Consider the following 63,476-nt stretch of genomic DNA (forward strand, 5'->3'; position numbering starts at 1 on the left):
ATTATATCATAATATATTGATATATTATGTTAAATAATTTAATATTATATTATTATTATACTATAGTATACAATGTTATATTAGTATATTATAATAATATTATATTACATTATAGTAATATTATACTATATCATATATTTATATATTAATAATGCTATATTTTATTATGCTCTATTATATAATACTATGCAATGTCTTTTATGATAATTTTATCATACAAAAGTACTTTCTCAGTTTGTTTACCAAACACATGTTAAAGTGCTACAACACTTTAGAAATGTAGTTACTAAATAGCAAACATCTTTTTATAAAAGCTCTACTTCAAACTCTACTTCCAACAGCTCTACTTTCAAAAGCTCTACTGCCAACAGCTCTCTCAAACAAGACTTTAATCATCTAGACCATCTGTTTGTTGTAATTCATAATTCCATAACTTCTGAGTGAAAATCAAAAAGCATATTCCACATCTTAGTTTTCTTTTCCAAGATAGTGACATCCCAACCTCCTCTCTCCATCAAGTACTCATAACCATTCATCAAATGCTCCCTCCTTTTATATATCATTGCATACATTAAATGTGCCAAGTTTTAATATATTGAAGCTAATTTGGCCAAGCCTATAAACTATTGCACCTAAGTAGCTTACGCATCAAACTCCCACTAAGTCCTCCGCTTATAGTGGGTTGGTATTGGCCCCATCATTGTTTCAAGTCAACCGCCCGTATCTATTTTTTCCTGTCCACGTAGGCATCCTCGCTGCTAACGGCCACCAATACTACCTGTCTCTTTCCCTATTAGATGCCTCTAAGTCAAGGATGGACCCAAAAGTTTTTGCCACCAACCTTTTTTTCTCAAGTACTGGCCTTCAATCTCGCCAAGAATAATTCCCAAGATTACTCCTAAAGACCTCTATAAAGGAAATAACGATTACTTGGTGGTCAGAGACCAGAAGAGAGAGAGAGAGAGAGATTGGGATATAGGCATGAGAATGGATGAATCCTTCAAGAGGCCAGGATCCATTCCATTCAAGTGGGAGATCCAACCAGGCATTCCCAAGCCTCACAGCCATTCCACCCCTTCCTCCCCACTAGAAACCAAGCTCAGCCCCCCTCCTTCAAGGACACCTCCATCCCCATCCCCCAGTATCTTCACCTCGCCATTGCGACCAAAGCTCAGCCCCCTTCCTTACAGCACCCCTCCATCCCCTTTCCAATCCCCCACCACCCCTCGCTCTTCTTCAGCTTCGCCATCCAAGCGACGTGGTCACCACATTCTCCAGTCTAAGATTCATGCTTTCTCTCATGAGGTTGCTGTTGTTTCGCAAGGCTGCTTTCCAGTTCCACCAATCCGACGCAAGGATGACAAGAGAAGCATCGGCGGTGGAGGCATCGAGATGATCTTCCCTTCTCGGCATCGTTCCATGCCGACTCGGAGCTCACCTTCCTTCTCGTCGCCTTTCAGAAAGTCCTCATGGGCAAGGGATGAGGTGGAGGTGGCCGCTCACTGGCTCTTTTAGACTACTTTTAATGGATTACAGCGTATCTTTGTATAAAAGGATTGGAACGGCTATCATCAGCTAGCATAGCAGCAATAATGTCTGGTTGTATACTTAGTCAACAGCTATATAGGTATTGTGCTAAGATTTTCAACAGAATGAACTGAAGTCTTATGTTAAGCTTCATATTTGCATTGGTGTCAACGGTTAAAGGAAAAAGCACCAGGAAGCAGCACTAATCCATGTTTGCTTTGAGGGCTAGATGTGCGTTTAGTCCCACATCGATTATTTGCTGATAGATTTTGGATACTCGTACAGTTTCAAAAAATCCAAATAATACTTTTCGGCTAGTTTTTCTTGAGTGAGGTTCCGAGTTGTTACAAATAATATCAGAATAGACCCGACTCATAATCTATATGAACTAAAGGACATTGCAGCACGGATCCATTGAAGCTGACTACGGGCCGATTGTAGTACTTATGATTAGATTTGAATGGATTTGAACTCTTAACCTGACAAGTACATCAAAGCTTAAATAAGAAGAGTATGTGAGGACCCGTGCAAGCGTGTATTTAGTCTCACATCAGTTATTCGCTGGGTAGATCTTGGGTGCTCGTACAGGATTAAGAAACTTAAATAATACCTTTCGACTAGTCTTTTTAGATGAGATCCTAAATTGTTACAATATCAATACAAGATAATTGATCATGTAGGTCAATCACAAACGACTTCATGATACAAGCATATGCGTTAGAAAACATAATAAAGATCACATGCAAAACCTAGACTAGTTTGTCACTTACAGCCAGCTCATCAGTAGTAAAGTGTAAACATAAAATCCAAAATAATATGATATGGGAAAATGTTTAATTAGACTCGGTCCAATTTTTTTGCTCGAAAAAAGAAAAAAATATAAAAAAAGATAAGCACAGCTGTTATGAACTATTTATGTCGGTTACCTTCTTGAAATCCCATCAGATAAGTAGGATCGCATGATTATAAGAAACTCCTCCCCACAAACTAAAGTGTAACAAATATCGCTTGATATCTCTCCAATTAAACTTGAATGAATGCTCAAAAATACACTTGAAGGAGCAAGCAGTAGGTAGGATCCAATCCATGACATAAAATATTTGGCCAGAAGTCCCCTCTGCCTCACCAGACTCAAAAGACTAAATTACACTAGATGTAAGCCTTAGCAAGAAAAATACAATCCCTGAAAATATGTAATTGCATGGCGAAGATCACCCTGAGAGTTGAAAGAGCCTAGATTAATGTATACACAATGACATAAATGTTAAGGATAACAGTGAATGCAGTAAAGAGAAACATATGTCTGAAGAAGAAGAAGAAGAAGAAACACAAGTTCTGTACCTAAGAATCTAGGATGATGATCTTGTAAGGTGGGCACCTGTAATAGCTACAACAAAACAGAAAATAACTTAGATGAAATCGAAGAAACTAGTGCAGACAAACAAACAGATGTCTTTCTTGTAAAATTAATGAGCAGTGTGCTCTTGATGAGATTCAAAATCCACTGCAACAGCAGCAAAATCCTTGATTAATTTTTATCTTCACAACATTACTTCCACACTCGTCAGTTGCATTAAGTTCTAGCACTCACATTTCTGGCCTGTCAAGAGGGTCAATTATAAAGGAAAGAGGAAAAGCTTCTAATTAAGCCATGTCATTTGTAAGTTTATCCAAGGGAAAAACAGAGGTTATTGAGACATAGGTTATCTTACAACTCCATAAGGAGTGGAAATTAGGGATAAGGCCTATATTAACTGCATCTAATTGGCTCCAAGATCTTAACGTAAATCAAATGCCGAACCAGTCAAATCTGTCAAACGATTGCTTGTTAAGTATTATTTCTTTTACCAGCAGTTATGTCACGCCCCGGACCCGGATCCGTGACACGGCCGTGCTATTGCCGACTATCGCCCACAGTAGCACGCAGCCTCATACAGGAGTAACAGGTAGCCAAAAGGATTCAACTTATATATATATATTAAAAGTTTTGCAGTACAACCTTCAAGTTTGAAACCAAAAATACAGAACTTTTATGCTATTCAAATGTACAAAAGTATATAAGCTTCTCCAAAAATACGAAGCTCTGTAACAAAATAAAAACATATCTGGTGGCGATCACTGATGAGGATCTGAAAGAAAACGAAGCATAAACAGATGTGAGCTACACGGCTCAGTAAGTAATCCTGCATAATCCTACCGGATCAATCAGTAGGCTAAACATGTAAATCAGGGTTTGAGAAGCTGACATGCATGTTTATCTAATAATCATCATGGCATAATATGTATGCAATTTAAACAAAGCAGTAGTGCAAATTACAAAATTTTCATAATATATGCATATGAAACCGTGCCCCCGGCATGCCGTGGTCCTTTTTCTCTCGGATGCTACTGCGAAGTCAGACTCGACCACTGGCGGGGCTAGCTCAGTTACTATTCAGCCACTGGCGGGGCAGGCTCAGTTACTATTCAGCCACTGGCGGGGCAAGCGCAGTTACTATTCAGCCACTGGCGGGGCAGGCCCAATTCCAATTCAGCCACTGGCGGGGCAGGCTCAGTTACTATTCAGCCACTGGCGGGGCAGCTCAGTTACTATTCAGCCACTGGCGGGGCAAGCTCAGTTACTATTCAGCCACTGGCGGCTCAGTCATTCTCAGTAGCATCTTTGAGCCCATTATAGTGCCTCTGGGCTAGCTAAGACTTTATAAACTTACATGCATGATTAAAATATCAGTATCATCATATCGCATACATAGCCATAGCTTCTGGGTTCATGTAAGTTACTTAAGCATTGTAACATATCAAGCATGAAACATATATACTTAAAAGAAATGCTGAGGAAACATTAATAACATGACATGATCCAAAACAGGATTAGAACAGGTTACTTACAGCAATTCGTTATCCAAAGTCTTGGTGGCAAATCGTTGATTCCTAAAACCACATTATAGGAATCATATTATTCTCTATTTATTATAGAATTTGGTTCATCTTATCATGGACTTGCTTGGGTCCCAACCAAGGATCTTGGCCCATTTTAATTTAGCCAATTTGAAGCCTTTGGTGTTCATTTAAAGACATTTGGGTCCATATGGTTAATTGGGCTTTTTAATGACAGGGTTGGGCCTGATTTAAACTAAGTCCAGCCTCTTTCAGCCAATTAGGCCCTCTGCCAATTTAATTAGCTTGGACTGGGCCTGATTTACAATTAATTGGGCCTGCTGGGATTACTATTGCATAAATGGGGGTTCAGCCTCAGCCCAATTGGGTTTAATTTAACCCATTTAACTCGATTGGGCTTGAATCAATCCTTCATCGGACTCACCCAAATCGAATTAAAGGATTTAGGCCTAACGGGTTTCGGATCCGGACTCGGATCCGACCCGCTGGGCAGACCCGTTAAGGGCCCTTTCCAGGTGGTTCCAGAGGCTTCCGCCTCTTTTCGTGCGGCCCTCTCTCTTCTTCGGCTTCTCCATCTCCCATCCGCCCGGCCCCCTCCTCCTTCCGCCTTCACCGAACCCTCCCCGGCCTCCTCCTCTCCCGGTGCCTTTCTCCTTTTTCCCTCGCCGCCTTCCGGTTCTTCCCCTCCTCTCGCAGGCGGCCGGGGAGGCGAGGCTCCCGATCCACCAGCCCGGAGAGGTGCAACTCTTTCGGGGCGGCGGCGGTGGGAGGCCGGCTCTTCCCTCTTCTCCGAAGTGGTGCCGGAGGAGAGGAGAAGAGCTGGGAGGTGGGTTCGAGGCCGATCTCCTCCGGGAGGACTTCACCGGCTCCGACCACGGCGAGGTAAGGTCGTGGTCCGAGGTAAGTACCCCCCCCTTTTTTTTTGTCTTTCTTCTTCTTCTGTTTCCTTCTTCCCCCTTTTTCCTTTTTCTTGTGGGAGTCTCGCCACCACCTCTCGCCGGCGGAGAGGCGGGGGCGGAGGCTGGCGGCCTTGGGGGCCGCATTGGTCGCCGGCGTGGCCAGAACCGGCGGCCCCCCTGGCTGCCCCTCTGCCCTAGGGCGGCAGCGGCCAGGGACTGTCACCCCGTAGGCCGAGTCCGGTTGGGCTCGGCCCGGGTGGCAGCCGGGCCTGGGCTTGGGTTTCCTTGGTCCGGCCCGCGGCCCGTGGGTCCAGCCCGCGGCCCGTGGGTCTGGCCTAGGATTTTGTTGTTTTCTTCTTCTTGCCCGATCTTCCTCCTTGTGCCGGTGTGCTCCCCTCTGTTCCATGAATGGAACAGAGAGGAGAACACCCCCACCGAGGGGTTTCCTCCCCTCTTCTCTCGCTTTAGTCTACTGGCAGTGTACTTACCTTGACTTGGCTGGGTGGAGTCGGGCAGTGACCCTTTCTCGGCAAGTTCCCTCCTTCTTCCCTTGGGGCTGCGGGGCACCTTCCACCTCCAGCTCCAGGATCTAGCTCTCTGGTACCGAATATCAGAGGGTTAGAAGCTTAAGAGGGTATATCCAAGATTAGGGTTAGCAGGGCTTAGGTCTATAAAAACTAAGCTTGTGATTTGACCCCAAGGAGAGGTGGCATCCTCTCCTTGCTCAGGGCTTCGGGAGCCACCAGCTACCCCCCCCTCTTCAGGCCAGCTCGAGGCCCAGCTGCCGAGGAGGAGGGAGGTGGCGGGCTCCGGTTGTGCATGCCTGTAGGGGTCTCTCCGTTGGCCATCTGTGATCCTGTCTTTTCAGCCCTCAGGCGGGAGATTATGGCCATCTTGGGCCAGCTAACCCATCCCTGGCCCAATACATTTCAACTGGGCCCTACAGTATTGGGCCCGGTCTGTATTGGGCCCGGACATTACATCCTTCCCCTCTTAAATAAATTTCGTCCCCGAAATTAAGCATACCTTGGTTCTCGAAGAGCTGAGGGTAACACTGTCGCATCTCTTCTTCCAACTCCCAGGTGGCTTCCCTTTCAGTGTGATTGGTCCACTGGACCTTAACGTAGGGAATGGTGCGCCTTCGGAGGATCTGCTCTTTTCTGTCGACGATGCGCAGGGGAGCCTCCTCATAGGTTAAATCTTTATTTAATTGCAGGGGCTCATGTGGCACCACATGGCTGGGATCCGGGATGTACCTCCGCAGTAGTGAGACATGGAAGACGTCGTGTACGCCCGATAGCTCCGGGGGTAGGGCCAATTTGTAGGCAACCTTGCCTATCCTGGCAAGAATCTCGAATGGGCCGATGTAGCGGGGACTTAGCTTGCCGTGTCTTCCGAATCGGGTGATACCCTTCGATGGAGAAATTTTTAGAAAGACAAAGTTCTCCTCCAAAAATTCCAAGGCCCTTCTTCCTCTATCAGCCCATCTTTTCTGTCTGTCTTGGGCAGCCTGAAGCCTTTGCTTAATTAGTAGTACCTTGTCTCTGGTGTGCTGGACCAGTTCGGGGCCTAGCATTTTCCGCTCCCCGACATCATCCCAGTGTAAGGGGGACCGGCATTTTCTCCCATAGAGGGCTTCGTAGGGGGCCATCTGGATACTGGAATGGTAACTATTATTATAAGCAAATTCCACCAGTGGTATATGACTATCCCAATTTCCACCTAGGTCCACAGTGCAAGCCCTCAACATGTCTTCCAGAGTTTGGATTGTCCGCTCTGACTGGGCCGTCAGTCTGGGGGTGGTATGCTGTACTGAGCCTCAGTCCGGTACCCATGGCCTTTTGAAAGCTTCCCCAGAATCTGGACACGAATCGGGGGTCACGATCAGAAATGATACTCACTGGTACTCCGTGCAGGCGTACAATCTCGTCGATGTATAATTGGGCCAGCTTGTCTAAAGGAGTACCAATTCTGAATGGTAGAAAGTGGGCCGATTTTGTGAGACGGTCAACTATCACCCATACCGCATCATTCTTCCTTACTGTTCTAGGAAGTCCTGTAACAAAATCCATCGTGATGTGCTCCCACTTCCATTCAGGAATTTCTATTGGTTCCAGCAACCCTGCCGGCCTCTGGTGCTCTGCTTTTACCAGCTGACAGGTCAAACATCGGGCCACAAACTCAGCTATCTCTCTCTTCATCCCCTTCCACCAGTAATGTTCCCGAAGGTCCCGGTACATCTTAGTACTGCCTGGGTGAATAGAGAAACGGGATTGGTGGGCCTCTTCCATGATTTTCCTTCTTAGGTCAACATTTGCCGGTACACACAGTCGATGGCCAAACCTTAGAGTGCCATCTGGGTGCATTTGGAGCTCGGGTCGCAACCCTTTCTCCACTTCATCCTTGAGCTGGCAGATGTGCTCATCAGACTGCTGGGCGACCTTTATCCTGTCGATCAAGGTTGGTTGTATGCTCAAAGCGGCCAGCAAACTTTTTGTAGTTCGGGTAACCACCTCAACCTGCAGTTTATTGAGATCCCCCTGAATCTGTGGTTGAGTGGTGAGTAACGCGGCGGAGCCCACTACTGATTTCCTGCTTAGGGCATCAGCCACCACGTTGGCCTTCCCTGGGTGGTACTTAATGCTCAGGTCATAATCCTTCAGGAGTTCTAACCACCTTCTTTGCCTCATATTCAATTCCTTCTGGGTGAATATATACTTTAGGCTCTTGTGGTCGGTGTACACTTCACAGTGTTCGCCATACAAATAATGTCTCCAAAGTTTCAAGGCGAACACTACTGCGGCCAACTCCAGGTCATGTGTTGGGTAGTTCTGTTCATAGGGTTTCAGCTGTCTCGAGGCATAGGCTACCACCTTGCCATCTTGCATCAGCACACAGCCTAGCCCGTTCTTGGAAGCATCACTGTAAATGGTAAATTCTCCAGTTAAGGACGGCAATGTTAAAATTGGGGCAGAAACTAACCTTTGTTTAAGCTCCTGGAAGCTCCTCTCACACTTGCCGTCCCAGATAAACTTGGCCCGTTTCTTAGTCAACTGGGTCAAGGGGGTAGCTATTTTGGAGAACCCTTCCACAAATCGCCGGTAATACCCGGCTAATCCCAAAAAGCTTCTTATTTCCTTGGCGTTGGTAGGACGAGGCCAATCCACCACCGCTTCTATCTTCTTGGGGTCCACTGACACTCCTTCCTTGGAGATTATATGGCCGAGAAACGCCACACTGTCCAGCCAGAACTCACATTTGTTCAGCTTGGCGTACAGCCTCTTCTCTCGAAGGATTTGTAGCACCACCCTCAAATGGTCTTCATGTTTCTTCCGGCTCTTTGAGTATATCAAAATGTCATCGATGAAAACTATCACGAACTGATCCAAATATTGTTTAAAGACTCTGTTCATCAAGTCCATAAATGCAGCCGGGGCATTGGTCAGTCCAAAAGGCATAACCAGAAATTCATAATGCCCATACCTGGTTCGAAATGCAGTTTTTGGCACATCCTCAGATTTGATCTTCAGCTGATGGTAACCCGACCTCAAATCTATCTTGGAGAAGACTTGGGCGCCTTGCAGCTGATCAAACAGGTCATCGATCCGGGGTAGGGGATATTTGTTCTTTATGGTTATCTTGTTCAATTCCCGGTAATCGATGCATAGCCGCATACTCCCGTCTTTCTTTTTCACAAACAGGACAGGAGCTCCCCATGGCGACGCACTAGGCTGGATGAACTTTTTATCCAGGAGTTCTTGTAGTTGTACCTTCAATTCCCTTAACTCAGCAGGGGCCATCCGATAAGGAGCCTTGGAGACTGGCCCCTCTCCTGGTGCGAGGTCGATAGTGAATTCGATCTCTCGGTCTGGGGGTAATCCTGGTAATTCCTCCGGGAAGACATCCGGATATTCTCTGACTACTGAAATATCTTTCAGTTTGGTCTCTTTCTGGGTATCCACTACACAGGCCAGATAGGCCATACACCCTTTTCTCAAAGCCTTTCCAGCTTTCAATGCAGAAATAAAGTGTAGTGTAGGAGCATCTTGAAGGGGTATATCGCCCTGAAAGAAAAATTCTTGCTCCCCAGGTATCCGAAATACCACCCTCTTGTGGTAACAATCAATGTGGGCGTGATACTGTGACATCCAGTCCATGCCCAAGATAATATCAAAGTCTTGCATGTCAAGCTGTAAAAGATTTGTCTCTAATTCTTTTTCCCCTATCTGAATTATGCAATCTTTATATTTAGTGTCAACAATTGCGGTTTTCTGAAGGGGTGTAGCAACATGCCATGGTTCCACTAATTTCTCAGATGTGCTATGTAATTGTCTGGAAAAGCTAACTGACACGAAAGAATGCGTAGAACCAGTATCAAATAGAATGAGGGCAGGAACCAAGTTGACCAGAAGTGTACCTGTCACCACTTGATCGCTAGCACTGGCATCCTGTCGAGTCAGTGCGAAAACTCGAGGGTTACCCCTCGATCTCTGGTCCTCTGGTGCAGTATGTCTGGGCTCGTCCTTCTTTCGGCTAGGGCAGTTGCGAGCGATGTGTCCTGTCTGCCCGCAAGAATAACAAGCTCCGGTCTTCTTCATGCAGGTACCCTTGTGGTTTCCGCCACAAGTGGGGCAGCCTCTGCTCTGTCTCTTCTTGGGCACAGACCCCTTGCTGCCTCCAGACCCACTACTCGGTGCTCCCGATGACCGGGTCCTCTTCAGGTCCTCCCTCTCTCTCCCGGACCGTGTCAGGTCAGCCTCAACCTTCAAGGCTCGGTCCAGTACATCTTTGTAGCTTGAGAATAGATGGGAGGATATTCGGGACCGAATCCCGTACCTCAATCCCTGCTCAAACCGGTTCACCTTACTTCTCTCATCCTCCATGAACTGGGGGCAAAATCATCCCAGTTCGTTAAATTTATTGGCGTACTCCAGAACGGACATCTGGTCAGTCTGGGTCAGCGTCAAAAACTCATTCTGCTTCGCCAGGTGAACTGAGTCCGGAAAGTATTGATTGTAAAACATCCTCTTAAAGTCCCTCCAGGTGAGTCCGTCAACGGCATAAGCCGTCTCCATGGCCGTCCACCAGTATTCGGCGTTTCCTGTCAGCATAGAGGTCGCCAGTCGGACTGTCACCTTATCAGGAAAGTGGAGGGCTCGGAACATCTTTTCCATCTCCCAGATCCATGTTTCTGCCGCCATAGGGTCAGACCCACCCTCAAAGGTCGGGGGGGTTCAGTCGGCGGAACCTCTCATAGCAGGAGTCTGCTGATGGCATAGCGGCCAGCTGCATCATCTGCTGCTGTTGCAGCACTTGTGCCATGAGCTGATACACTCCGGCTAGGCCTGCCTGACCCGCTGCAGACCGTGGAGTATCCGGGGAAGCTGACCGCTCGCTGGGCTCCGGGGAGGGTGGTCTCCGATCGTCGTCCATATCTTCCTAATGATCGCCTAGCAGTCAAAAATTTTTTTACAGTGAGATTATGTTAAACTAGCATATTATAACATTTTCTATGACAGTGACATTCTTAACTACCCCTTTCCTTAGGCATGGTTATTCTATTGTTTAACCTAAGGCTCTGATACCACTAGATGTCACGCCCCGGACCCGGATCCGTGACACGGCCGTGCTATTGCCGACTATCGCCCACAGTAGCACGCAGCCTTATACAGGGGTAACAGGTAGCCAAAAGGATTCAAACTTATATATATATATTAAAAGTTTTGCAGTACAACCTTCAAGTTTGAAACCAAAAATACAGAACTTCTATGCTATTCAAATGTACAAAAGTATATAAGCTTCTCCAAAAATACGAAGCTCTGTAACAAAATAAAAACATATCTGGTGGCGATCACTGATGAGGATCTGAAAGAAAACGAAGCATAAACAGATGTGAGCTACACGGCTCAGTAAGTAATCCTGCATAATCCTACCGGATCAACCAGTAGGCTAAACATGTAAATCAGGGTTTGAGAAGCTGACATGCATGTTTATCTAATAATCATCATGGCATAATATGTATGCAATTTAAACAAAGCAGTAGTGCAAATCACAAAATTTTCATAATATATGCATATGAAACCGTGCCCCCGGCATGCCGTGGTCCTTTTTCTCTCGGATGCTACTGCGAAGTCAGACTCGACCACTGGCGGGGCCAGCTCAGTTACTATTCAGCCACTGGTGGGGCAGGCTCAGTTACTATTCAGCCACTGGCGGGGCAAGCGCAGTTACTATTCAGCCACTGGCGGGGCAGGCCCAATTCCAATTCAGCCACTGGCGGGGCAGGCTCAGTTACTATTCAGCCACTGGCGGGGCAGCTCAGTTACTATTCAGCCACTGGCGGGGCAAGCTCAGTTACTATTCAGCCACTGGCGGCTCAGTCATTCTCAGTAGCATCTTTGAGCCCATTATAGTGCCTCTGGGCTAGCTAAGACTTTATAAACTTACATACATGATTAAAATATCAGTATCATCATATCGCATACATAGCCATAGTTTCTGGGTTCATGCAAGTTACTTAAGCATTGTAACATATCAAGCATGAAACATATATACTTAAAAGAAATGCTGAGGAAACATTAATAACATGACATGATCCAAAACAGGATTAGAACAGGTTACTTACAGCAATTCGTTATCCAAAGTCTTGGTGGCAAATCGTTGATTCCTAAAACCACATTATAGGAATCATATTATTCTCTATTTATTATAGAATTTGGTTCATCTTATCATGGACTTGCTTGGGTCCCAACCAAGGATCTTGGCCCATTTTAATTTAGCCAATTTGAAGCCTTTGGTGTTCATTTAAAGACATTTGGGTCCATATGGTTAATTGGGCTTTTTAATGACAGGGTTGGGCCTGATTTAAACTAAGTCCAGCCTCTTTCAGCCAATTAGGCCCTCTGCCAATTTAATTAGCTTGGACTGGGCCTGATTTACAATTAATTGGGCCTGCTGGGATTACTATTGCATAAATGGGGGTTCAGCCTCAGCCCAATTGGGTTTAATTTAACCCATTTAACTCGATTGGGCTTGAATCAATCCTTCATCGGACTCACCCAAATCGAATTAAAGGATTTAGGCCTAACGGGTTTCGGATCCGGACTCGGATCCGACCCGCTGGGCAGACCCGTTAAGGGCCCTTTCCAGGTGGTTCCAGAGGCTTCCGCCTCTTTTCGTGCGGCCCTCTCTCTTCTTCGGCTTCTCCATCTCCCATCCGCCCGGCCCCCTCCTCCTTCCGCCTTCACCGAACCCTCCCCGGCCTCCTCCTCTCCCGGTGCCTTTCTCCTTTTTCCCTCGCCGCCTTCCGGTTCTTCCCCTCCTCTCGCAGGCGGCCGGAGAGGCGAGGCTCCCGATCCACCAGCCCGGAGAGGTGCAACTCTTTCGGGGCGGCGGCGGTGGGAGGCCGGCTCTTCCCTCTTCTCCGAAGTGGTGCCGGAGGAGAGGAGAAGAGCTGGGAGGTGGGTTCGAGGCCGATCTCCTCCGGGAGGACTTCACCGGCTCCGACCACGGCGAGGTAAGGCCGTGGTCCGAGGTAAGTACCCCCCCCCCTTTTTTTTTGTCTTTCTTCTTCTTCTGTTTCCTTCTTCCCCCTTTTTCCTTTTTCTTGTGGGAGTCTCGCCACCACCTCTCGCCGGCGGAGAGGCGGGGGCGGAGGCTGGCGGCCTTGGGGGCCGCATTGGTCGCCGGCGTGGCCAGAACCGGCGGCCCCCCTGGCTGCCCCTCTGCCCTAGGGCGGCAGCGGCCAGGGACTGTCACCCCGTAGGCCGAGTCCGGTTGGGCTCGGCCCGGGTGGCAGCCGGGCCTGGGCTTGGGTTTCCTTGGTCCGGCCCGCGGCCCGTGGGTCTGGCCTAGGGTTTTGTTGTTTTCTTCTTCTTGCCCGATCTTCCTCCTTGTGCCGGTGTGCTCCCCTCTGTTCCATGAATGGAACAGAGAGGAGAACACCCCCACCGAGGGGTTTCCTCCCCTCTTCTCTCGCTGTAGTCTACTGGCAGTGTGCTTACCTTGACTTGGCTGGGTGGAGTCGGGCAGTGACCCTTTCTCGGCAAGTTCCCTCCTTCTTCCCTTGGGGCTGCGGGGCACCTTCCACCTCCAGCTCCAGGATCTAGCTCTCTGGTACCGAATATCAGAGGGTTAGAAGCTTAAGAGGGTATATCCAAGATTAGGGTTAGCAGGGCTTAGGTCTATAAAAACTAAGCTTGTGATTTGACCCAAAGGAGAGGTGGCATCCTCTCCTTGCTCAGGGCTTCGGGAGCCACCAGCTACCCCCCCCCCCTCTTCAGGCCAGCTCGAGGCCCAGCTGCCGAGGAGGAGGGAGGTGGCGGGCTCCGGTTGTGCATGCCTGTAGGGGTCTCTCCGTTGGCCATCTGTGATCCTGTCTTTTCAGCCCTCAGGCGGGAGATTATGGCCATCTTGGGCCAGCTAACCCATCCCTGGCCCAATACATTTCAACTGGGCCCTACAGTATTGGGCCCGGTCTGTATTGGGCCCGGACATTACAAGTTAAGCATAAAGCCACACAGATTTGTTTTGCCTCCCTATACCTCAACAGCCACACTAGTATGGCAGAGTTTTCTATTACATTGCCCATAAAGACTTATGAGATGGAAGTCTGCAGAGCTTCGGCGAAGTATGTTCCTCTCTGCATTACTTTGTGCAGAGTTAGAAGTTCTAATACGACATTGTAAGAACCCATGAGGACGTGTGTTTAATTCCATATTAGTTATCCGCTAGATAGATCTTGGATACTTATATATGATCAAAAAAATCTAAATAATATCTTCTGATTAGCCCTTTTGGATAAGATCCTAAGTTGTTACAAATGGTATCAGAGCAGACCCAGCTCATAACCTATGTGGACTAGAGAATACTGCAGCACGGATCCATTAGGGCTGACCACGAGCCGGTCGTGGTGTTCATGATTAGATTTGAATGGATTTGAACCCTTAGCCTGACGAGGACGTCAGGACTTAAACGGGGAGAGCATGTAAAGACCCGTGCGGGTGTGTATTTAATCCCATATCAGTTATTCGCTGGATAGATTTTGGACGAGGTCTTAGGTTGTTACAGACATTGCTTGTGACATGTACCATGTTAGAGGGAGGTCCGCCATACAAACTCCCTGACGGGGAGATCTGTAAAAAGATTGACGGGACAATTATGAGATCCTTTAATAAGATATCAGCCACAGCTTCAAAGGGAAGGTTCCTAAACGAGATTTGAAAACAGTATTCCTATAACAAACAAAAGAAAGCTGATGAAAGAAAAATGATGAACAGCAAAACTAATTCCAGCCATATGTATTTGGCTTTAAATAAATCAAGGCATAAATAAACAACTTTGAATATGTTCTGTGACTGATTCTTAGCCTGAATTATCTGTTAATGGGTTACAAACTCTTGGCTCAAACAAATTTGAGAAGGAAAAAAGTTTGCCATGAAACCTAAAGAACTAGTTATAAATCAAAGATCGATCTATAGTTCTGTGCTATTTATTTCTTTTGTCAACGCATCCCAACCATTTGTTTTGGGTGGGTATATAAGAAACTTTTCTGTAACCAGCCCTGTTGTGCCTGCTCTGCAGCTTCCCCTCCCTTCCGTTCATGATTTGTTTTGTTGGTGAACAAATTGGACCGTGGAGTTAGCGGCGGTAGAGAGAGAGCGAGGCAAATTGAAACATGCACTTTGTAACAACTCAGAACCTCACCCAAATAGGCTAATTGAAAGGTACCGCACGGGTCCTCACATATTCCTTCCGTTCAAGCCCTGACGTCCACGTCAAGCTAAGAGTTCAAATCCATTCAAATCTAATCACAACCTTCATGATACTATTTGTAACAACTTAGGATCTCATCTAAAAAAACTAGTCGAAAGATATTTTTTTGAGCTCCTTAATTCTGTATAAGTAACTAAAATCTCTTCAGCGAATAACCGATGTGGGAGTAAACACACGCCCGCATGGGTCCTCACACACTTAGAGACCTAGTGATTGATGATATCCTAATGCAAGCCAAAAAAATGAATCTTAATGAAGTGCTATGAACCCCCATGCAAATTCAGATGTCTTTTTGTCATGCAAGATTCTTAGTCAAGCAATAGGACATCCTTTGGTTAAACAATTGCTGATCCAAATTTAATCCATAAGTGAAACCGGAAAGGTAGGAAAATTTATTCAGCCAAAGGTAAAGCTTTTACCAACATCAGCAAATCAAAATTCATTGGGGCACATTATTCATATAAGAGCTGACTTTTCGTTGGGGAAAATATCCTTGGTGCTAGAGACCACTTACAGAGGTGTCATAGAAAAGCAATCATGGGCATCTTTCTTTTCTTTTTCTTTTTAGATAATTTGGAGGAAGTAAGGTACTTTCCGCTCTTCATTGAAGTCATGGGCATCCATAGAAGTGTTCATGCTTCTTTTTTTTTGATGAGAAGGGAAGCAGAGCCTCCCTTGATTTATTAAAAGCAAGCGTTATTTACATAGTATATTTACAGAAAAGCAAAGAAGGAACAGATGCAAAAGAGATAGAAGCGGAGATGTGAACTTAGAACAAATCCGGCACAACATTGATAGAAAAGATGGGCCTCTAATTCCAATGTCTGATTTACAGCAGCAGCAGCATCCACTTGATAAAGTAGATAGAATCGTTGATGCTTGATATGAATAAAGTACAAGTTTGAATTCAGGATATGAACTTTCCACGTAACTCGCTTTAACATAGTGTATGTTTCTCAGTACTTGTCCCATGTTATCCTAACAATTCTTGCCAATCAGGCTTTAATTGATAAAGAATCACTTCAATACATAGCTAAGCATGGATTCACGCTAACAAACAAACATTCTCACCTATATATATGAATGCTTTAAGCCTTAAGAATTAAAACATCTTTTACATACATTGGTACCAGGATACCATTTTTTCACCAATCAAATATAGCATTGATAGGATTTACTCTTCGTTGGATGTAAGAAGATAGACAAATAGTTCCTTGCCATGTAAAACTAGCAAAAGACCATCACATTCGTGGGCGCTGCCATAATGCACAAAGCAACAACTCGCACGTTAAAAAATAAAAAAAATTATTGGGACACCTCCTCAACTTATGATCTATCCCAAAGACACTCTCTCGACTTTAAAAAAATTCCAAACATATCCTTCAAGTTTCCTAGCTAGTTCCATCGTTTATCTCTGTTAACAAAATGATGTCAAGTGACTATCTTATAATAGTATAAAATTGTATTGTGACAAAAAATACCTTTCATATTAGTTGTTTATAGGGTGATGTTCTGGTACAGATCTTTTGAAAAATCTCAATATATGACTCATACTTAAGGATCACCCACCACACAACTCTTAAAGCATTTCGAACATCTTCATTCATTTGTTCACACAAATTTCAAAGTACCCTTAGTATATGCCTATAGTTAAGGATCACCAATCGCACAGATCTCAAAGCACTCGAACACCTTCATTCATTTGTTTGCATAGATATAAAATCACCCTTAGTATATAACCCATGGTTAAGGATCATCTATTACAAAAATCTCAAAACAATCCGAACACCTTTGCTCATCCACCAACATAAATCTCAAAATATCCTTGGCCCATAGTTAAAGATCACCCACTGCACAAATCTTAAAGCACTTCAAACACTTTCATTCATTTGTCTGCAACAGATCTCAAAGCATTCATAGCAGATGGTCCATAGTTAAGGATTACCCACCGCACATTTCTTAAAGCACTATGAATAACTTTATTCATCCGTTTGCACATATCTCAAAGTATTTTTAGTATATAGCCTATAGTTAAGGATCACCCATTGTATAAATCTCAAAGTACCCCGAACTTCTTAATTTAGCTATTTGCACAGATTTCAAAACATCTTTAGTGTATAGCCTAAAGTGAAAAATCACCTACTGCATAGATCTCAAAGCACTTTGAACCTCTTCATTCATCCGCATGCATACATCTTAAAGCATCCTTAAGAATTACTTACCTTGGAAATCTTAAAGCACATTGAACCCTATTTATTAATCCAGCTGCACAGATTTCGAAGCATACTTGGTATATAACCTATAGTGATGGATCCCTCATTATATAGATCTCAAAATATCCCAAACTTCTTCATTCATATGTCTGTATAGATCTTAAAGCATTCTTAATATACGATCCACAATTAAAAACCACACATCATACAAATCTCAAAGCACACCAAATTTTTTTATTCATTCGCACTCTGAAGAGAGTGAGGACTTTTTGGTTATATGTAATGAAAGGCTAGTGCCATCTGCTGCGGTGAGCTGGAGGATTAGCTTGGAGAAAATTTTGGAGCATGCATTTGAAATTTTTTAAAGTTTAAAGGGCACTGTATATTTTTTTTAAAAAAATGCAAGAACCCAAAGAAGTACTGGTGTTCTGGAACTCGGAAACGCGTTTCCCAGGCCCATGACGGATGTACACTCAGCAAAAAAACAATAAGGACTCGTGTGGCGTGCCGTTTGCGTGCGGCCACCGCCCGCTCTCCCGTTTTGTGTTCCCCGTGGGCCCTCGGGATAACTTGTAATCGTTCGCCGTGAACGATAAGGTCACCACGTGGCGTGCAACCAAAAACACTCCCTCTCCACACACCGTACATCGCTGTTGTGACGTCACGGTCGTACGATTGCTAAATCCACCGGCCGGAGTATCATACCCCGTTGCCGAAACTCAATATAAATTGTCCGAGCTCACAGGGCCTAGGATCGTTGTACCAAAACGAACAAGCCCCTCTCTTTCTTCCCTTTTCTTCCTCTCCTTCTCCTCTCCTCTCTGTCTGGCCTCTGGGAACCCTAAGGAGGTCTTCAAGCGTATCGGCCTCGCCTTCTTGCAGCCTTTCTGGAAGGCGTCGATCGTCAACTACACTGTCTCTGATGCAAGTAAGATTATCCATTTCTCTTTTTTTTCTTGGATTTTTTCGTTGCCACTTTCTCTGGCGTGGATTTCTTTGGCCTTTTTTGTTGTTTTGGGGTTTGATTGTCGGAATCTTGGATCGTGTATCGCTTGAAAGGAAATTGGCTATTGGATTTAAATTACGTAAATCATTATTGATTTCTTTGGAAGAGAACGAGGTCGTTAGTTTTTGATGAAGAGGGGTTGATTGTGATTGAATGGGGATTTGAGGTATCAGCTAGTAACGGGATATTGTTCCTGTTTTTATAGTTAGAGTAGTCTGCCTCCAGCTTCGATGGGGGCAAACTAGAAATCTTTCACAGCATCAACACCCCGTAAGTAGTTGTATCTTCTAAATGTTTTACTATCGATGGTGCAAACCCCGTTCTTGTTCCCTAGTTTGTCGATAAAACGAAGGATTGGATCAGAAGCTGAGCTGTTCCGCGAACGTTGGAAAGAAAGTTAAAAAGCAGAGGGAGGAGAGAGAGACCCTTTCATTTTCTTGTTTGCCTATAAAAGAAACACGACTGTTTTATGGGAAAAGTCCAACTTTAAAAAATAATAGATTCGATGTGGCCTTCTTGTCCTGTCCAGTGCCAAAACTCTGCAAAAAGATGGCATCTGTAAATTCAAGAATGCCTCTCCCTCGACAATTTAACCATGCCTATACCTCTCCTGACAGCTGTCCTATAGGTGCTGTCCATAAACTTCCTTACTTCGCTCATTTCTAGCTCTACTTTTTTGCCAGTTATCTTGCATCTATCTCAGGAACCTAACTACCACCTTATTCGTGCTCATGTTTAATTTCATGGGCCATAATTCTGTTCCATTCTTGAAAGATGGTCTTGTTACTGTGGTATAAAAACTAGTTGTAGATGTTAAGACTTCCCAGTAAGTTCTGGTATTATAACTGAATTTCTGGTTGCATATATGATATGGTTAGCATTCTTTTAGTCTTGGGTAATTTTGACAGACATGGTCATGGACATTGGAAGCTGTGATTTATGATTCTTCAAGTGGCAATGGTTCCACAAATATGCTGACACTTAGAGTTTTATGACATCCTTCATTGGTTTGATAACGCCTTCAGTTTTTCATTCTTGTTATCCGTGCTTCATGCTTCATTTGCCTGGCCACTCTTTCATTTTTTTCCTTTTTCTTTCCTATATTTTTCTGCATTACCATGATTTTCTTTTCTCACCATTACATATTTTAATCATCTGCACAGGTTTCTTCTAGTGAGATATAAGGCCGATGCGGAATAACCTAATAAATGCAAATGACAAACAATCTTATGAATACGATAAAAAATGATGCAAGGACACATGCTATGGTGGACCAGAAATCTATTTGCAGCGATATTCAATTTTTAAGCTGGCCCAGGTATTGGTATTCCTTCCAAGTTGGTATTGCTTAAGAAAAATTGATCAGTCTAAGATATTTCTAGTGCTCCCATGCATTTGCTCTCTATCTCAGTTTTATTCAAGTTGCTAGGATCTATAGAAGAATTAGGAAGAAAGAGTGGCTAGAGGGCACTTGTATTAATTTTTTTGATTTTTCATAAATTTCAACGTCTCAATCATATCCAATCTTACCTTAATTTTCAGTAACATAAATAGTCCATTGAAAAAAAAAATTGATATGCTTTATGCATCTCGGAGTTTGCCTTGTGGAGCTAGGAATGGCCGTAATGAATTACTTGGAGAAATTGATGAGTCCTTGTGTAATTTCCAATCATCATGAATAACTTGGTAAAGGGGAGTATTTAAGCTCATAGTTGTGATGACATGAAGCTTTAAATGAAAACCAATAAGAAGTAATTTCATAGTACATCTTAAGCAATTTCTGCTTCTGACTAGATGCGCTAAGTATGAAGATTGATATGTAAAATCAATTTGGCTGACACAGATCTATGCAGAATCAGGATTATACACTTTTTCTCACCATTTTTTCTTAGAAAACATAGCTTAAGCAAAATACAGTATGTAAACTATGAAGCATGTTTATAGGAAATATCTTCGCCTCAAGCAAGAAGCACCCATTTACTATGAGCAGGATTTCCTTTTCTTTTCCATCTCAATTTAGCTCTCCTGAGTCTGGAACATTTGGGAGGCGACGAATAAATCAGCACAAAAATTATCACTATCAAAAGTATGCACTATTTTTGCATGCCCCTTTTTTTGAATATTGTGCTTCATTGGCCAAACTAAATGAACCAGTTAATGAGCATAATCACACCTACATGTGTAGGAATCTTTGAATATAATTTTTTTTTATGTAATGACTGATGATAAAAATATCTCATTCATTTTATGCTACCTTTAGGATTGATACAAAAAGATGGCTGATAATCTGGACACTCGCAATGATGCTTTTCTTATTTTCCGTTTTATGACCTTATCATTTAATGCTCTTCATAACACTTTCTTCTTTGTTTAGGTGCACTTTACTGGCATGGAAAAAATTGACATTGTTTTCCATTTCTCTTTCTGCTGCGACAGGGTCAAACCTTGGGCGCCCACAACAGTGTTTCTTCCTTTTCTTACATTCAGCCTTTGCCTTCTGGAAGTGATATTTTTCACTGATCAATAAATTATTTGGAGAATTTATTTTTAAAACATGCCTTCTCTGCAATTATTGCTGTTAACTAAGCATGGGCGCAGCCTTCTGGCTTCTAGGAGGTTTGTGGAGCTATTCTACTCGTGTTTCTGCAATACCCTGAGTTTGGCTTTTTAAGGATGCTTCATTACCTCATTTGCATCTCAGTAACTATGACTATACTTGAGCTAACCCCACAATCCCCACATACACATGTTAAAAAAGAAAGAAAGAAGGGAAGGAAGGAAGAAAGAAAACAACAGCAGCAGCAGCAGCAGCAGCAGCAACAAGAACTTGTAACTTACAAATATTCTTAAAATGTTCTTGCATGTTAAGAAGAGAGTGACTAAATTCATGCAGTGATGAAAAGGGCGTCCAAGTGCATGAGGCTCATGCCATTGCAGGGACTAGGGAGGGTCAGTTGTACATAGCTTTACCCTTATGTGTTGAGAGGCTATTTCAATGTTTCGAACTTGTGACACCCAAGTCATAATGGAGCAACCTTACCGTTTTGTCAAGGCCTGTACTCAAATTATGCTGTGAGCCTGTGACGGACTTCAATACATAAATTGTCTTAAACATGAACTACAACAACCATCCAAGAAAAAAGAGAATACGATGATGTCAAAACAGGATGTTTAGTCAAGATAGACAATAGATTTATGAACTCCTTTCTCCAAGCTTCTCTTGACTAACAATATTGCACAGGATTCTTTAAAACTGACTGCATTGAAAACTATAAGAACAAAAATATCTTTAGGTTACCATATGAGTTATAAAATTGGCATTTAAGCAAATGCCAAAAGCTGTAGAGAATGTCTTCTTTGGATTAGAGTGTGCTAAGGAGCTGCAAGTATGCTGGCATGAAAACATAGGGGCTGACAATTGCTTAGATATGATGAACTTATGGATTGTCTGGGGCCTTCGGACCAACTTTTGGTTGAATTATTCATGAACTTGGACTGGGTCTGTACATCATTCATGGAGAAAGAAAAGACAAGTGAAAAATGCCTTAGAAGTATCAAAGGATGCCAAAAGAGCTGCAATAGAGTGAGGTTAACTGACAAATTGGCTCACCGCGTGAACAAGATTTGGAATGTATGGATGCAAATATTTTGACAAAAAAGTTCTGCAACAGTTAATTAAACAAGGTGATGAAGGTTAATATCTATCTGCATCATGATATGAGCTGTAAAAGCATTAGAATTTAGATAATTATGTACACTTCTCAGATAAGGTGTACTATAGTAACAATAAAGTATCCTTGGCAAGAGATTTTCAATATAAACCCTGTACTAGCATTGATTAGTCCCTTTATATATATTAGCAAGATATAGTTGTGACACAAAATTGGAGTGCATAGTTATGTAAGCTTGTCATAAGACTAATGTCAGCAAAGACTTGACTGAAGATCAAACATAGGCATAAGGACCTTATTATTTACAAGATGTAGGTGAGCAGGCCTATGTGGATGTAGCCTCAATCCAGAATGAGGGCGTACATTTAAGTCCTAACCAGACACTTGACACATGCGGTCCAAGTTTCTAATGACCTTTATCAACAATCCTGCATTATGAGTATTAGTTAATTCAGCGTGTGACTTCCTTTTTTTCTATTTTCTGTTTATTTGATTGCATTAACAAGATGACATCTTAAAATTAGGGGCCAGGTGTGGATTCTTGAGGAGCCAAGCCTATAAACTAGTAGAAGATAGTATTAGGAGGGCCATGGCCTTCCCTATCTTCAAATTGGCTCTGCCCATGGTGACCTATATTGTTAACTTTGTATCAGTGATTATATTATTTTGTCCTTTGTAATAGTACACTCTAATGTTTTGACATGTTCGATACTTTAGTGCTAGAAGGTCATATGACAAAAACCAAAATGTGTATAAGAAAAAATGGTTAAACTGTGACAATTGTCTTATTTACATGCCTTTGAACTGATAACTGAAGAGCACGGCATTAGTTAAACTATAAATTGATGGAGTACAAATTCAGAGGAAAGTATGATAATGTTAATGAAGATTGTTGGCCTGTGTTGTGCTGGAGAGTTAGAACTGCAACGACTTCTAAACAAACTTAAAAGGAAGCAGCGAGAAAGAATTTGAATAAACTTGGATCAAAGTGGGGAGCTGTGGTAATAATAATGTTGATGAAAAATACCCAAAATAGGTCTAATAGATCTTTTTTTTTGTTGCTATGGTTATGGTAACACTCAGAAGTTGCAGTCTGAATTCCAATTCCTTTTGCTTTTTATGTGCTACATGACACCCTCTCTGCACATAACTCATGTCTGCAGTTTCTATAACATTTATTTACGTTTTTTTTTGTTGAATCAGTAGACCTTTTTACATGTATTAAATTTGTCCCTATAATTTTGGCCTTCGAATCTTCTATTAGCTTTTGAATCTTCTATAGGCTTTTTATCCTTTCCGTTTGTTTATTTATTATGAAACCTATTTCGCTATATGTGACGTCATTGTCATGTACTTAAAACTTAAATAATAGGATTGTATATTTTTTGGTACTCAATGTCTTTTGTCACAAAGAACAATGAAACACATGCCCTCTATGTCCTCGGTATTATTTGGGCATCTAAAGTATATGCTATCAAACAGGAGAACAGTTGCATTAGTCTCAGGTGTTCTAGTGGCTGGTGGAACTGTTGCATATATGCAGTCACGATGGCATAGCAGCTCCCCCAGACAAGAAACTTCTTGTAACATCTCTACACCTGGTCAGCATAAGGAGAGCTTGAGCCAGAATGGTGCAAATGATAAATCAATTAGGACATCAAGGCATAAAAAAAGGGGATTGAGATCTCTACATGTTCTAGCCGCAATCTTGCTCTCACGGATAGGCCCAACGGGAATGCGCAATCTTATGGCATTAGTGGCCACAGTGGTGAGCTTTTTTGTTTTCACATTTTTGGACTGTAGATGTCATGCCATTTGATTCTTGGAAAGTTATGTTGAACATATATTTTATAGCATGTGACCCAGTTAAAATGGTGACAGTTATTTCATGCTAGTCACAATAGTGATAGCCATCACATGGCAGTACTTCGGATCACTGTCGATATCAAGTGGCATTTGACTTCCTTGTTCTTTGTTGGGCCTTGTTCTTCCCCCTTGTTTCTTTTCCATGCTTCCATGGTTTTCTTAGTGCCTATGTTTTTGTTCGTACTTTTGCATGATCTAGTAGTTTTTGGTCTCTGTGAAGCCAATTGCTGGATAAGATCCGCATATCCTTGCCTCTGATTGTTCAGGTTCCTTGGCTCTTTCTATTTAATGGTAAATAAATATTTATCATAGAAACAAAAAATCAGTGGAAGTGAAATTGCTATTACATGAAGAACTAACAAGTCCAAGACTTAGTAAAATGGGAGCAACTGACTGACACCTAGTCTATGAAGGTTCCCCCTAGAGTTTCACTGATGAACTAGTCTGACAGGCAGTCTTCTTAGCAAATTTAACATTGCATTTGCCATGTTAAACTGCAGAGTAATTCACTTCAGAAATTTCCTAGTTTCTAAATGTAATCTGCGAGTCATCTAAGATCCCCATATTACAGACTAGATATTTTGAAGATAGCATAGCCCGTAGCAATGGCAAAATAATGCTGGACCTAAAAGACCAAAGGAGTAGTCCATGATTCTGATGAATTACTACAAAATTTTTATCCATCCTCAAGCCCAGCTATTTGTCATTCTCTGATAATGACAAGTTGACGGGTTCATTCAACTATGGTGCAGAACAAACCCAGAATCATTAGATAATCTACAGCCTTTAGTTGTCTGCAGGTAGTAAAGAATCAGAGATGGTCAGAATCTTGTTGTTGATGCATCCTGCTTGTCATCTTGTCCGCTAAATAAAGAAGTGGCATTGGCAAGACGAGTTAATTATCTCCCTCAAGTTGCCCATTGTATTGAATATTGATGATTGATTGATGTTGAACCATGCCATACCATGGAATGCACATTGTTATCAAATGTGAACCCAGTGGACAGGTGTATATTCTCATTCACTTTTGGACCAATTGTGCTCCTTCACTAACTTGGAAGCTTCTATAGTGACTTTGGAAAGAATAGCCATCAGCGGCAACCACTAAGTTGATAATGCCCCTGTTGAGATCTATGCTGGATGTGAAGTGTTATGGCTTGGTAAGAATGCCTTTGTTTAGGAAACTTTTGGCATTGTCATGTGAGATGGCAAAAACTAGCATATCCCAGTAAAATAATTCACTTAATCACATCCAACCTTCATTTCATCCATGGCTTCAACATCTGTCAATCCATTATGCTCCCTGTGATGCTTGTACAATTTATAATTTTCTGCCGCTTAATTATATTGGCTATATTGTTTGAACTCTTAAGTTTCTATTCACCTGCAAGTCTAGGATTGACGTCCTCATTCAAAATCAGCACTAAATTTAAGCTGCAAATCTTTGGAAGTTTGTAGAAAACCACCAAGCTCTAGTCATCTAGGATGTGATTTTGGGAAAAGGTCCCCCATTCAAGAACCCTAGAATCCTAATGCTTTAGGTTTTTATAATATTTAAAATTAAAATGTGCCTTTTTCTTTCTCATCCTGGCTTAATTGTATAGAAAGATAGATATTCAGTAAACTCCACATGCAGGATTTTTCTGTTATTATCCATATTTTGGAACCTTGTGGTTACAGTACATGTAGTTAGTTCAGCTTCAGCTGTTTGATGTTTGATGCATTCCACCTTTACTAAGATTTGCTTTCATATATCCAGTACACCAGAGTGCTCCTGAATGGAATCAATTTTTTGCCTATGGAGATAGCTATTACTATATTGACTTATTACCCAATTTGTGAGAGAATGTTAAAATCAAACTTTATTGCAGGTGTTGAGAACTGCCTTGAGCAATCGATTGGCAAAAGTTCAAGGATTCTTGTTTCGAGCTGCTTTTCTTCGGCGTGTACCAACCTTTTTGCGCCTGATTGTTGAAAATATTCTCTTATGTTTTCTCCGGTCTACTTTGTTTTCTACTTCAAAGTACTTGACAGGTGCCTTAAGTTTGCGGTTCAGGAAAATACTAACAGAGCTCATACATGCTGATTATTTCGAGGTAACTATGGTTTCTTGATCCATTTGGCTTTTAGAACACTTGATTTCTTTCTTTTGATCTTTATATTTTAGTGTAATGCATTGCCTTAGACTTATGAATTTCCATCTTAATTATGCACATATTATGTAGGGAAAAATAAACTTGGGAGTTATGGATATGAAGCTACTTTTATGTAAGTATATGCCATGGGCAGGTTTTATGGCCGGTATAAGAGTTTTACAATTCTAGAAGAAATGACAGAGATAGACAGTTCAGGAATCATATGAATGAAGATTTAAAATATTCTTAATGTTTCTGCAATTATTTAAAAAAGACAAGTTCTTAAAAAGTGGGTCAGAGAACGGAAGGGACAATAAGATGAACCCTTTCAAACAGTATAAAGCTTGTTGTTGCTGGTGGTTATGGTTATGCGATCCTTAAACTAGGTCCAGGTGATGTGACCTCCAACATTAATATGCGCACATGGTGTATGCTAGAGGACTATAAGCAGCATTGCGAAAGAAATAATGGTATATTGTCGAACATGAGCCTGCAAAATTAAGCAGTCTACTACTTATATATGATTTAAAAAATTTAGCTGAATAACATCCTAAATATTTGGGTTATTTATTATGATAAGAAGTAATAAAGTAGCAAGAAATTCCTCAGTACATTCAGGAAGGGAAAAAGACATGATATTGCCAAGAACAGTAAGAAAGAAACTCGGATTTTGAAAAGTTTTGCATGATTACTGGGTGTGATTTATGATAAGACCTTGAAATATATCATCTTATCATTAAACCTACTTTGGGAAAGAAATCTCAATTGAATCATCCATGGATGTCTTATGGAAGAAGGGGTCTAATAAGATTGATCTTGAGGAGAGACTCAAGCTGTTGGAAAATATGGTATTCTCAGCCTTGCCGAGGTATATATCTTGGTTCCAATAGTTGTTATATTTGCTAATTTTGAGAGAATTTGCTGAGTGATGTAAGCCCTAATTGGAATTGGAGATCACACATAATTACACAGCAAAGGAATAGGTCCATATCTGAATTCCACACACAGATTGGAACCTGTATTTTGATTGTTGGTATGAAATGGCTTCAAATCTGATTACAGATCTGATTATCAGTCATATATCTGCTGTTTAACAGCAGGTTAGCATAAAAGATACTGGAAACAGAGTTATCAAGGGTGGAAAAGATAGTCGAAACAGAGTTATCAAGGGTGGAAAGAGGAGTGCGAAGAAGAATAGAAGATGTAGGGGAGAAAGAAGAAGGTTTTAGGCCACTATTAAATCACAGATAAATCAACCTATGTTTTTCCTAGCAGCATACACAGTGCTTTATAAGAACCTTATCCAACTGCCCATTCCCCCCTTTAAAAAGAAATAAATAACTCCTAACAACCTTCCAAACATGGACAAACTTGACTCACATTAAGCCTCCTAATCAAGTAAAAGAGACTTGAACACTGACTAAAATACCCCAAATCAATCCATTACTATTCATGGTAGTGTAGTGTAAGTAGTGCCCATGAACGACATCCTACAATTTATCAACCCACTAGAATGGAAAATAATGAAAAAATAAAATTCTAGCAACTAGAAACTTAAGAAATTTGATTGCATCAATCACTTCCACTTTGTGTTGGCTCGCCCTCAAGCTTGATTGCTTGGCTTAGTTGGCTTCCGCCAGGATATGGCCCTAATATTTCAGTGCCTTTGCTCTCTATCATCCACCATGAAAGTTATGATTGCTTCAAATTCATTGTGGTGCTATAGGCTTCATAGAATGCATAACTAGCTGCTTACTATTGTATAGGAAGGAGTAAATGTTATGGTATGCGTCATGCTTGACCTTCCTAAACAACCAAGGACGTCCCAAAAGGCTATGGGCTGCAGACATGAGAACTGCTTTACATAAGACTTCTTCAACATAATCATGCCCTAATGAAAATCCAAAAAGATATTGATGCTTCATGACAATTCGATCATAGTCATTCAGCCATGAACAGATAAGGATATGCCTTTCACTCCATTTTCAGGTTCAACTTTTCCACAAGTTCAGAAGAAACAACATTTTGTATGCTATCACTATATATGATAAATTCACATATTTTAATCACTAGAAACCCATTAGTTCCATATATAATATGACAATAATACAGAATTTGCCTTTCTAACTGACCCTTGTTGTCTTTTGCATAATTATCCCTGAATTATTTGTCATCTATAAATGCTTTAGATGCATATTTGTCTGTCTGGTGGTTCTTTTGTCAAACTGTCTTTTTATGTATTTCCAAAAATTTCCCCATACGATCCATTTCTGATATGCAGAATATGGTATACTACAAAATCTCTCATGTCGATGACCGTATCACCAACCCCGAGCAACGAATTGCTAGCGACATACCAAAATTCTGTTCAGAACTGAGTGACCTTATACAGGATGATCTCACATCAGTTACTGATGGCCTGATATATACGTGGCGCCTCTGTTCCTACGCAAGTCCAAAATATGTGCTCTGGATATTGGTAAAATTTCTTCCTCTTCTATATATCAAATAAATTAGTTTTCTCACAAGTCTGTTGTTGGTCTTCATTTTCTTTCTCACAGGTATTTCTATCCCTGTAAGATATGCTGCAAGCTAATATGCATCTCTTCAAATAACCTAAGACTATTATTAATTATGTGTTATCTACAAAGTAGCTTAACAGTACTAATTAATTATTAGTTCTCAGGCATATGTACTAGGGGCAGGATCTATGATTAGAAACTTCTCACCTGCATTTGGGAAATTGATGTCCAAGGAGCAGCAATTGGAAGGGGATTATCGGCAGCTTCACTCACGGTTGAGGACCCATGCTGAAAGTGTTGCATTTTACGGGGGAGAGAACATAGAAGCATCCCATATTAGACAACAATTCAAGACTCTCATTAATCATTTGAATCTTGTTCTTCATGACAATTGGTGGTTTGGAATGATTCAGGATTTTCTCTTAAAATACCTTGGTGCTACAGTGGGAGTTATCCTGATTATTGAACCCTTTTTTGCCGGCAATCTTCGACCTGATGCTTCGACATTGGGAAGAGCAGATATGTTGAGCAAACTTCGTTATCATACAAGTGTGATAATTTCACTATTTCAATCCTTTGGGACTCTCTCCATCAGTTCTCGACGGTTGAATCGACTCAGGTTATTTCTCAATCCACAAGCCTAAAGCTGGAGACAGGATGATGCCACTTTTCATGAATGTTACTTGTCTATATAGTAATAAAATATTTCAAGTAATTTTTCCTTCTAGGTAACATATATCTTGTTGGTGGCTGAAGGCTCTCTCTAAGAACTAAGATAGCAATCTCAATGTGTTCACTTTTTAACTCTGCTTATTACATATATGCTTTACATTTACCGACTAGTGCCTAGTGGGTTATATAGTACCCAAAATGTGGCGTTAGTGATGTTGTTTGCACCGAGTGTATATGAGATATAAGTTGTTTTGCTGCACAGTCCTTTGCCTGAGTTAAATCTTCCAGTTCTGATTGATGTTTATGCTTATTCTAGTTTGTAATCCTCATTTCTTCCTTAATATGCATAGATTAACTTGCTTTTACTAATGTGCAGTTTGTATTGTCATACACATCATTGTTTGGAAACATGTCATAGTTTTTATGCTGTGTATATATTTTCTGTTGAAGAGTTGAAGTAGCTTTTTGTAGTCAACAGTTTACTCTACATCCTTTCCAAATTCTGGTTTAGAGGTTTGTCAAAGCATAAATTTTGACATGAAACTTTTGAAACTCTCATGTGCCATTTCGTGGAGATATCTTTCCAACTGAGTTTCTTGTGACAGTGGTTATGCAGACCGCATTCATGAGCTGATGGTTGTCTCTAGAGATCTATCTTCTATTCAGGGCGGATCATCAATTCGAAATAGCTCTAGTGGGAATTATATCAGTGAAGCAAGTTATATTGAGTTCTCAGATGTCAAGGTAGCTCAAATTTACTGAAACATTACAAATCACTTTCCAATTATGTTTGTAATATTTGTCTTTTTTTTTGTTAATAACAATTTTTTCAGGTTGTTACGCCAAAAGGAAATGTACTGGTCGACAATCTGAGTCTTAAGGTTGAATCAGGTTCTAATCTTCTGATCACAGGTATTTTTCTTAATTATACTTTTCTATTACAATGTCTAGAATTGGTCAATGTTGTGAAGGTTATTATAATGAATCCGCATACTATGTTTTTTTCCAGACTTTTCTTGCTACTCAGAAATCTATACCAGAGTTTAGAAATTAATTTTAAATTTATCATTATTTTGTAACATGAGATTCCAATATCTGTAGTTATTTCTTGTGGTTAATTTTTGAGGTTTAGTTTTCAGGCTCTATATGGTTGATGGAGAAACACTTCGCAAAACTGAAGTTTTTCGGAAAATTGATTTTTTCAGCTGTTTGGATGATGTGGAACTAAAAGAATATGGAAGTTAGTCAAGGCTAGATGAAACTTTAGCTAGGAAACCTTTTCTTTTTCCTTTTCCTTTTCCAAAGATTTCTGAGCAACCAAATATACTCAGGGAATAAAGTACATTTTGGATAACTTGCTAAATGAGTCTATATTGGTTGAGAAGCTTATAACATAGGTGGAATGTGATATATCATCTCATGATTAGAAGGGTTGCAAAGAAACTCTATGGTTAATAATTAGGCTTAAAGAATGTTACTTTGTTGCCAACATGTTTTGCACACTGAATTTTCTGCCTAGAGTACAACTCCATTTATGAAACTAACATTTAAAAACCCTGTTTTACGAAGCGTTGACATCAACAAAAGATAGTAGTTTGCTGCTTTTTCCAAAGGTGTATTAGTTTTATGGTGTTGCCATATTGCATTTTGTAATATTTATGTCTACATGTAACCCTATATGTATTTATGGACACCTGGAGAGGTTTCCTTTTTTTTAATGCAGCTTTTAGCAAGTACCTGAACCGCCTGGTTCAGGCTGTAGCTACCCAAACCAGTGCAGAGCTGGGTGAAATGGCTGTTTGGATTGGTAAGTGGCCTGAATGGGCCTGAACCGAGAGAATTGAGTGGGGGAATTTATATTAAAAAACCACTTGGACCTTAGATCACCCTAAATTGGATGGACCTTAGATAGTCCCAAACCAGTTTGTACTACATGAATTTTTTTGGGATCGATCGGTTTTGCCCGGTTTTGCTCGGTTCAGCCCCTTTTCGGAATTGGAGGACCATTTCTCGGTTATGGGGTGTATTTCTCGGTTCAGAGTGTTTCTTGGTAAAACCAATTCTCTCTTTCCCTTACTAACTTAAATTTTTTGTTTTGTAGTAGGGGATAATTGGTATGCATCTTTAAAAGCTAATACCAGATATTGTTGATATATTGGTTGGATCTCTCAAAGCATTCAATTACATGTAAATAATATCTTAAATCTGATGAATTGTCTGCAACGTTTAACTTGGAAGCATCTAAGTTGCCTAATTGTATAGGAAATTAGTTATCACTGTTTATATTTGAAGTATCTGCTATCAGGAACCATTTGCTTGTCTTGCTGGGTCTTCATTGTTAGTTTAGTTTGACTTACTGCAAGTCTTGAACCTTAAACTAACCCTTGATTACGGCATGTGCCTATTCTGTAACGATTTTTTCTCTGATATGCTTGTGATCTATGCTGTAATTGACATTTATCTGCATAAATATCCACCAACACATGCAAATAAACACAGCCTCTTTTTGGTTATCAAAAGCCTATCCATTTCTCCTATTTTTCATTCAGGTCCAAATGGAAGTGGGAAAAGCTCCCTTTTCCGGGTTCTTGGAGGCCTCTGGCCACTAATAGCTGGTCACATTGTAAAACCTGGGTTTGGTTCTGATCTCAATAAGGAGATCTTCTATGTCCCGCAACGACCATATACGGCTGTTGGAACACTTCGTGACCAATTAATCTATCCTCTTACAGCAGATCACGAGAGTGAACCACTTACACATGATGGAATGGTTGAGCTGCTGAAAAATGTAAATTAATTCAAACTCTTTCCTATCCTCTCAATTTCTTGAACTGTTTTATATTGCAATTTTTTTGCATTATCGTAATGGTTCCATACTTCACAAATGGTGAGACAAAAGTAATCTTAGCCATTGTCCAATTGGCAGGTTGACCTCGAGTACTTGCTGGAACGTTATCCCCTTGACAAGGTAATTAACTGGGGTGATGAACTATCCCTTGGTGAGCAACAGAGACTAGGAATGGCCAGGTTGTTCTACCATAAGCCTAAGTTTGCCATTCTTGATGAGTGTACAAGTGCTGTCACAACTGATATGGAGGAACGTTTCTGTGCTAAGGTTCGAGAAATGGGGACGTCATGTATTACTATATCTCACCGCCCTGCATTAGTTGCATTTCATGACATAGTTTTGTCCTTGGATGGGGAAGGAGGGTGGAGTGTTCAGTACAAGAGGTTATAGCCAATGAATTTTCTTTTCACTCTATCTAAATGACATATTTCAAACATTCTGAAACTATATTTTCTTGAGTGATGCAGGGATGGTCCATCATTTTCTAATGAAGCGCCTGATCTGCTAAAATCTTCTGAATCTGATCGTCAAAGCTATGCGCTGGCTGTTCAAAGAGCTTTTACTATCAGCAGAAAGGTTTTGACATATTAGAATATTATCTTCTGATTTCTGGATTTTGTGCAAGGTGATTTGTTCATGGCTTACATTTGGCAGGACAATGCATCACCAAAATCCAAGGGGCATTCTTATTCAACAGCGGTGATAGCATCATCTCCTGAAATACAGTACAATGTTCCATTGCCCATGGTTCCACAATTACAGAGCGCTCCAAGAACATTACCGCTTAAAGTAGCTGCAATGTTTAAAATACTGGTAAGCATCATCCTCCAGAAGTGCCAATTGAATATTCTTGTTTGGCTTGATTTAGAATCCAGAAAGGTTATACTGTCTTTTCCCCACTTTTTTTGCCTGCATGTATGCGGGTATGCATGTCTTCTAGAATTTGATTGATCACAATAATTCAGAGAAAACTAAATTAAATTTCAAAAATGCTGTTGAAGCAATTCAATCACCACTACTGTGAACATTGATATTTGAAGGTACATGATATATATGAGCTGGCATAAATTTGGTGTTTATGTGCTCTCCGTTTTGGCGGTTTCATTTCCAGGTTCCCACTCTGCTGGATGGACAGGGTGCACAGTTGTTTGCAGTTGCTTTACTTGTTGTGTCTAGAACATGGATTTCGGATCGCATTGCTTCTTTGAATGGTGTGTGAAATTTTATCATAAGTGGCCTTCAGAAAACAACTGGTGAACTGTCTCCTTGATTGTTTTTTTAACTTTAACAGGGACTAGTGTGAAGTATGTCTTGGAGCAGGACAAGGCAGCCTTTATTAGATTAACTGGCATTAGCATTCTTCAAAGTGCTGCATCCTCCATTGTTGCTCCATCACTAAGGTATGCACTTCATTTTTTGTTTTGTTGAGATTTGACATTGCCTGCTTGTAGGATTTAAACATTCTCTATTTCTTGAAAATCGCAAATTAATCAGTGAAAAATGACCAATTGTATGAGCCCATCAGATGATATTTTGCTTCTGTGTAAAAGTTGTTTGTATTTCTATCACAAATTATATATTTTTCGTTACATGATTACAATGCTTATGAATAAACACTCGCCAATACCGAGATATATGCATGTGAGAAAATTTGTGCTTAGCCTTTCAGGGGCAAGCCTTTTAGGTTTTCCTAGTCTTGGATGCCTCACCCAGTCAAGAAACCAACAATAGCATGTAAAACACGCCTACGTTTCAAAGCCTTAATTCGTGTCTTGTTAAAAATAAAAAGAAGACTTGCTATTGCTTCCTAGCAATTACTTGCTAATATCATAGCATTTTAGAAAGGAAAAGGTGCAAGAATCTTCTTAGAAATTATATATATATATATATATATATATATATATATATATATATATATATATATATATATATATATATATATATATATATATATATATATTGACAAGTAGGAACATGATTTTGCAAGAAAAATACTGCTATTCTGTCCCTATTTTTTCAGCAATGATGACTTCGTGTTTGTTATCTTATGCCATTTGGCAGTATACCACAACACCAAGAGATTTGGTAGATAACACTTGAATGAATTTGATGATTGATCTGTTGTTGCGACTGACTGAATGACTAAGTAAATTTAATTTGATTGATTGAGAGATTTGCTAAACAAACAAGTGCTTTTATAAGAGACTGGCTTCAGGCCGTTCATGGTTTTATATATAATTGTTTGCGTCTATTTGTTCTATATTCTATTGGAACGGCCATGAAATGGTCATAAAGCATGCAGTCCATATTGTTTCCTCCATGCATGTTATATGCACCATTCATTTGATTTTGAATATTCGCTGCTTATACGACCTTTGCTGTTATATATTGTTTCTGATTGCTGTACATTTTCACATGATAAAATATCATTTGTGCATCTTAAATGCTCTAAGTGTTTACTGTTTCTCATGCAACTCTTTGGGGCTAGTTCCAATACTATAGCAAATGATGTATATGAGTTTTAGGTTTCAGACTTCTTTTTCTTGTCAACACTCTTTTATGATCATAAATTGTTTTTCACTTCTGATTTGAATTTACCTATTATTGCTGAGTAAGGAAGTGTCAAGTAATAATTTAACATTCCTTTGTAAAATATGCTTTTGTGGTTTACAGGTACCTTACGGCCAAGCTTGCCCTTGGATGGCGAATTCGTTTGACTCAACATATACTGAAATATTATTTGAAAAGAAATGCTTTTTACAAGGTAATATTTTCTCCATGAAATTAAGACACTTACAGTAAATATTATTTGCAGTCCTGTTGTAACTTAGAGGATGTCTTTGATAATTTAAAGAAGTATTTCCTTTCTCAATGAGGATTGCATGACTTCTCTAGACATTTGTTTTTCTTTCTTTTCTGTGGTGGTGGTGGGGGGTCATTAAACTGTTAATTATGTGATGCAGGAAGGCTAGCAGAGAGAATCTTTAAACTAGACAGGACTTAGGAACTGAAATTGTAGCCTGCTGAACTTTTTAGTTCAGTGCTGAATTTGAACCTATCTATGATTTTAGTTCCTGCTGAACTTTTTAGTTCAGCATACTTTAAAAAGTTAGGAACTTGTGTATTCCATAGACAAGGTTGGCTCCTTATCATTAAGTTATGAAGGGTCAATTACTTCAAAGAGTTTTTTAGAGGATTTTCTAGTGGTCTTAGAAACACAAATGTGGGACAAGAAGAACTTGGTTCGGTCACTCGAGAAAACTTGACCATTAAGTTGTCGCTAGATGGCTCTTGTTTATTATGGAGTATTTGTTAGGACTCTCAGCAGAAAATAGAATATAGATTACAAATTACAAAAGGGTGTACAGTTTATATCGTTTAGTGAGGACTCTCATCACACAAAGTAAAAGAAAAGAAAGAAAAGAAAATCCACCATGAATGGATAGCCTTATCCTATCTACGAATGAGGAGTCCTTCAACCAGGAACACCTCTAAATGCCTGAACTTCATGCGTGACTCTTTCCTTTCCAAATCCCTCTTTTGTTTTCCATGATTGTAGTCCAACTAGGCGAATCATAAGGACTCATTTGGTTTGCAGGAAGAATTTTTTCTCATCGGAATATTTTTTTTTGGAAAGCTGATTCTTGAAAATATGATGCCTGGGAAAATGGTTTTGGCATGTTTGGTTAACAATGGAAAATTGGTATATTCCAGAGTGGCTTATGTTTGGTTGAGCATTTACTTTCTTGAGAAAGTTGTGTGAAATATCTATTATACTCTTAATAAAAGGAAAGACCTTTTCCATAGATTTGATGGCTTAAGGGTAGCTTTGGAAAAAAAGGGATCCCAATTTCTAACTAGTGGAAAAGTAGCTTTCTTATGTCCCTCATGGGTTTTTCTTTCTCCTAAAACATGAAAATCTTATTTCCATACGAATGTTACTTTCTCATCTCTCTTCTTTGAAAATTCCAACCAAACTGGAGGTCTTTCTTCATTTTGCTGTTGACCACACTTTTCATCCTTTTCCCGCGAACCAAATGAGTCCAAAGTGACCAGAGAGGAGCATGGGGACGAGCCCTTCTTTTCTTCCCTCCCATAAGCTTCCATGCTGTCTTCTTTGCACCTTCAGTCATATAAGCATTAGCTATCAACATTAAATTCCGTCGAACTGATCATATTACATGATAAGTTATTCCTTGAACTGCTTTTGGTGCTTATCCTTTATGATACACTGCAATAGCAGTGTTTTCTGAATCTAGGCATAATCTAATACTCTGTGTTCCAGGTGTTCCACATGTCAGGTAAAAATATTGATGCAGACCAGCGAATAACACGTGACATGGAAAAGTTAACCAGTGCTCTCTCAAAATTGGTCACTGGAATGGTAAAACCTTCTGTAGACATTATTTGGTGAGTACTTTTTGGGTTATATATGCTATGCAACTTTTGTCTGGCTTCTAAGATTTGGTCATTGTGAAGCCTTGGTATAAATGTTGACATGTCTATGATGTTGCTTAAATGCTGAAGGTTCACTTGGAGAATGAAACTCTTAACTGGACAAAGAGGAGTTGCTATATTGTACCTTTACATGTTACTAGGCTTGGGCTTCTTGAGATGTGTCACCCCTGATTTTGGTGATTTGGCAAGTAGGGAACAACAGTTTGAGGGAACATTTAGGTAAGCATTGTTGCTTCCTTGCTCCATGCATCTTGTTGTTTTTCTATTTTGCTCCCTGCCCATGTTCCTATTTATATTCATAGTTTACTTTCTGTGCTTTATCCATTTTGCTAGGTTTATGCACTCAAGACTCCGTACACATGCTGAATCCATTGCTTTCTTTGGTGGTGGTTCTCGGGAAAAAGCTGTAAGTTTCTTGTAAATGCCATGACAGTCCACTTGTATCAAGATACTAATGTTTTCTGTGGTGGCATTTTTTTCTAATTATTGTACCATATTTATTTGTTTTATCTCAGATCATTCTTTCAAGCTTACAATAATATAAGAAACTTACATCTAATTAGCATGCCAAGCATATAATTTTCTTAGGGATGATTCTGTATGCTCAACAAATTGGCAGAAAGAACCTTCCTGGACTGCTCTGCTTAATTGGGCTGAGTTTGTGCTGTAATCTTTTTGTCTTTATATACATGTTGTGTTTGTGACAGTAGTTTTCTTATAATTTGTTGAAGAGCTTGATATAAAAATTATATCTTTTAGTCCAATTTGATCTTCGTGCGACCTCTTCTATGTTATATTGAGATTAGCCTGAATGAATATCTTGCACATTAGAACATTTCTAAAATCTCAGTTTAATCTGCATGCACATAGGCAGAGTGGAAAGTATTTCCGCACCTTTTAGTGGCATTTTATCTTCCTAATCCCATAAGTTTAAACAAAATTAGGTGCAATTTTTTGAATTTGAGCCATTTGACTATCGATTTTTTTTTTTTTTAAAATAGTTCTATCTGCTCTTTCTCTCTAAATTGAAGCAAAAAAGATTTAGAGAGAAACACAAGAAATGCGAAAGAACTCAACTACGGAATGAGGGCGACCTATGGAAATACATTGGTTTCTTACTCGTGCAAAGGAACTATTTCTTGGCAATTGTGTGGGCGGTCCACAATTGTTGCCTCCCTTAAGGGATTCGTCAATTGTGTTGGATCCTGCAGACCACGCCGAAAGTCCCGGCTTAACGATCAAAACCCGGAACATATCGTAGCAACAGCTATAGCGCTCTTTTTTTTTTTTATTGGGATGGCAATCTCGGACCAACCAACCAGCCGGTTTATAAACAAGTACTAATGAGGAAATGAAAACTATACTAAGCTAAAATTACCAATCTATATTCTCTGGATTTGTCTTGTCAAGGATGTATGATAATATGAACAACCGGACTTCACTTAGTTGCCTAATTTTAAGTATTTTGACATTGTAGACCTTCCACTAGGTAATTGTGTCAGATGCGTTTTTGTTGTACTTTTCCTACATTCTGTCATAGAATATACCTGATGCAGAAAAGTTTTCTGTCACTCTTGATACTTTAAACATGTTTTCTACATTAAACAGATGGTTGATTCAAGATTTAGGGAGTTGCTTCATCACTCGAAGATCCTATTGAGAAAAAAATGGCTGTATGGTATATTAGATGACTTTGTCACCAAACAACTTCCTCACAATGTGACATGGGGACTTAGTTTGTTATATGCTATGGAGCATAAAGGAGACCCTGCTTTGACTTCTACACAAGGTTGAACATATTATGATGGTCATTTCAGTGTATTCATTAATTATAGGTCATCTGATATTTACAGTAATATAATTCTTTCAGGGGAGCTGGCACATGCATTGCGCTTCTTAGCGTCCATAGTGTCACAAAGTTTTCTGGCATTTGGGGACATACTTGAGTTGCATAAAAAATTCCTTGAACTTTCTGGTGGTATAAACCGGATCTTTGAGCTGGAGGAGCTTCTTGATGCTGCCCAGAGAGGTAAGTCTCATTTTGATCATCATATTAGTATGTATTTCCCCTTCTCACCTTTATTCCGGAACTTTCTTTTTCAAAGAATGTCTTCAAAGTTGCTGTTGGTAGTTTTCTAATGTCATGTTGAAGTTCTTGTTTTTTTTTTTTTTCAATTTTCCCTTGCCAAGATAGCTATGTAGGGGCTAAATGAGTGGAAGGGTGTCTGACCTTTAAGTTTTACATGGTTAATGTTGCTAGGAATTATATTATTCTATTAAACTTACTGTTTCGTTGAATTTATTGATTGTAAGTACAGGATTCTTCATGTCTGGTGTCTTTGGGATGATATCAGCAACCGTATAGCAAAATCCAATTGAATCCTACTTTTAATGCATAATTGTTCATGAATTTTAACTGTACATATTTAATGTATGCATTTATCATTCTGCTGCTGCTTTCAATTTTTCATTTCAGTTTTTAATTGCTTAATGTATTGGTGACTTGCTTTATTGAATTCATCATTAAGATACCTGCTGTGGATGTTGAGATGCGCAATTTGCCCTTTCCATTTATTTAAAAAAGAAATTCATGGATATTGGTGCCATTAATGTGGCCCTTTGGGGATTTTTATCATCTGTTCCCTGATGGAAAACGAACAATCCTCAATCTGTGCAGAGATTTCTCTACCTGATGCTTCCATGTCCTCTGAAGTAAATGAATCACCTGCTCAAGATATTATTTCTTTCACTAAGGTGGATATTATCACCCCATCGCAGAAGCTATTGGCTAGGCAACTGACATGTGATATCGTACGAGGAGAAAGCCTGCTTGTTACTGGTAAATAGTATAATCTTTTAATTTTGAGTCTATCAGGAACTTGATCAATCTTGATCTTATTATTTTTCATGATCTGTTGAAGGACCTAATGGGAGTGGGAAGAGTTCTGTATTCAGAGTTCTTCGAGGTTTGTGGCCTATTGTAACTGGAAGACTTGTCAAGCACTGCCAATGCATGTTCTATGTTCCCCAGCGACCATATACAAGTCTGGGGACTCTAAGGGATCAAATCATATACCCTCTTTCTCGCGAGGAAGCAGAGGTGAGGATGCTCACAATATTTAATATAGGTAAGTCAGCAAAGGCCTATTTTGATAAGTGGTTGATTTAATTGAAGCTTTACGGTATAATAAAGGAATGATTAAGTTTTAGATTGATATGGGCGAAGTTATGTGGGAGTGATTAAAATATGTGTCATTCAGCTGTTTTTATTCTGCATTACTACTGAGGAAAGAGCTAAATTAGGAAATCTTATCTGGTAATGGGTAGCGAACAGACCTGAAACATATGCCAAGGATCCAACATGCTTGTGAGAAAAGGGGTTGGATCTGGTGTGCAAAATCTAGAATATAGCTATGCTTTTGCATGCATAAATGTACTCAATTTATTTTTGTCTGTGTGCCAGCCTTGAGGACTTGTGCAGTCAATATTTCAAGTGGCCGCATGCCTAATGCTGTATTGTTGCTATATAGGTGTCAAGGATTTAAATGTGGCATGGCTCATGTACATCTGATGCAGGAAGTTCTCAAGCTTGATTCCCCAAGTGAAATTATATGTATATCACATTCAAAAAGACCTTGTTCTGTAGTTTCTCAGTTCAAATCCTACATCACTCTCACAGGAAAACTTTACCATTGACAGATGGGCCCAAAATTCTCTGAATTTAGATTCCTAATCATACTTAAATTCCTTTAGATCTTTGTGCATAAGAGATAGCCTTTTTGATCAAACCAGGCTAATGGAGTGCATCATAAATTCCCATGTCTTCTTTCAACCTCGTTATAACAGCTGGTTCAACAATTCTGTAATATCTTATTATAAACACCACTTGATCCAATGAACCAAATATATTGTAATGTGGAACACTGTTGCAGAAAGGATTAGGATATTATGAAAGATATGTTAAGGTTATGCTTTTTTTTTTAATTCAAGTACATACAAACCATTTCCAAAAGTTTTTGCAGTCAGGAATTTCATGTTTTAAAATCACAGACACATTAGAAATACATGTCTCAACAAGACAATACTTCTGGATTTGTTTATGCATTTTCCAGAAGCTTCTGAAAAATTACTCTGGTTAGCAACTTCAAACCACTAGAAGACATTGATCAAATGCTAGAGAGGAGAAAGTTCCAACAGATGTATGTTATTGGTCTAATTTAACAAGTATGAATTGCCTATTTATGTTATGCCACTGTTACTTGTCAATCAGATGAACCCGCTGTTGGCTATGATAGAGTTATATATATTGCATTTGAAAAATACATACAAGTAAATGGCACCTCCTAAGATAGATACTTGCAGTTTTTTTTAAAAAAAAAAAATCATGTGCTATATAGTGAATATGTTACTTGAGAGAGTTTAATATTTTCTTTTCTTCTCTTATATAGTATATGTCAGAATACTTCACATTTACAGTACCATGATGTGTAGGTGGCAAGCCTGATGCTGCTCGTCTTCTGGATGCTCACCTGAAGACTATTCTTGAGAATGTTCGATTAGTCTATCTTCTTGAAAGAGAAGGTTGGGATGCTACATCAAACTGGGAAGATGTTCTTTCGCTAGGGGAACAACAGAGGCTGGGCATGGTGAGTCAAATCCTCAACTTTTACTCTTATAATTGAGGAATCATCATCATTTTTTTTGTCCTTTCCAAATCTTTGAGTTCATGCTGCTAATACATAGCTAATTATGTAAATTCCAGGCTCGGTTGTTTTTCCACCAACCAAAATTTGGCATCCTTGATGAGTGCACAAAGTATGCAGTCTATTAAGTTCTTGGTGGATGTATTTGTTGAGTGGTTTAAATCATAACTGCCAATCAGGTTCTTAATACTCTTTTTACTTGTTACAGTGCCATTAGCGTCGATGTTGAAGAACACCTATACAGACTTGCAAATGAAATGGGCATAACAGTTATTACGTCTTCCCAAGTAAGCAAAGATGCCACACCATTTATTGTTCATTTTTTTAGCTTAGCTTAAATCATCCTTACCTCATTTGTTGTTTTAACTATTTTATTTACTTTTTCTATAGCGTCCTGCCCTCATACCATTCCATTCCATGGAGTTGAAACTTGTTGACGGTGAGGGCAGGTGGGAGTTATGCGCAATCAATCAGTGAAATTTGTCGACATATTTTGTTGGAATTTGTGTTAGTGTTTGGGCAATTTATGCCTGTGGAAGCAATCAGACTTGCTTGTTATGACAAAGCCAACAGTGCCGTGGTGCAGCTAGAGATTTAAAGAAATACGCCAACACAGGTGAAGCCAGATGTGTAAGTAAATGCAGATTCTACCGTGAGATGGGACTTCTGCACAAGTTCGGACCTTTTGTGCTTCTGGCGAACTTTTATTCTTTTGTGCGAGATTTTGAGCCAGAAGAAAGGTACATACTATAGGTATAGATCATAGACGGAAAGAAGAAAAAAAAAAAAGTTGGGTGGGGTTCCTTACTTTGATCAATAAGAATGGGAGATACTATAGCGAGGAATTTTACTGTACAGTCCAATCCATTAATCTAATACGTCATCTACAAAGAAGCTGACATTATTTCAGATCAACTGAAAGATGTGTCAATATTAGCCTTGCCAAATTTTGAAGCTCATGTGCAGTGAAAAATCAGGTGCATGAAGAGTCATTCTGACAGGTCTTACACTTCCATAACGGTATGGATATGGGGCTTTGAATTACGACGGTTGGTTTTTGTACCTACCTTCTATTCTTTTTATATTTAACACATCAGAGCTTGCTAGATTTTATTGCATCAGCTGGTGGAGATCTGGAATAACATTTGACTTCTTTTGGGCATATGAGGTTTCTGCTGGTATCTCATTCTGTGTTTTTATTTACCAAAAATACCTTTATCTGATCTTGATTGTACTCCTAATGAGAATTTGCAGCCAGCATCACAGATATGTACGCAGTTTTATGGATTCGTAGGAGTTAAAAGGATTTTTATTCAGGAACATGAAGGGATGAGATGCATGGGTGCAAGGGAGGGGGTTAGATCTGGATGAGAATTTGGCAAGCAAAGAGTAAAAAAAAGCCCATAAATCCTTCATTTAGCTCCTGTTAGCTATAATCGGGAGTGCAGCCCACCAATTGGTGGCTTTGCCCTAAATAGGGGGAATCCCGTCCTTTGGCCCTCTGTCACAACCCATGTCTAGCTCTTGGATTCTTATCTTTCTTATTATTCCATCGTGTGATTCTCACTGCTTTCTCCCTTGGTTTGATTGGTGTCTATGGATCCAGCCTCTTTCCTCGACCTCTTGACCAAGGTGGGATCGAGCGTCCATGGGTGGGAATGACCCATATCATAGGAGTTTTTGGTTGACAGATTTAGGTGTCCAGATAGCTTCTTAGCGACCTACCACCAAGACCAAAAAAAGATAGACGATATTATGGAATTGTAAAAAAAAAAAAAAGATGGGTTAGGGGGGTCACACTAGATGTATGTAATCTCCATAAGTCTAGCCCCATTAGCATGGCCAACAGTGCTATAAGCTGCTCTAATCCTTTATTCCCTTGAATTTGTTATAGGTCACTTCCATGATATTCTTATTCCTGCCACAAGGTGTTTTATTTAACAAGTCAGACTGCGGCACCTGCATCAGCGTGATTGTTGCGTTTCAGTGTACCAAGCGTTTGTATGTATTTTGATTAGATGGGGAGGAAGTTTCAGGGCAGAAGCCTTGCATTTGAGAAATGCTCTGGAATTTAGGTTTCCTCTCATTTGATTACTGAGCTAAAAAAAATGTTGGGACTCTCTTTTCAGTGGGACGGAAGCTGATAGCTCTCTTTTGATTAGTAGTTACAGACCAGGGGTGTAGTTAGAAATGCAAGCTTGTTCAGCCAGTGTGGCTCATTAATGGTATTCTAATCATGGAGAGTTGTCTGGTTAAGAAGCTCACGTCCATGCAACTGCTCTACTTGTCCCCAAACTATTTAGGGTTGCCATATCTGAGATGTCGCGCATTGGTGGGACGAGTTAAAGTATCGACGACCATGGGGTCCAAGGATCTGGCAATTGATGCAAAATTCCGTTAGAACAGTATCACATCTCTGTTACAGCAATATTATTGTGACACTCAGAAATCTTTGCCATTTCAATTTCGTTTAGCATCTAATCATCAGGCAGGCTAATGTTTGCATGGCGTAACGAGGCACCGAGTCAACCAATTCCCAAATCATGCTGTATGCAGTGCACATATCTATCTCAATTCCTGCTTTCCCCATCATCATCATATGGAAGAGACCCCGAATTCTTCTCTCAAGCCCAACGAAACCATGGAGAACTGATTTACGATACGAAAAAACGATGGCAATTAATTCAAGCTGCATGAAAACTTTCTAGCCCATGTTCGGCACTCAATTCGGGGCTCGACCAAATCTAAGATTAGATATTGAGGAACTAATGTCAATCAGACGATCCAATAAGGTTAACAGAAATGAGTAAAAGAAATCAAACAACTGCGTTCAAATGATGACTAGCTGGGTTCTGAATTTGAAATTTATTCTGAACCAAGCCATAAATGCAACAGCCTCTAATTTTGAACCTGGTGTAAGACTCGTAGCTTGCGTCCTTGTCACGCTCCACGACCGCTTCCCAGCTTGCTACGACTGTACGACTGTACCCAAGGGCCCAAACAGACGGGGCCGCAAACCCGGGCAAACAAACCCTCCAACCCCGTTTCCCCTCCCTCACGCCCTAACGAAACGCGTTTCCCCGTCCATGCCCTTCCCCGTCGCCGTCAGACCCTACTAGATCTACAGTATCTCGGTGCAAAGATCCGGCGACACCCTGTACGGTAAACCGGTCCGGTTAGCAGGTGACAGACAAACAAATGCACAAAAAACACCCATACTCACGGAGTCACGGACAAGGAAACATGGCACCGCACCCATGCTGGTCGCTAACTACAACACATTCCTCAAATTAGATTTTAACATCGTCATAACAAACAAATAAATATCATAACAATCTCAAAAATATTAATCACCTGACTTGGGAGAACTAACTAGGAGCGGAGGAAGGGATTCTCTTGATTAATATTATAAGAAAATCCGGATGGAATGACCCAAAATATACAGCTCCTCCCGGAGGTTGTCAGTCCCTATGCTCGTCTAATATATTATAAAATAAATCCCCCTAATCTCTCCGGCTCTTTTTTTCAGGAAAAGAAAAAGAAAACCGAGGGAAAATGAAACAAGAGTCGTTATTATTGTTCGACGATACGACATTATTTTAATTATCGTGGGCGGAGGGTGGGATTAGACGCGGATGGGAGGGGCGGACGTGGCGTCGGGTTTGGGAGCGGCGGCGGCGGCGGCGGCGGCGACGGAGGAGGAGGAGGAGGAGGAGGAGAGGTGGTTCTTGTTGTTGTGCATCCACACCTTGAGCACGTGACGCTTTACGCCGACCTCGACGCAGAACTCCTCAAGTGCGACGATGTCGTGCTTCTGGATCCGCCACCCCAGCTTCTCCGCGAACGCTTGCATCTTCTCCTTCTGTTCTTGGGTGAATTTGGTCCGATACCGCTTCCGAGCAGCTCCGCGCGGCCCCTCTGACGCCGCCGCCGCCTCCTCCGGCCGGGGCGGCGTCTCCGACCCGACTCTGCTCCGATCTACCTGATAGGCCGTAGGCTGTGGCGGCGGCGGCGGCGGCGGCGGGGGAGGACGGATCGCGTGGAAGGGCAGCGGCATCGGGTGCGGCGGTGGCGGGAGGAAGACAGGGAACCCGGACGGCGGCGGAGCCGCCTTGAGGAGGAGCGGGCCGCAAGGGTCCCCCGAGGAGAAGCCAGCCCGCCGGTGGAAGTTCCGGTGGCAGCCGCATGCAGCGCATTTTAGCGCCTCTAAAGTCCCCTCCTCCCCTCCGGGCATGAACTCCCCGCACCCGTCATACGCCTGGCCGCCGATCGCCGCAGCGTGGTTCCTCATACACTCTCTATACTTCTCCCCGCCACCGCCGCCGCTAGCGCCGAGATCCGCCGCCCTCGGCTCTCTTCCCCGATCCACTTTACTTCTCCCCGTCTCCCCGTACAGCACCACGCTTAAATCCATCTCCAAAAAATCCCACCGCCTTTCCCTCCTCTCTCTCTCTCACTATCGCTTTCTCGTTAGGCCTAAAGCAAACCAATGTGGAGGGTTTTCCACTGCGGGCGACGCAGAAATTAAGCCTTTATAAATGAAATCCCCACCCCTGTTTTCTTTTTCCTTTCAAACTAACTGGCGGTAAAAGTAGACAACAAAAGTCGCGCAGGACAACGCAAAATTTAAAAGATTTAGAACCTACATTAAATTGGATCTCGCCGCCAAGGCGGACTACCCGACCGTGAAACGGATTTAAGACGGCGGAGGGAAAGATCACGTGATATCAGAAACGTGGCAAGCCCTGATGGATTGCTCGGAGAGGGCGCCAAGTCACGTCGTTGATTAGACTAACCGTAGGCGGTAGCTGTTCACGTGTCGGTGCTCGATTGGCCTTAGTTAAATCGTTCCCCACACCGCCTCCAAATGGCCCATGGTTTGATAATCGTGAGGCGCCGGGCCCCACCACGTGTGGGATGGCAGAAGGCGGGGGCGCGTGGTGGCCGTCTGATGGATGGACCCATGGCAGGATCCGTGGACCGGGGGTGACGGGATCCGCGTATGGACGACTGCGGCCGGATGCAGGTCAGGCTTTTGTTCCCATGCCGTTGCGGGTCCCTGTTCCCCGTTTTTTTTTTTCTTTTTTAAGACAAGCGGACCCTAATCACACCTTAATCCCTGTTCCCTCTATAAATACACCTCTAATCACGCTAATCATGGTATTGGTCATCATTGGCGCGACTCGCTAACGTGCGCCTGACGAACTCTTTTTTTTTTTTTTTGCCGGTACGAGACGCAAGCTCCAACTAATTTTAATTTTACGAACCACATCGGGATCTGATGAGCCAGTCCGTTCTCGTACGGGATCAGAGTTGATGGGAATTTAAGCGACCCTCGCCGTTGGATCAGAGGTAATCTCTGCGCATCAGACCGCTGGGAAGGGCGGATGGCGCCGTGCTGCCTTGGATACCGGCCACGTCATCATCTATTAATCCAAGAGCCATCCGTCTCGGATATAAATGAGAGTAAGTTCTGCGGCGCGCCGAGGACAGTGGGGATGCGGGGCCCACTCCGGTAAGCGGTGAGGACACTGTGACGTCACCGGCGGTTTCTGAGTGCTGCTTTCGGATTTGGGAATGGTGTCGGCTATTTTAGTACCGAGTTTAAGTTCCCGACTATTATCACCAGGAAAACGATATAAGTTACGAATAAATTATAAATTCGGATTTTTTTTATTTATTTATCGCAGATAAATCCGGAATTTTTAGCCGGACGAAAAAGCGCGGCTGTGGGACCCATGCGGCAGAGCGGACGCACGCGCTCTCCAGCCCTCAACCTTTTCGCTTATCTCTAACTCATTAATTAATTAAATACTTTTTTAACCTCGTGTCTAATGTAGGACGGATGCTAGATATCCTCTTAGTCGTGTCTTAGACACAAGGAAAGCTTCAATTGCATACCTGCTTACGTAAAAGGGGATAAAAAAGTGATCTTGAAATGCTGGGGAAGTTATCTCATTTTTAGTTGCCTAGTACTCAATGTGAAGAAACTTATGCATAATTTGATCATACTTGGTAGTGTTTTACATGCAGGATAGGAAGATAAATGAAGTGGTAGGAAAAAAAAATCAAGCTTTTTTTTTTTTTTTTGCAAACAGGAATTATTGTTAAATAGCCAGCAAAAAGAACCTCAAGCTAAATTGCATAAGCTTTCAATATTTTAAGAGAATTGCTCTGATGTCTAGTTTGATAAAAAGATGGTCTGATCGTGATATCCGAAGGATGGCAGGGATCGGGACTTCTTTAGGGCTACTCATGACAAACACAGCAGCCAGCTGGATAGCTTCATTCGCAGTGCATCATGCAAGAAGATGTTTTTTTATTCTCTTCGCTAGTTTTTTTTTTTAATTTTATTGGTTGTATGAGAAGTCGGTGCAAAAAATAAACAAAGCTGGCCTGATTGCATGGGCATTTAGTTCTGGGCATAATGGGTTGGACTCTTATGTCCAGGGCTTGGCGTTGGCGTCTATCTAGTTGTATGGATTCTAAATGGAACTATAAACTAATAAAAGTGTAAATGGAGCTAATGTTGCAAAAGTAGAGCCACATCCTGTAGGTAGCTGTCTGATATTAAGGGGCAAGAGGTTGATGCTTCTCTGTGGACCATGCTGGTGGGATCTATTTATTTATTTATTTATGATTTGATTGAAAGAGACGGAAAAAGGCATAAATTTTACGATTAAAGGAGTTGAGAACTGAGTTTTAATATATTTTTTAAGTTTTAAAGGAGGTGTGGAATCCCTGTCCTGATGGCAAATCTTAGTGGTTGGCGGTGTCAAGATTCGCAGGAGATAGGGTGGTGGTCTCTGGGGACCACCTGAGGTTTTGGTCGGCTGCAATTCGTGCTTGCCTTAACGTTGTGGTTATTATTATTTGAGCCGAAAGCCAACTTGGATAGTGGATTGGGTCAGAGGACAGGCTCGGCCCACTTGGTGGACGTGATCGATTGCAGCTGGGAGCCAGATTAGTTCCGTCTATTTTTAATTTATCCGTCACGGGAATTACTATCCAGACTTTAGTACGAAAATTTTCAACCCTCAAGCATCAGCAGAATAATGGTAAATGCTGGCCAGCTGGTTCATATGATCTGCACGATTACTACTACACTTTGCTGAAGTCATCGTTTTCAGAAAGTCTGTTTGCTATGCGAAAATGCTCGCATTTATTATATATTACAGTATATGATCTCTGAGCTTGTCTTGGATCAAGCCTCAAAGATCACTGCATTTTCTTTGATCATCTCAATCTAAACGTAGCATTTGGTCCTTAATTATAGAGCCAATCATAGCTGCTCGATTTCTGTAGAGATGCTTTAAGAAGAGCGCTTGATGAATAGGGCTCACAAACATAGGCGGCTGTGATTGGCTGCATGCACGGTCATATGGTGCATACAATGTAGAATATAATTTTAGAGCTTCCAATCCTGCATGAGCAAGGGGATGGGGAAAAATGGATGGACAACTCTGGCTAACTGGGTATTAAGTTGTTATGCAATGTAGCTGGATCAAGACAGGCATCAAGAGTTCAGAAGTAGATAAATGTATAATAACAAAGGCTTCATGCTGGCCATGCCATGGCTGGATCAAAAGCCATGCATATTATATACGATATACATACGTAGGCTGGACGTTAGTGGACCATGTTTGGAGTATTTTTGATACGAAAGAAGAGGATAATTGGATTGTTGAAGTGTTGGTAATTGAATGGTCGATTATTGAAGTGTGATGAATGCAATTTCTGATATTGCCTCTTCTGCACACAATGCTACAAATTTGTAGCTTTACATCTTTCAAATGTCATTATTTTCATAACTCGGGATCTACTATAGTTCCCAGCATTCTTCACTGGTGGAAGGGGAGGCCTAGAAGAAACTGATGAGCTGCACATTTGGGGGCCACTCTTTAATATAAAGTCAAGATCTGAGTACAGATCTTCAGTACAATCTTTATTTTTTTGATGGAAAAGGAGGCAAAAGCCACCAGAATTTATTGATATAACGAAGCAAAAAAGAAAGCAGGTATGTGCAGGGATTAGGACATTTGGGAAGGAGTTACATAGAGGTCCAACATATTCAAGCCCTGCTCCTGAAGCTTCCTCTGCACCATTCAAGAAGAGAACCAAGTGCAGCTGATACTTCAAGTACAGTTGAAAACCATGATACTCAAGACAAAAACATCAGATACTTTACCTCCACCTGAGACTGAGATGGAAGCATACATCATGTACTAGTAATCTGAAATCTGTAGAAGGGAAGAAGTAACAGAGAGAATTAAGTACTTTGGTCTATCCAATACAGATTTTTAGCGCAATCAATGAGAGAATCTAGTTGGTCTATCCAAATTACATCTGAGGACTAAGGAGGAAATCCAACCCAAAATTAGACAAGGATATGACTTCATGCCATGTCATTGTTCCAACCCTCATTAGCAAACTTTATCACCAGCACTTTATAACATACTTTTTAAAAATTTAAAAAAAAGAAGTTGATAGAGTTATGAGATGTTTTCTGAGAGGTAAAATCTTTTATATGTAGATGAAAAGAAAGCTACAACTTTCTAACATATTTAGCCAGAGGAGCACAGTGTAGGTCACGCATGCCATTAGAACTGCACAGGTAGGGTTAAGTCGGATCTTTCTTTATGGAGCAGCAATACAGCATATAGGATAAAAGTTAAGAGCAAGTGTTTGTCCTACTGAGTCAGGCTAGAAGCCAGAAATTCTTCTGCCATCTTGTACTGACCGGGCACCCACCTAACTCCCTTGCTCTTTTTTCCTCACAGCCATCGCCAAGCTCTCGGCTTTATTGATATGCTGCTCCACAAAATCCTCACTGCTGCTCCTCAACATACTGCAGGTGCACAAAAAGTTTGTCAAATCATCATTACAAGAAATAGAAAGACCTTTCTCTGACTCCTCTCTGTCACACTACTTTAAGTTCATGACAAACCAAGAGAACAGGGATCCTCTAAAATCCTAAAGAAGCAAAGGGGAATAGTATCATAAAACAGAAGAGTAGAGAAAAAAAATGTTGAGTTTAAAAAAAAAAAATTAGCAAGATAGATCAAAGTTGGTGGGTTGGGAAGAGATACGAATTGAATGCCCAATGGAGAAACAGTGACCTTGGTGGGTTAATGTCATCCTCAAATGCCTTATATTGCAACGAAGGTGGAGACTTTTTTTTTTTTTTTTTGGTTGAAAACGGCGTTCATATAGATTTCACATGAGTACAACCTGCCAAATCAAAAGAAAAAAGATGATACAGAGAGTGAGGTATATATGTAACCCTGGTCCAAATTACTCCACCCGGATGCTGGGCCACAAAAGAGGCGACCCAGTCTACGTGGAGACTTTTTTCTAGTACTTACCAATGTAATATCTACCAACTTTTCCAACAAAAAAAGAAAAGAAATCCTCTGCCCACTTCAATGGAAGGGAGAGTTGAAATGAATGAAGGTTTTTATATCCATAACCTTTATATTCGATGTATGTAGGAGTTTTTTTTGATTGGAAAGGAGGTCTAGAATAAGCATTCGAATTTATTAAAATAAAAGAGAAAATATAAAACTCTTCTACTCAAAAATATAATCAAAGCCCAACTAGTCCAAGCATCAGCCAATAACCCATACCAAACAGGCTATATCAGCCCAACTATCCTGTCATGTAGGGTTGTACAAGCTCAAGTGATCAAAAGGAGAAAACTAGTGTGTTATACTAAGTAATCAAAAAGCAATTTTCTACTACAAGTCTTGGATTTTAAAATTTCATGAGAATATAAAAAATATATCTAGAATTTTTTCATATGAATAATGTTGATAATAATAATGAAACATCTAGGACCTTGTGAATTTTATTTTTGATTAGTTAAAGAACCCAATAATTTCTTAGTAGAAATAATAAACAAAAAATGAAAAAATAAGCACAGTACTGCATTCATCTATAGAGGATCACTTAGATAAAGCAATTCCAATTTATGTAAAAAATCTACGCAGCAAAAATTCTCACGCCCGGTGGGACTCGAACCCACAATCGCCTGATTAGAAGTCAGACGCCTTATCCATTAGGCCACGGGCGCCAAGTGGAGGCGAAAGCAAAGTATATCATAATGAAGGACACATCCCCCGCTCCCCGCGGCCAAAAAGATAAAAATATGGTAACTAGGAAACGCCAGAATTCATGGGTCTTCATATTTTCTTTGACACTAACTATTCGGTAAGAATCCGAAATTCAAGAAACATTCATAATCAAATGAGGAACAACAAAGAATTCCAATAAAAGCAATTGGAGTTGTGGGTGTGCTCATAAAACATGATAAATAACAAAGATTGTACGGATAGAAAGCTTTTCCTTCCGCATTGTTAGAATTTAGCTATTGGAATATGAGATGTCTTGGGTCACGAAGAAGATGGGAACATGTGAAATACTCCATTTTTAAGCAGATCCTCCTGATTTGCCTCAGAGCATGATGAATAGAGGAACCCTAGCCATTGATCCAATTGACAATATCATGGAATTATCTTCTATAACAACGGAGGACCTCATTCAAAATGGCTAGTCAGAAAGTATTTTTTTAATTTTTTTGTGTAAGTACTCAAGATCTTTTCGACGAATAAGTTGTGGAGCTAAACATTCATCCGAATCCTCACATCTTCAACTATAAATCACTCCTTCTGAATAAGATTTACCATCGATAGAGTCCACCATAATCTCAGCTTGTGGAACAAATGAGGTGTCCACCGGAATCGATGATGCAAGTAGCACTTTACCATCATGATCCCAAATCAGGAAACCTGCACCAGCCTTGTTTGAGCTAACAGTTCCATCAAAGTTAATACCAATTATTCTGTTTGATTTGAACAGGGATTAACAAAACTCTACGAAGAGTGGAGAACTGATGGCATGGGATTTTGGTGCATTGATCTATTTAACTTTGAACAGAATACAATATGAGCCCAATTGAGCTACCAAACCTACGGAACTGTTAACTGGAGCCTATCACTTGTTGAAGAACCATTTTGCCATCAATGTCTTATTTTTGGCAGCTTGCATTGGACCCTGTTGACTGATCTGATGATTAGTGAATATATGAGACCATGTATCTATCCCATGAGTTTTTGGGATAATATCATTCTGATCAACTGGCGAGGAAACTTATGACATGATTCAATTATAGGAGAAATGGATTAGAATTAATATTGCATGTCACTTAAAAGTTTCTGACATCACAATTTCTTATTTTTCCTTTGATTTTCTTGAACAAACTACAAAACAACGGTTTTATTAATACATATACACACAAATAGGGAACAAATTAGTACATGAAGCTACTTTGTTTGCGTGTCATGCCTTAATTAAAGTTCCTCATTTTTTTGTTTTCTTTTAGTCTTTTAGATAGCTTTATGAGGTACAACACGTTGGCTCTCATGCCTCATCCATGACAGCCTTAAAAGTTCAAGCCAAGTCACATGTATCATCACTAACAACATCATAGGAAAATTTTAGGAATCCTCGTACCTTCGTAGCCTCATGTTTCCCAGTTGAGTGCTGATTTAATAATAAGTTCGAAGAGGGTGGTGCGGTGCATCTCTAACCAGCTATTACCAAGACAACCTTGCAGGCAATGAGAATATTTTACCTCAAAAGCTTAATTCAATGATGGCTCTAAATATATCTCTAACTCACCAAGTCCTTTCAAGTCTTTAACTACAAACTTGTAATTTGATGGTTAAAAACAGAAATGATTCGGTCATGTAGAAACCTCACTAAAAAAGAGTTGCTTAACAAATGCTTCCCATTGCTCATCTTGCTAGTAGCTTTGTGGTTGTCAGTCCGAAATGGGATTTTCTCATATTTGATGATTTAGGAGTGTTGCTAACACTGCTCATTTGAAAATTTAGCATAATCTGCAGCTAAAACTCTAAGAAATATCTTCTGAAAATTTTTTTTCAGAATTTTCAGTCTCCTATTGGGCATTTTCTTGGGTTGCCAATTTGACTTCCAAGTGGATATTTGATGATTTTTTTTCTTTTCTTTTTTTCGTGTGTGGTAGAAAGAGGCTTGCGTGAAACAAACTGTGAAATGGATTGGCTTCGTCCAAATACCCCTAATACCTCAAATCCTGGTTTAAGAGGATGAACCAAACTTAGATTTCATCTTGTTGTTGCTATAGCACTTATATAAGCTTGACCTCTTGCAGCCATTTTCATTCGCTCAAGAAAGTGTAGAAGTGTATGCCTAGGTCCTTGTGTAGGTTCATTGTCATTTTATAAGGTTGCTACTTGCTACATTAGCTGACTTCAAATTGAAAACTAACTACCAATCATCTTTTCCACCTTTATCTGTCAAGTCGCCTTCTCGAGTCTATAGGTGCATGAACTTCATGACAAAAATATAGGTTCATGAACTTGACCTAGACTTGCGAGACAATCATAGGCCATAGAAATCGGCTTCGAATAGATTCTTCGACTCTTGTACATCGTCTTCCCTAATACTCTCTTCATTGTATCAACAAAGGACATAATCATTTACAAAATTAATCTCTCCATCAAACATGAATTGCAATCTCCTTCTATGACAGCGGCCACCATTCAGCATTGCTGATTTGCTGAGAGATTTAAGTATATGGTGTTCCAAGAGCAATACTCATTTTGTCTCATTTTGTCCAAATTATAAATGCTAACTCCAAGCTTCAACAATTGCAAGCATGGCTCTTCAGGGAATCCCTTTTAGATGGAAAAAAAAATGTCAAATTACTTAAGAATATAATTATGCTCGCAAAATAGGAATCTGTGGAGCCACATCTTCAACAACATAGAATGAGAGTCGCCAGACTGAATTTTGGGTTTGGAAAATTTTTCCCAACCGGAAGAATCCAATTCTACCAAGTCAACTTTAACTTTACAAGCTATCTAAGTTTGATGATTTCTTGTAAGCTATCTAATTACATGCAATTAAACACATACTAAATCTCCTATCAAATGCAAAAGTTCTTTATTAATCTGCCCAAATTTGCTCTAATGAAACTCTCTCAAATCTAGAGAGTTCACAAAGGTCTGGTATGGTCCCTACTCTATAATAAGTGCATAGGAGATTGGTAATGATGTCATATTCTCCTCCAAGTCATTGAAGCAATAGAGGAGGTGCTCAGAGATGGTGATCCAATAGAGTGGCTAAAGCTATGCTCATCCCGCCCCTCTATCACAAAGCGTGACAGATCAAACCAACAACAGCTAGAGAGACTTGCCAATTGGAAACGCTGGCATTGATATCTTGTTCAAATTAGAATGTCAGTCCCAACATCATCTACATCATAGACAACGAAAATAATATGAGGAAACACGGTCAATGCATTGGCGAGCCTTAGCCTAGTGGGTGGATGGTTTTAAGAATATTAGGTCTTAGAAAGTGAGGTTGGCAATTTTAGACTCGACCATATTCCTGCTACTGTAGAAAGGCTCGATGAATATGTCATGAGTGATTCCATGCAATGATTCATATATTCGTAGCTCTACTTATTAGATGCACATTTCATGTCGATGGCCTAACATATGCAATACTGATATTGTCTGACTATGTTAGTTATTGCAATGAATCATGATCCAAATTCAATCAAATTCAATCATAAATACTACGATCAGCTTGTAGTAGCCCAAACAAGCCCTTACTATAGTGAGCTCTAGTCTACATATGTTTTGATACTATTTGTAACAATTCAGCACCTCATTAAAAAAAAGCTAGCTGTAAGGTATTATTTAGATTTATTTGTTTTTTATAAGTACCTAAAATCTGTCCAGTACATAGTCGATGTAGAACTAAACATATATTCGTACAAATCCTCATACCTTTAGTAGATTCTGAAGTATAAATTCCAACAAGCAACTAGTTTGATCCACCACGATCAGATCTCTCATTCCGGTCCATCCAAATTTGTTGTCCATCTACCGCAAGAGGATCTTCAAAGCCTTTGCGGTCCGAGACGTATTACTTTCATGCATGTGAAGGAAATGCCAAAGTTGCATAACCGGGCAATGTTAAGTTACCTTACTAATGCACTACATTATAAATTATGTGTTGTAACAGAAAAAATAGCTCTAGCGTTGCGAGGATGCTCGTTGGTCCTCTGTTTTCCAGCGAAATCTCAAAAGACTTCCACTGTCTTCCCCCAGCATCCGGCTCTCCAAAGCTTTGCAAGTCTCCCCCCATCCTTGAAATGCCAAAGCTTTGCCATAAAAATAAAAGGGAGAAGGAAGTAGGATAGGAAAGATAGTGAAGCCTACAAGGAGAATTTTCGCACTAGACGTACATATGGATGGACGGATACAAAGCAAATCCATGTTCATATTCTATATGAGCACCTCCTCACAATTTCTCTATCAATAGGAAATTTTGAAAGAGTAAAAAGGCCATGAGAATTACATGTGAGAGCAGCGACTCTCACGCTTTTAAATTTTATCATGCGTTTGTGTGGGAACTCCTCCACTAGGCAGGGCCCCACTTGCAAGCCAACAAGGGAGCGCTCGCTGTAATATTTTTTTATAAAAAACTGATATTTGGATATATAATATCTAAACAAATAATTTTTAAATATTTAATTAATTATAAAAAATAGTATATTTTAGAATGACTTATGTTGGATTGGGCATCTATTTTTCATAAAAATATCTATTATACTTTTGATAAAAGAAAAGAATTCATCTCATTCCATAAGCTTAAGAATATTTTTTTTTAAAAATTATTCTAATCTTTCAGTCAGTGGTACTGGACTTTTCTATATTTCATATGCATTTTTCTTTCTTATATAATATAAAAAAACTTTTTTAAAAAATATTTTAATAAAATATAAGATACTTTTCTATTTTTAGATCCACCATATTTTTTTTTATGTTTTACGAACCAAACTAATATCAAAGGTAAAACACAAAACAAGCCACAATATTCAACTCAACACTAGCCCAAAAGCAAGGTTAGGATTCTCCCTCTTCTTTTTTGTTCCCTTAGAGAGAGAGTGTGTGAGAACTTGTGCGGGTGTGTGTTTAGTTCTATATTAATTATTCATTGGATAAATCTTGGATATTTATATAAAATCAAAGAACCCAAATAATACTCCTGGCTAGCTATTTTGGATGAGATGCTGCATTGTTACAAATGATATCAGAGGGAACTCAACTTATAATCTATGTGGATTAGAAAATACTGCAGTATGGATCCATTGAGACCGACTACAAGCCGGTGGTGTTTGTGGTTAGTCGTCAACAATCAGGTAGGTTTTCCGTGGCTGGCTTCTCTTGTCCTTTTACTACCGGTAAACAAAGCCAACGGGAGATTCCCGATCATCCTTTCCCGTTCAAAAGAAACAACCATCATGGCCCCCCTCCCCAACTTCCTCCAACTTAAATTCCACCAACTGCACCCGATTGACGTCCATCTCCCCATCTCTCATCTTCATATCTTTTCTCCTTGCATCCATGAAGCCCTCCTCCACGTCTGTCGATGGCTTCTACTCCTCCCTGACCCGCGGCCTCGACGACCTCGACCGTTGCTTCGCCTCGAACAGCTTCATGTCCCTCCAATTCCTTCAGCAGGCCGTGTCGTTCCTCCGCTCCTTCCACTCCCAGCTCATCCACCTGGTCCGGAAGCTCCACCTGCCTGTCGGCGAGAAGTGGCTCGACGAGTACATGGACGAGAGCTCCCGCCTCTGGGAGGCCTGCCATGTCCTCAAGACGGGCGTCTCCAACATGGAGAGTTACTGCTACTCCACCGGGGCCGACACCATTTTCTCGCTCGAGGATGGCTGCCGCCACCTCCATCCTCAGCTCACCAGACAGGTCCTACTCCCGACTGCAGTGAATCATTTATGCAATACTTGTCATTGTCAATCTTTTTCTATGGCAGGTAATGCGGGCGATATCAGTCTGCCGGCGAGAAGCTGTGAGACTGGAAGAGGAGAACAGAGTATTGGTGGAGACGAGGGCCGAGTCCCTCTCGCTTCCGCTCGATGAGAAAGTCCCAGTGGAATCCAAGCTCCATGGATTCGATGGATTCAGGGGAGCTCTCTATGCTATGAGGAGCGTCGGCTCTTTTCTCCTCATGCTCCTGCTTTGGGGATTGGTCTGCTGGTGGCAAGACCCGAGCTCCAACGGGCTGGCAGCCATCGAAGGTTCGCTTTTCTTCGGGTCGGGTTTCATGGTGTCGATGGCGAGATTGCAGCAGAGGGTGGTGGGGGAGATCGGGAGGATGGACCACCGGCCGGGAATTCTGATGTACGAGTTCCGGAGGGTGAGAGCCGGCTTGGAGGAGCTGGAGAGGAGCAGGGGGTGTGAAGCTGGAGGAGGAGGGCTCGGGGAGAGGGTGGAGAGCTTGAAGTTGTGGTTTGGGCTGTTGAGATCTGGAACTGAGAATATTACCGGGCAGCTGGACGACTTTTTCGATGAGGTTGTGGAAGGGAGAAAGAAGCTCCTGGACATATGCAGTCAGAGGTAAAAGGTAAGTAAAAGAGAATGGCAGCCATGGGTAATAGGTTCAGAGATGGGAGGGTAGGATAGTTTTTTGGTTTGTCTTTTTTGTTCTCTGTTTCCGTAGCTTTTGTTTTGCTTCCAGTTGCAGTTGAATGTACTATAAAGCAAAGAGAGCCATTGAGAGATACCAATGGCAATATATATATATATATATATATATATATATATATATATAATGAGTGAGAGAGAGTGAGAGAGAGTGAGGTGGTAAGTTTGTGACTTTCAAGTTTCATGAATAATGATGCAGGCGAAACTATGAGGTAATTTTTTACCAAAAATTTTAAAAAAAATTATAAAGTTATAAAAAAAATAAAATATATAAATAAATTTATCTTATATGTAAATTTAAGTTTTTGGAACAAGTGGCGATTTTAATATGATATCAGAGCAGCGATTCTGAGTTTGAATTCTGTCTCTGTATTTTTTAACCTCATTATTAAAATTTTTACACCGTGATCTCAACACTAGCGATCATAATACTAGAGCGGTTGACATAAGAATATATGATTTTTTAAAAAAGAGAAGTGTAACGTCCAAACAACCTCCCTGCTGTAAAAACTTTCACAAAAAACGATGGGTCTTTTTTGTTCTCAACAAGACAAGCTCGAGGACACATTTGTCTAAATCTGGACAATTGGAGATAATAGAGAAAAAAGGGGGGATTTTTATGCTCTCCATAGTGATGATGGTTCCTTCTTTTCTTCTTCCATTACTGATTCCACGGGCACAAGAACAAGGGAGTTGGCTGGAGATTCCTTCTTTATTTGTACTTATAAAAAAGTAAGGGGAAAAAGAAAGGAAGCATAGCTGTGATGGAAGCTTTTGTCAGATTCGGTTTAGTGTTCGACAGATGGAAGAAGGTAATGAAAGGCCCTCCTGAACGGCAGCCTGACATTATCCGCCTTAGTTCCTGTCCTTTCTTAATAACTAGACCTCAAATCTCATGCCTTTCATCTTTTCTCGGAACCTGATTCCTCTAATCCCCTTCATAAAAGTTTCAAAAACGAAAGATATCTTCTCAAAAGCATGGTGCAAATGAGAAGATATCATCTCAAAAGCATGGTGCAAATGAGAAGATATCATCTCAAAAGCATGGTGCAAATGAGAAGTTTCTTAACTTTTCCTTAAACGCGCACTGGATTAAAGCATTTGGGAATTCTGCAAACACCTGTACCATCACTTCCACTTATAGATGATTGGGGGATCCACTTGCCTATGGGGTCCTCAACTGCTCAGACCCGGACCCCATACATGGCCATGCTTCCCATACATTGATATCAGCGAGTTGCTTATGAAGGTGCTAGAATCCAATCCCACCGTTAAGATAATTCCATGAACAGTCTTTCCCATCTTCACATCCAGAAGCCCCTGTAGGACTTCAAAACATAGGGGATGGAAGCTTGAGGTCGGTGTTTGACATCAACTCGTAGAAATGGTCGATAGCCTCATTCTAGAGTTTAATTGTTTCAAGGATGGCAGCTGCTCATGGCATTCCATTGCAAGACGTTTCTTTGTTGCAAGCCTTCGAAGTCATGGTGGGAATCAGAAGGGGAGTGACACGAGGCGTACATTGTAAGGATGACATTCAACATGAGTTCTTTAGACGAGGAGATGAACTCGTGAACCAGTCGGCCGACGTTGAGCTTGCCATCGTAGCTGCAACCTGGAGTAGGTTGCTGATGGCCTCAATATGGGGTGCCAAGTCGAAGATTTTGGATGAGGAGGAGAGAGAGCATCGTGAAGCCGTGAAGGCTTCCTTCGCTGCAGGGACTTGGCAGGAAGTGATCAAATTCGGTAGACCACTCTTGGGTATAAATAGGGATGCACCCTCTTTACGTCCGTTTCAAACTGGGCCTAATTTGAAATCATATCTTCTCTGATTGACCCCACCTTTCTCTGAGGATTGATCCCAGATGAGACGGAGAACTACCACTGCTGTCGCCTCCTCCCTCGAGTCCCTCCTCCAAGCTCTCTGCCATCACTTCTCTTCCCAGCTCCATCAGCACCTCCTCGCTCATGGCTTTGCACCAGTGCCGGCAACCTCCCCTCGGCTCGACACCTCTTTGCCACCCTCTCTTGCCCTCCATCTTTGCCAGGATCCCATCCTCGCCCCCTTGCACTTCGGCAACCAAGTTCGCCACCTAGCTGCCTATGTTGCCATAATCTCCTGGCCATTTTGGATTGGGTTGTGATGTGGAATGCTTTGTTGCCCATTTTGGATTGGGTCTTATGGCGCTGGAGTTCAATAGAGACGTGTGGTTGTGAGGCATCCGAAGTGATCAGATCATAGACGATATCATTCTTTTTTTCCTTTTTTTTTTTTTGGTAAAAAATAGGAGGGGAGGGGGAGGGGCAGAACCCCACCCGCGTAGCAGCCCCCATTGGACCCCCCTTCCACCAGGAAATGTTCGATGCGGATTGCAAGTTTCCGCGTGCTCTCCCCAATCCGTAGGAAACCCCACTGGGCCATCCACATGTGAGTATGTCACCCCAGCGCTATCTCAGTACTGATGGAAGGAAAGCATATCCACACAGAGCCATCTGGGCGTGGAGCATGTGGTTCCATTATTTAATTGATATCCGTGCATTTCGAACCGAGACAACTCGGATGGAGTCCAAGCCCCCTTACCGCCACGCTACCACCTTGGTGGCCAAACAATATCATTCTTCGAGTGTGTAATCTAAAACTGGATAAGCAGATCCATGATAGGGGTTGTATCTTTATGCGACGGAAGGATTATCCTTTTTTTGTGCGAACCCACTGTTCAATCGTGCAATGGTCACTTTAGGATCTATACAGGTGGATGAATGAAAGAGTTTTGAGTGTTTTGAGATCAATCATTCTTTTACGAGAAAGATGCAACCTGAATGATCCATGCTTATGTAGCATGCACTATACTGGATCTTCCACCCTCGTGCGGAATGCGCTAATGAACGTGTACTCAGGATCAGGGTGTAGAAGGATGGTCATCTAATGTTCTCGAGCATGGGTACATGGGTGGTGGTTTCATGGAAATTGGAGCCTACAGCATTGGATGGGTTGCGGAAGCAAGCGCTCAAGCTTATGGAATTGGTGAAGAGGCATGTTATAATGTTTACTAGTGCGCTTATGGCTTGTAGCCATTGCGGCCTGGTGGATGAGGGGCCGAAGCCCTTCGAGACCATGAGTCAGGAATATAATAATTGATAATTAAATATAAAATTACTAAAAAAATTGAATAAAATGGAAAGGAGCCAGCTTAAGTTGCGTCCGGCATGGTTAACACTTTTCTTTTTAAAAAAATTGGAAGCAAGAATTTATTTCTTTTTTTCAGACTTCTGACAATAGAAAATATGTTTGGTTTGCTTTCTTTTTTCTATAATGAGGACCGGCAATGTGGCCGACGATGAGGGAGGGGGGATGGGGTTGGTGATGTGGTTGAGGATAAAGAAGAGTTTGATGTCAGACGGAGAGGTAATCGAGGGAACAGGGGAGAAAAAGGAAGTGGAGATGATCGAACTAGCGACGCGGCTAGGGATGAGGGATAGCTCGGCATCAGGCAGAGAGATGACCGACGAGGCTTGGGAAGCTGTGGTTGGGTAGGGGCGACAGGGTTAAATGAGAGATTAGGCTGAAGAAGGGGGCGACGGGGTTGAAGGAGAGATTAGGCTGAAGAAGTGAGGTTTCGAGGAGAAAAGCGAAAACCACTTTAAAAAAAAATTCGTGGCATGTTGATGTCTGCATTTTGAAAAGTTGAGAAGCTTATTTACCATATTCATGTATGTGCCTTCAATACCATTTTTTATGATTCTTGCTATGAAACTCCACATCTGCAGGAGCCTGTTGTAACCATACCTAAGGATACCATCATGGAAGCTCTGAGAGTCTTACTTGGTACTTAATTAAGCAGCATCGTTTAATTCAAGTTTCAGATTAATTTTCTCTCCCAATCTTTTATAGTTTGATTTGGGGCACTGAGTAACCCATTTGCTTAACTCCTTTTTTTTTTTTTCTTTTGCTGGTGTCTCAGATATAAGTAATCATCCTGATTCACTGCAAACGAGGAAAGGTACGAAATTTTGGCCAAATTAACTTGTTCTATTAAATACCCGCATTTCTTTTCTTTTTTTTTAACTGAAATAGAAGAATTTTACATAATGTGTACGAATACAACCAAGAAAGTCAAAAAACAGAATATTGCGGAGAGCACTAGGCGCCTCCGCCTTTTTCACCCATAGATGGTCTCCTAAATGGTTGGTGATAAAGAAAGCCACTCACTCCGCAGCCCCATTTGTCTCCCTGAACACATGCTTCATCTGGATAGCCATCTCATCACCCAACATGAACCGAATGTTTCTCAACAGTAGGTGATAATTCCCAACCCCATCTGACATCTGCAGAATCCATCCAATGACCGTCACCGAGTCACCCTCGCGTTTCATTCGTATACATGAAAACAGCATGGACAGGTTGCCTTGTGGGCTGTTTCAGAAAATTACAGAATTGGTGCTTGTCCGATGTATGAGGAATATATGCGATTTGCTGCTGCGAAAGTTTGGGCGTCGGATCTCAGATTCATCGAGATGTTTGATGTCTCATGCATGATGCAATGCATGCTTGGCATCATATATCGTTACCATGGTTGTGGTTCCCAAGCCAGGCGCCCTAGTTACCGAGACATATCATAGCATACAGCAATCTCGGCTCGGCAATCATATGTCATGGCCATGGATGTGGTTCCCAAGCTAGTTACCTAGACATATTATAGGACGGAGGCATCTATCAAGCCTGATGCCCGTTCGTATCATAAATCTCTGTTCAATTGCTTCCCAGATTTTGTTTTGGGAGGGAGAAGGAACCATTCAGATTGCACTGCCATGTCTGTTCTGTTTCCGATACTGCATGCAGCATATGCTAAGGAGTTATTTTTTGTTGTAAATATTAGTTAAACTGATTCTTATGGCTGTAGTTTTCCAAGAATTGAGATTTTGCATCCAAGGAAAAAAAAAAGTGGTAGGAAAATTTACAAGAATTTTTGAAAGTGTTATACATTTTCAAAAAAAAATAAAAATAACAATTTGGTTAGTTTTGGTGGAAATCAACTAAAATCTATTAAAGATGCTTGAGAGGTACTTAGGCTCCCGTTTGGGAGAGCTATGGGCAATAGGTTTTTGAAAGTAGAGATTTCATAAAAAGATATTTGCTATTTGCTAACTATATTTCTAATGTGTTGTGCTACTTTAACATGTGTTTGGTAAATAATTTGAGAAAGTACTTTTGGTATAACAAAATGATCATAAAAGCATTGCATAGTATTATACAGCAGAGCATAATAAAATATAATATATATTAATACATAAATATATGATATAGCATAATATTACTACAATGTAATATAATATTATTATCATATAATAATATAATATTATATACTATAGCATAATAATTTAATATAATATTAAATTATTTAAATTATGATATAATATAATATTTATAATATAATCTAATAATAAAAATATAAAATATTATAATTATTAGCGCATATTAATTTTTTTATAATATAACAAATTTTCTAGGTGATAAAATTGGTTAAACAATTATTAAAAAAATATTTTGTGTAATTGTTATATTTTACCACGGATGTTTTAGTTAAAAAAATAGCTTTTCGACTGAACCTAAAAGTATTTTTCCGAAAAACTCCAAAATGAAGCTTTTCTTAAAAAAATATTTTTAGCTTTCTATAAAAGCTAAAATATCTTTTCGAAAATTTTACCAAACATCCCTATTTCATCT

At 40.7% G+C, this 63,476-nt stretch overlaps 2 protein-coding genes, 1 non-coding gene and 1 pseudogene across 16 annotated transcripts; 2 read left to right on the forward strand and 2 right to left on the reverse strand.

The window, feature by feature from the left end:
• The first annotated feature begins 18,042 nt into the window (after positions 1-18,042).
• On the forward strand, positions 18,043-42,351 carry LOC103719950 (ABC transporter D family member 1-like). Of its 13 annotated transcripts, XM_088709959.1 has the most exons (28): positions 18,063-18,239; positions 19,481-19,635; positions 20,692-20,933; positions 23,471-23,756; positions 25,726-25,950; positions 28,271-28,468; positions 28,676-29,130; positions 29,789-29,927; positions 30,017-30,095; positions 31,733-31,971; positions 32,110-32,151; positions 32,299-32,414; positions 32,499-32,607; positions 32,686-32,844; positions 33,143-33,242; positions 33,323-33,431; positions 34,705-34,795; positions 36,317-36,441; positions 36,559-36,708; positions 36,823-36,895; positions 38,098-38,278; positions 38,360-38,518; positions 39,167-39,328; positions 39,411-39,617; positions 40,981-41,135; positions 41,252-41,304; positions 41,401-41,479; positions 41,583-42,351. In XM_088709959.1, the coding sequence occupies exons 3-28, from the start codon at positions 20,872-20,874 to the stop codon at positions 41,667-41,669; spliced, it is 3,840 nt and encodes a 1,279-aa protein (XP_088566085.1). In that variant the 5' UTR covers positions 18,063-18,239; positions 19,481-19,635; positions 20,692-20,871; the 3' UTR covers positions 41,670-42,351. The 13 variants fall into 13 exon arrangements, with proteins under 13 accessions (XP_008807660.2, XP_088566088.1, XP_017701396.2 ...); XM_008809438.5 differs by having other exon boundaries at positions 18,043-18,239; positions 20,754-20,933; positions 32,110-32,414; XM_017845907.4 differs by having other exon boundaries at positions 18,062-18,239; positions 32,110-32,414.
• A 2,214-nt stretch (positions 42,352-44,565) lies between these two features.
• LOC103719951 (zinc-finger homeodomain protein 2 pseudogene) lies at positions 44,566-45,702 on the reverse strand (annotated as a pseudogene). The gene has a single exon (XR_015972731.2). The product of XR_015972731.2 is annotated as a zinc-finger homeodomain protein 2 pseudogene (transcript).
• Positions 45,703-51,191: 5,489 nt separating this feature from the next.
• On the reverse strand, positions 51,192-51,264 carry TRNAR-UCU (transfer RNA arginine (anticodon UCU)). Its single transcript has one exon. It is a non-coding gene; the product is annotated as a tRNA-Arg (tRNA).
• A 5,209-nt stretch (positions 51,265-56,473) lies between these two features.
• Positions 56,474-57,830, forward strand: LOC103719952 (uncharacterized). The gene is made up of 2 exons (XM_008809441.6): positions 56,474-57,013; positions 57,081-57,830. Exons 1-2 carry the CDS (start codon positions 56,654-56,656, stop codon positions 57,666-57,668), a joined length of 948 nt encoding a protein of 315 aa, XP_008807663.2. The 5' UTR covers positions 56,474-56,653; the 3' UTR covers positions 57,669-57,830.
• Positions 57,831-63,476: the final 5,646 nt, after the last annotated feature.

This window comes from Phoenix dactylifera, chromosome 13, assembly GCF_051530095.1.
Source record: "Phoenix dactylifera cultivar Ajwa chromosome 13, Ajwa_hap1_PhDact_Kaust_v1.1, whole genome shotgun sequence".
Taxonomy (NCBI): domain Eukaryota; kingdom Viridiplantae; phylum Streptophyta; class Magnoliopsida; order Arecales; family Arecaceae; genus Phoenix; species Phoenix dactylifera.

Excerpts from the sequence above, each read along its gene's own strand:
- LOC103719950 (XM_088709956.1), top strand. The coding sequence starts at position 23,406 with ATGAAACACATGCCCTCTATGTCCTCGGTATTATTTGGGCATCTAAAG. Across the intron at positions 25,951-28,270 it reads TACATGCTGATTATTTCGAG|AATATGGTATACTACAAAAT; the intron begins GTAACTATGGTT and ends TCTGATATGCAG. Across the intron at positions 33,432-34,704 it reads ATTGTTGCTCCATCACTAAG|GTACCTTACGGCCAAGCTTG; the intron begins GTATGCACTTCA and ends TGTGGTTTACAG.
- LOC103719952 (XM_008809441.6), top strand. The coding sequence starts at position 56,654 with ATGAAGCCCTCCTCCACGTCTGTCGATGGCTTCTACTCCTCCCTGACC. Across the intron at positions 57,014-57,080 it reads ATCCTCAGCTCACCAGACAG|GTAATGCGGGCGATATCAGT; the intron begins GTCCTACTCCCG and ends TTTCTATGGCAG.